At 39.9% G+C, this 72,089-nt stretch overlaps 1 protein-coding gene, 1 non-coding gene and 1 pseudogene across 3 annotated transcripts; 2 read left to right on the forward strand and 1 right to left on the reverse strand.

Moving 5' to 3' along the window:
• The first annotated feature begins 5,899 nt into the window (after positions 1–5,899).
• On the forward strand, positions 5,900–34,224 carry LOC143567296 (epoxide hydrolase 1-like; annotated as a pseudogene). The gene is made up of 4 exons (XR_013141390.1): positions 5,900–6,233; positions 7,810–7,993; positions 8,093–8,334; positions 33,928–34,224. The product of XR_013141390.1 is annotated as an epoxide hydrolase 1-like (transcript).
• Positions 9,628–9,699, forward strand: TRNAN-GUU (transfer RNA asparagine (anticodon GUU)). The gene has a single exon. It is a non-coding gene; the product is annotated as a tRNA-Asn (tRNA).
• A 2,596-nt stretch (positions 34,225–36,820) lies between the features above and the next one.
• Positions 36,821–40,330, reverse strand: LOC143567297 (peroxidase 72-like). Its single transcript, XM_077053753.1, has 4 exons — positions 40,037–40,330; positions 37,878–38,069; positions 37,636–37,801; positions 36,821–37,241 (listed from the first exon to the last, which is right to left on the reverse strand). Exons 1-4 carry the CDS (start codon positions 40,241–40,243, stop codon positions 36,829–36,831), a joined length of 978 nt encoding a protein of 325 aa, XP_076909868.1. The 5' UTR covers positions 40,244–40,330; the 3' UTR covers positions 36,821–36,828.
• Positions 40,331–72,089: the final 31,759 nt, after the last annotated feature.

Here is a 72,089-nt window from a genome sequence, read left to right on the forward strand (position 1 = left end):
CTTGCCGGTTTTTATAAAAACTGAATTTGTTTAATATTCAGATTAGCATAATTAATTAACCGTTAATCACTAAATTATGAAAATTTAACCACTTATCAATTAAAATATGTAGATTTTTATAAAAATATTTCTGGAATTATTTACTGATTTATTAATTTATAAAAATTCATTTTATCAGCTATATTTTGCCTGAAAATCGTCCGTTTACCCTGAACAATTTCCAAAAATTCCACAAAAGTTCCTGAATACTCAAATCATGTCCCAAAACAACCTGTATCAATTCCAGAATGTAAAAAGCTCGTGCAATATTCTTTTCGGCCCAAATTCGGCTGTAAAAATTCACACGAACGCAAATAACAAAACACCTTTAAACTTCTCCAAATGATCACAAAATTCACATGTGATCAAAATAAATCAAATCTGAGTTTCCAGAAAAATTTCATAATTTTTGAAGTATTTTAGCTATTTTTCCCAAATAAATGTCCCAATTCGGTAATAAATTCGCCAAATATTCTCGGATGGTCGAAAAATTACCAAATTTGAACAGGGGCTCATTGACCTGGTCCCTGATGTCCCTGAAAAAGTTCAAGTCCTAACAATATGCACATCAAAACCTTAACCTAAATAGCCCGTAAGCGAGTGTTTCGGCATTACCTTAGCGGGTTTGGCTCGTTTCCGACCTTTTAATCAAGTTTTCAGGTTCTTGTGCTTCTAATCAAGCTAGGTACAAGTCCTATATCACAAACCAAGCAATATTTCATCAACATAACAGCCCTTAAGTTAGGGTTTCGGCTAGTGCACAAAAACGAACTTTTGAACCGTAAAAACGTCGTTTCAACCCTTTAATCCGTGTTTATGGCCAAAAAAACTATCAAAACAGGTTCCTTACTATGTGTATGATCAAAACATGTTTGTTGACCATTTTTAGGATTTTTACACGGTTATGAATGATTTTTAGTAACCAAGACATGTTTTTATGGTATTAAACAAGTTTAAACAAGTTTAAACAAGTTCAAAAGCTACTTATTTAAGCTCTTACCTTAGTTTTTCTTGCTGTTTTTGGCTGGAACAGAGTTTATGTCCAGAGTTTTCAAGAAAATGAGGCCAAAATATCTTGTATCTAGTTTAAATATGAAAGAACCAAAGGGGGGGGGGGTTTGCTGTTGCGATCGGGATATATATGGGCCCACCTTGGGCCCATTTTGGCCCAATTTTCTGATTTCTCAAGCCCAAACACGAAAAGCCCGGTCCAAATTTAGTTCGGGTTTGGTTTTTGGCGCGAAAAACTTATCGGGTGCGTTAAATAGCGCGAAAACGAGTGTTTTTCGGCTAGTTTTGTGTAAAATTATAAAAACATACTATATGTTTGTAAAATCAAAAATATTTTCACGGATCGCTTAAAACATTTCAAATAAGTGTTTGGTAAGTCTTTTTCGGCTTATCGGATGATACAATGCTTGGTTTGTAACTATCTTTCACGTTTAAATCTATAGCGGGCGGTTAAACGAGCATGTTTTCGTTTAACTTGTTTGCTATCAAACTAAGACCATATTTCTAATATTTTAGCTTATATAGATCGTATATCACTTATAAATGCCCCCCCGAGATATCTGGGTCATAACCCGACCCGTTCGGTTAATCGTTCGCTTGTTACGCAAAAGACGTTTATTTGCTTAATCGGTAATTACGTACTGAGGTGTACCTTGTTTTGGCTCAAATGTCACAATATATATATATATATATATATATATATATATATTCTGAATAATTTCCTTCATATCATTATACTTACTTTTATTATAATTATTATTATCATTTTTATGGGTATTTCATCTTTTTTGTCTGTTCATCTCCATCAAACCACCATTAGCATCATGAAAATGTGATTTGTTTGCTAAAAAAAGATAAGCAAAATTAATTCTAAAACATATACGTTATATATGTATCAGATTATGAAAACATTTAAAACTATTAAAATAATGAGATAAATATACCAGAATTTTGTGCAATTTGACAAAGATCAATAGATCTGGAACTCCGATTATAGCCACCAAACTCGAAACAAACCATTTCATACACTCGATTTTGCTCCAATTTCTTGGATCTATCACGAACACAAAACTTATTCCATATAGAAATCACAGCCACGGCAGCAAAAGCACCGATGACGTCAGCAATGGCGTTTTTGGCTGAAGCACCGTTGGACTTGAAGAAACAGAGTTCGTTGGCGATCTCCTTAGCGACGCCGGCGGAGAGTGAGAGAATGCAACCTATTGAGACGTTGCGGCGACAAAAGAGAGTATTTGGTGTGTGATGCGATGAAGGAGACGGTGATTGTGATGAATAAGCGGAGAAGATGATTCTTGGAAGCTGCTTTTATGGATGTGTGAAGGTTAAGAGAGACGAGTTATTAACCTGTTTTTTTAATCTGGGTACCGAGATAGTATCCGTAACCCGCGAATTTTATAGGCTTAAATCAATGAGAGACCATCATTTTGAAATGAAGCAATTTGATGGCATGAGAAGAGGGGGGAGTAAGGTGAGGCCTCCAATTATAGACAACTAGATTTTATCCCCCGTATTACGAGGGTTGTTTTACATTATTCGTTTTTAATATATATATATATATATATATATATATATATTTGGATTTTAATTTTATTTATTGTAAGAAGGTTAATAATTTATATACTTGAGGTTTGATGTCAAAGTGGTTTCACAAATAAATGATATGTTATAATCTAGTTTAAAAGCTATCTGGGTTTGATGATACCCATTACCCGTTTATTTTCTTTATTATAAAGTTGTTTTTTAATTATAAATAATATCTTTTTTAAATAAAATAGGATATTAATTTTTAGTATATCTCTATTTTATAGGATTTTCATATCAAATATTTGATGAAATTAATTTTTAATATTATGAGATGTTATAACTCGTTTAAGAGCTATCTGGTTTTGGTAAGACCCATACTCATGAATTTGGGTTAATTCAATGAGAGGCCTCCATTTAAAAATCAAGCAATCTGGTGGCTTCCATAAAAATGGGGAGCGACCACATCGCGACACGTAGGATTTAGGGGTTTCATTTATATATATTATAGATTGTTTCTTAATTATAAATAATATCTTTTTTTAAATAAAATAGGATATTAATTTTTAGTATATCCCTATTTTATAGGATTTTCATATCAAATATTTGATGAGATTAATTTTTAATATAATGAGATGTTATAACCCGTTTAAGAGTTATCTGAGTTTGGTGAGACATTTACCCGTGAATTCGGGTGCGTGAGAAGCCTTCATTTACAAATAAAACAATCTGATGGCTTGAGAGAATGGTTGTTTTAAACTTTTCATTTTTTAATATTTATTTTTGTATTTTAATTTTTTATTGTAAGAAAGTTAATTACTTAGGATTTGATGATGAAAGGGTTTTATAAATAAATGATATGTTATAACCCGTTTAAAAGCTATCTGGATTCGGTGACCCATGATCCGCTTATGTTTTCTACTATAAAATTGTTTATTAATTATAAATAATATCCTTTTCTTTTTAATTGGATATTAAATTTAGTATATCCCTATTTTATAGGATTTTCTTTTCAAATAATTGGTAAGATTAATTTTTAATTTAATGAGATGTTATAACCCGTTTAAGAGCTATCTGGTTTTGGTAAGACCCATACCCATAAATTTGGGTTAAATCAATGAGAGACCTCTATTTAAAAATCAATCAATCTGATGGCTTCCATAAAAGAGGGGAGCGACCATATCGCGACACATAGGATTTTAAGGGTTTCATTTATATATATATATTATATAGACTAGATTTTATCCCCCGTATTACGGGAGTTGTTTTACTTATTTATTGTAAAAAGGTTAATAATTAATATACTTGAGGTTTGATGATTAAATGGTTTCACAAATAAATGATATGTTATAATCCGGTTTAAAAGATATCTGGGTTTGGTGATACCCATTACCATTTATTTTCTTTATTATAAAATTGTTTCTTAATTATAAAAAATATCTTTTTTTTAAATAAAATAGGATATTAATTTTTAGTATATCCCTATTTTATAGGATTTTCATATCAAATATTTGATGAGATTAATTTTAATATAATGAGATGTTATAACCCGTTTAAAAGCTATCTGGATTTGGTGACCCATGACCCGCTTATGTTTTTTATTATAAAATTGTTTATTAATATAAATAATATCTTTTTCTTTTTAAATTGGATATTACATTTTAGTATATCCCTATTTTATAGGATTTTCCTATCAAATAATTGGTAAGATTAATTTTTAATTTAATGAGATGTTATAACCCGTTTAAGAGCTATCTGGTTTTGGTAAGATCCATACCCATGAATTTTGGTTAAATCAATGAGAGGTCTCCATTTTAAACTCAAACAATTTGGTGGCTTCCATAAAATGGGGGAGCGACTACATCGCGACACGTAGGATTTTAGGGTTTTCAATTATATATATCATAGATAGATTATATATGTTGATAGATAGATAGATGATAGATGTGTCAAATACTTGTAGTCTTAGTCGTACATTAAAAATTCGAATAGAGTTAGGTTTATTGTTTTGCATCTTCTAACTTCTAAATTATGACTTAACTAGATCTTATTTACAAATCTGTTTTTTGAACTAAAATAGGATGATAAATAACCAAGACACTAGATCTTATTTCACATCTTCTCAACTTTTAAGTTTTCTTTTGCTTCTATATTTTATAAATCTTTTTATTATCATATTGATTTCTTTTATAAAATTATCAATTTTGTTTTTTTAAGGTGAACATTAGGGAGTGAACGACTAAACAGACACCCATAACTTGAAACCCGCCAATCACTAGCTACTAGCTCATTCCATCTAGTTCTGTCATTTGATCACTAAATCACTTGTGGCGCCACTCTTGAACCAATTCAATCACCTGAGTTTGTTTTGGTTTGTTTTTATTTTAATTTGAATTAAAAATGAAATAAATTAGAAAAACAACATTTGTTAAAGACATAAAATTAAGTATGTAAAAAAATACATATGATTTTAAAAATGCAAACGAGTCGGGTGAGAACAAAGTGTTTGAACCCTCCATTTAATTTCTTTTTTCTTTCTAAAGAATATTTAGTTGTAGTAGAGTAAAAAAAGAATTGTGTGGAAAATATTTACATGTTTGGGTTGTTTAATGGTTAGGTTGGTTTTAATGTAGTCGAAAACATATATTTTTTAAATAAATTCTTCATGTTCATCTCGACCGTGATGATGATTACAAAATCCTCCATCTTCCCCATGATAAATAGGTTGGGGCGGCATTCCATGATAACAACACCAACACGGTGCCACCCCGGGTGCTTATTTATAAATTTATTAATCGTAATTACTATTACTATTACTTATATTGTAATTCCACAATTACAATTCCTTCCCTAAGGCTCTATAGCGATTAAGTTGGGTGTTAAACCTGTCCCGTTTCATGTCAAGTGCTCAAGTAATATCAAGGGACCGGGAGTAAAAACGTGTCAGAACCATGTGGTGCTGTGGCTTTCCAACTCCGTTAGGACAACGCCACCACACACAAGACAAGACAGATGAATTTTTTGCTTTGTTTTAAAATTATATTTTTCGTACCCTATTGTAATCTATAAGTTGTAAGTTCTTATGTGTTACCAATTTATCGTACTCATATACTTTGGTTCATTTGTGATTTTTGTCTATATGTGTATATATTGACAATAAGGTATTGAAAATAGTACCTTTGACTTTGACCAATGTAATTAGATATTCTGAGTCTTGTGAATAAAGTATTAAAAGTACTGCCTTTGACCATTGTAATTGTAAGCGAACTCAGAATTGAGTTCTTGATTCAGTTTTCTAAACAACACAAAAACAAACGTCCCACAGGCACAGAAATGGAATCAGCGATGAAACTGAAGATAAGTGATGTAAATCACCATAGAATCAAAACCAACGGAATATGGATGCACGTGGCAGAGAAAGAGGGCCGAGGACCATGTGTGCTTCTCCTTCATGGGTTCCCTGAGACATGGTTTTCATGGCACCATCAGATTAACCACTTGGCTAGCCATGGCTACCATGTGCTTGCACCTGACCTCCGTGGGTATGGTGATTCTGACTCCCCACCATCACCCTCTTCCTACACCATGTTCCACATAGTTGCTGATCTTATCGGCCTTCTTGATCACTTTAATCTGCAGCAGGTCCTCTTTAAACCTAGACGTACTTTGATCTTTGATGTTTGTTGACTTTTATTTAAAAAAAAAAGGATTTTTTATGTTTTCTCCTTCAAATATGATTAGTTGATGCATACAAAAATATTATAAGATAACAGTTTTAAGTTCTTGGAGCATGTAAATCTAATTAGATAATACTAGATAAGTAGATAAGATGGAATTCTGTAATTTTGTTTTTTTTTTTAACTTTTTCGAAGTTAATATCTTAGATTCTTAGGTGGCGACATCGTGTCATATGAGACCTATCGTAGATGTTGATTTTAGATTCTTGAAGTATACGAATCCGATTAGATAAGACGAGTGTCCACAGTTTTAGTTTTTGTTTTTGTTTTTTTTTTTTCAAGTTGAAGTTACTATCTTTGGTGGCAACTTTGGTCCGACTAGATTATGCATAGTGGTTGTCATAAGAGACCTATCTTATATAACGAGTAACCTAGATTTAAAGTCTCAACTAAAAACCACTTACTTGAAATCACGCAATTTTAAAAGAATCCGTTTTTTTTAAAATAAAAAATCCATTCGGATATAAATGAACCTGAGCTTCATACTCGAGAAGGCTTGCGAAACTAAACGAGCATATTGTTTGTGTAGTTGTGTGTGTGTGTGTGTGTGTGTGTGTGTGTGTGTATATATATAGGGGAGGGAAATTTTGAGAACCTTGTTGAGTTGTAAGAACTTAAGAACTTGATTCTGGACCACACATTTAATTAAATGGATTCGAATATGTGGTTGAGATTAAATCTGACAAAAAGTCAAAGTAGGAGAGAGAATAACTATATACAGTGATTACACAACTTTAAACGTTCGTTACACATATGTAATAAGTCGACTCGGTGCGTAAAAAATTCTGTAATTTTTTTACGTGTATGTAACCTACATATATTACGCATGTGTAAAAAAAATTCGAAAAATAAAAATCGTTACACTGAGTTCTTTCGAGTTCTTAAAACTCAAAGGGGTTCTCATTTGAAACCTCTCTCCTATATATATATATATATATATATATATTATATTAATACAATATTTATTATTATATAAGTTTGTGAAAAAATAACTAATTAATATATATTTATGTAATATATAAATATTATAACTATGAATGTATATAAATTTAAATAATAAATGAGTTAAGCTTGAGCTTTAGAAATAAAGCTTGAAATATGCCAAGCTCGGACTCTCATAAAGCAAACAAATTGAGCTCAAGCTTAGGAAACTTAAGTTTGACTTGTTTACAAGGTCAGTTTTGTTGTTTGTTGGCTTTTGATAGAAGTTTTTCAAAAAACAGATTCGTATAAAGACACGTGATGATAAATTGTTGGTCTTTTGTTTTAGCCTTCAAATCTAGGTCGGTCAAACAACGATTTAGGTTCCTTGGAGTATTCAAAATCTGATATAACTTTTGTCTTTTGCTGTTAAAAGTCACACGATTTTAACAACAAATAGATAAAAGCTCTTCCAACTAGAATCTACAAAGGGATCACTGTAAGATAGCTAATAATTTTAAAAAGTGTTCATTTTGGTGTTTGTTTATAAATTAAATTTGGTGTTTGTGGTGGGACATGATTGGGGTGCAACAGCTGCTTGGCATCTTAGCCTATTCAGGCCAGATAGAGTCAAAGGCATAGTTGCTATATGTGTTCCATTCTTTCCTAGAGACCCACACATCAACCCTACTCTTTTCTTCGACCAGTCTTTTGGTGATCAATTATACATCTCCCAGTTTCAGGTTCATTTTCTTATTTCTCTCACACTTACAAGTGGTTTTTATAAATATTTAAACTTATGGGAACTAATAATAATAATAATAATAATAATAATAATATAGGAGGCAGGAAGAGCAGAGAGAGCTTTTGCAAAATATGATCAGTTGACAGTGATTAAGAAGTTCTTGCTGATTAATAGAACAGATGCAATGATAGCCCCACCAGGCATGGAGACTATTGATGACCTGGAAATACCATCAGAGTTACCACCATGGATTACTGAAGAGAAGCTCCAAATATATGCTGATAAGTTTCAGGAGTCAGGATTCACGGGTGGTTTGAACTATTATCGCGCTATGGATTTGTAAGTTGGAAGTTACACATTTAAGATTCCCATAAAAGTGATGTTAAACTTGTTTATAAAGAAATTGAGGGGTGATAGTTTTTGACACGACATGAAACATGGCATGGAAATAATCAACTTTTGGGTTGCCAATTTGTCATGTCTAACACGTTTGATAAACGAATTGTTCGGTTGACCTGCTTAATTAAAAAGGTTGTGTTATGGTTGACTTTAACTTGTTGAAGAGGTAGGTCCCAGCAGAGCCCAGTTGGACCCGCAAGACTCACCTTGAACAGGGACGTCTGCGCAATGACCAACTGCTCCAGCAGGACCCACCATGCTCAGAGAACCTTACGCGCAGTACGCCAGCTGTACCCGCAGGGAAAGCCTCCCAATGGTGAAGTACCCCGCCTTTTCCCGCAGCTGCGGATACAAGCCATCAGTGAAGGCTACCCGCACTAACAGCAAGGCTACACGCACAAGGCATTAGCTACTTCAGTAGTCACATGAAGGAATGAGCAAGGCGGGAATACTCCCGCCTAAATGAGCCAGTCCGTATGCTTCTGGAAGGTCTTTCGTACTATACCTACTAAGGTATGGGCAGAACAGACGATTTGACCAGAACAGCCCATGAACCAATCACAGGGTGACAGCTCACCGACAACAGTACGAGGAGGAGCACCCTCTAGTACTGTTTGTCACTATTAGCCGCTGCCTACTCACCAACCCTTACAATGGGACGTGCGCAGCCTACAGTTGGTGGAACAGTGCATAGCCGGCAGTAAAAGAACAGTGTACAGCCGACCTTGTTACTGTTGGCCGTAGCCTATCCACCAACCAGCATGGCCTGTGCGTAGTCCACTGTTGGTAGAACAGGAATACTATTCAGCCGGCTGTACCTTCTAGGAAACCTACCTTCGGCTATAAATACTCCAACACCTTGGAATGGTAAGGACATCATCTGATATCTCAATCTTATCTAGCAATCTCTTAATATACACTTATATTCAGAGCAAAGTAGTCTGATTCTCACGCCGGAGGGTGGTCACAAGGAGGAACCCCCCCTTCTCAGTGACGAGCTTACGGTGTCTGTTTTGCAGGTCCCCTGAAGAACAACCTTCTCTGCCAGACCTCATCCTCATGGGAAACATTACTTAACCCCCAGATTATCTATAAAATGTGAATGAAAGATCCCACTGAATTGAATTGGGTCCAGGAATCTAAGAAATAGTGAGAATTCTTGATCTCTCTCAATATCTCTCTCAATTCTAAAATCCAGGGAATGGAACTCTATGAGATCGAATCTCCCGTTGTTCCTCAGTAGCTCAGTGGTAGAGCGGTCGGCTGTTAACCGATTGGTCGTAGGTTCGAATCCTACTTGAGGAGATTTGAAAATCGCCGTCAACACCCCGGTGGGATAAGCACCCATATGATCCCATAGACCTCTTTTAAGGATTCCAATCTAGAAAAAGAATTGATAGCTTGTAATTCCGGAAATTGTTACATGGGTACTAAATTGGCTATTTAGAGTATGTTGCCTATAAATAAAAAAATGAAGGGAATTTTTTGTAACAAAAAAAGGCCCGGCTGGGTATTGACCGGGCCTGCCCAGGGTTCACTTAGTGTTTCTTCATTGGCGCCATCCGTGGGTAAAAGCTAGAACTAATTATTAGTTTTTTCAAAATTTCTGAAGAAATGGTTAACGTTACTCCGGTCCCAAGGCCAGTAATCGACCAAGAAACCCCGGTAACCACAACCCCAGCAACTTGGGGGAACACCGGCGGTTATACAAATCTTACGAACACTACCCCGACTACCCAAGCCGGGGCAAGTGTAGTAAATATTTCACTGGGGTTCACTGATGCCCAGTTGGAAAAACGAACGAGGGTCCCTCGCCGAACACTAGATCAAGTGAAGGCGTGGGCCGAAGCACGTCAGCGAGAGTTCCAAGCTGAATTGGACGAACGCTTGCGTTCAGTTCAACAGGCTGACGAATTCGGCAGTACTCGCCAACATCTCAATATGAACAGCGAGTGCGAGTACTCAGACGACGAAAGGGAAGAATCCGATACCGACGCAAACCCTCGCCATAAGGCGAAAGGGAAGCGTAAGGAAACGGACTTCCAACCGAAAAGGAATTTTGGGGAAGCTTTTAAACCAACAAATGCGGAGAGAAACCCGCGTGACTTCTCCAAAACCTTTAGACCAACTGCTACAAATGCAGGAAAGTCAAAGTTCGCAAGGGACATTGCGGAAGCAATCGCCCCGAGAAGTGCCAAACAAATGTCCAACATTGGCACTTATGATGGTCTATCCGACCCAGACGACCACTTGAACAGATTCATTGCGGGGGCAACCGTCAGTAACTGGACGGAACCCACGTGGTGTTATATGTTCCAGATGACTCTGGTTGGAGCGGCCAGGGCATGGTTCGATCGTTTGCCGGTCCACCACATTTATGATTGGGCGGACTTTCAGAATAAGTTCAGCCAGCACTTCAGCCAACAGAGGAAATATACTGAAGAACAGTGGACGATCCTCAACTGCGTTAGAGAGGAGGATGAATCTTTACTAGACTTCATCACCCGCTTCAACTCCAAAAAGCTAAGTCTCGGCAACATAAGTGAAGATCTTGTTCGCGCCGCTTTCATCCAAGGCGCCGAATACCCAGAGCTTATCCGCACATTGACGGGTAAGGATGGCATGCCATCAACATGGGATGCCATCATGACGGCGGCAAAGCGCTTTGCCGAGACGGAAAAGCAACTGGGAAGGGATCTTCCCCATAGTACACACCTCTACACTCAGAGGACAAGAGAGAACAATGTTCGGATCGCCCGGCAGAACAAAAAGAGGAAGCTAGGTATCTGGCAGTCAAGGGTAAACTTTGACACCTCATCCAGCTCTCACCCTCTTGTTGGCGGAAGAAATCACACACACCCTTCAAGCCAAAAGCACCGGTGGACGCCACTCACCAAAAGCGTCACGGAAATATTTGCCACTGAAAAGCTACCATGGCCAAAAGCTCCAATGATCCGGCAGCGACCTAATGCGGATCAGAGTAAATCCTGTGACTTCCACGGGACAAAAGGTCATAGTACGGAAGAGTGTACATCCTTGAAGGATATTGTTGAAGCATTCGTCAAGGATGGAAGACTGGCACACCTGGTGGCATCAATCAAGAAGGGAGGAAGGAACAACAACCGGTACCGAGGCAACGGACGAAAGCCCGTTGACATCAGCATCAACATGGTTCATGGTAAGATCAGAGGAAGAAAAAGGCGAACGACAGAACCATGTACGTGGAAGGAAGCTGAGGTGCGCTTCCAGCGAGTGCCAGGAGGACCCAGCAAAGAAGGCCCTATCGTCATCAAAAGCCAGCTGGGGCACTACATCACTTCTCGCACTCTTGCTGACAACGGCGCCTCGTCAACGGTGATGTACAGGCAGTTCTTCGACAAGCTAGATGACGAAGACAAGGAACGCCTGGAAACGATCTGCGCCTCGATGGAAGGGTTTGATGGCAGCACGAACACCCCCCTGGGTATCCTATCTTTCCCCGTCACTCTTACGGATGGGAAACACTCCCGCACAGAAGATGTGGACTTTGTCGTGATGAGAAAGCCACACCACACATACGACATTCTCTTCGGGAGAGACGGGATGGTAAGATTCAACGCCTTGGTATCCTCAGTCCACGGCATGATGGGATGGCCAACAGCTGAGGGTGTAGCGATGATCACCGGCATTCCCCAGGTATGCATCGCATCTGTCTCATCTAAACCCAAACCAAAGATGGCTAAACCAACCATCACCGAACCAGAAAGATGGGCCTTCAACGGCAAGTACCCTGACCAGGCCGTCACCATTGGCCCGACAATTGTTGATCCCACACGCACCTTACTCAAGCGCTTATTACAAAAAAACGCTGACATCTTCGCGTGGACACCAGCTGACATGACTGGTGTACCCCGAAGTAAGGCAGAGCATAAGCTCAAATGCGATCCGGCTGTTACGCCGATCGTACAAAAGCGCAGAGTAATGGGGCCAGAACAAACTAACGCGTGTAGAACCCAAGTCAAGGAACTCCTTGACGCAGGCATCGTACGCGTTAGTAGATATCAAACTTGGGTTGCAAATCCCGTTATGGTACCGAAGAATAACAAACAATGGCACTTGTGCATAGATTTCAAGGACTTGAACAAAGCATGCCCCAAAGATTGTTATCCGTTACCCGAAATTGATCTTAAGGTGGATTCGTTGGCACCGTTCCGCCTTAAATGCTTCCTGGACGCGTATAAGGGGTACCATCAAAAACACATGGCCGTTGATGATCAGGACAAAACCGCTTTTCGGACGCCCGATGGCACATTTTGTTACCAAATGATGCCATTCGGACTTAAGAATGCCGGGTCCACATACCAACGCCTGATGGACAACCAGTTTCATGCCCAAATTGGGAGGAACTTGGAAGTCTACATGGATGACTTGGTCATCAAAAGCCCTGACCCAGAAGCGATGTTGAAAGACATCGAAGAGACTTTCAACACGCTCAGGAAGATAAACATGAAGCTCAATCCGAGCAAGTGTGCCTTTGGAATGGAAGAAGGGAAGTTCTTGGGGGTCATCGTCACTAAAGATGGCTTCAGAGCGAACCCTGAAAAGGTCGAAGCCATTATCAAAATGGAATCACCTACTACCATCAAACAGGCTCAGACACTGAATGGACGACTAGTGGCACTTAATCGCTTTTTGGCAAACCACGCAGATAAGTCGTTTCCCTTCGTGTCAACGTTGAGAAACTGTTTAAAGAAAACGCACTTCCGCTGGACACCAGAAGCGGAAGCAGCTTTTCAGGAGATTCGGTCACGCTTGATCGAACTCCCAACGCTCACAGCACCAAAAGCGGGAGAGGAGTTAATCCTATACCTTTCCGCAACAGATAGAGCAACCGGGGCAGTCCTGCTAGTAGAGCGAAAAGGCATCCAGATGCCAATCTATTATGTCAGCCGTATCCTAACAGACGTAGAAACCCGGTACTCTACCCTCGAAAAATTAGTCTTAGCACTTATACACGCTTCACGCAGGTTAAGACGATATTTCCAGGGTCACCCAATCACCATTCTCTCCAACTTCAAACTTGCAAACGTTCTAGGCAAACCCGAGTTATCGGGACGCCTAGCCAAATGGGCAATTGAGTTGGGGGAATACGCGATAAAGTATAAGCCAAGACCAGCCATAAAAGGCCAGGTTCTGGCCGACTTTATTGCAGAAGTACCTGCATCGTGGGAAAAAGAGTGCCAGGAAGAGGCTCAACCCTCTCCAGCACAAGACATCAATGATGTCTGGCGACTCTACACTGATGGAGCAGCCAGTAACGAGGGTTCAGGCGCAGGGCTGAAACTAACCAACCCAGCAGGCCAAGAATACACTTACGCTATTCGACTGGACTTTCCAAGTACGAATAACGAAGCCGAGTATGAGGCGTTCTTGGCGGGGCTGAGAATTGCGCGTAAGATGGGAGTGAAAAACTTGGAAGCCCACGTGGATTCCATGTTAGTAGCCAATCAAATCAACGGGACGTACACGGCCGTGAACGACACAATGGCCCCGTACCTCGCACAAGCAAAATCCCTTATGCGCGATTTCAACGACTGCAAAGTCATACACGTCAAGCGAAGTGAAAACAAATCTGCGGATGCGTTAAGCAAGCTTGCATCATTAGCCTTCACCCACTTAGGAAAAGATATCCGCATTGAACTCCTCGAGGCACCTTCGGTCCCGCACAAGGAAATTTGTGTCATCCAAACCAGCACGGAAACGTGGATGACACCAATAATAAAATACCTTGCGGTAGGCACACTACCAGAGTCAAAAGCACAGGCAAGAAAACTACGCTGTAAAGCGCTGAATTATCAACTCATTGATGACATCCTTTACAGACGTAACTTTCTTGGCCCACTCTTGAGATGCGTGGACAACCAAGATGCTGACTACCTCCTAAGGGAAGTACACGAAGGCATCTGTGGAGTACACGCAGGTCCCCGCACTGTTGTAGCTAAGCTAAACAACGCGGGATACTTTTGGCCGGGGATGCATACGGATGCGCTGGCATACATCAGAAAATGCAGGTCTTGCCAGCTCTACGCACCCAACACGCACCGCCCGAAGAATGAACTTGTTCCAGTCACCTCTTCATGGCCATTTCAGAAGTGGGCCATCGATGTGACAGGCCCATTTCCTACAGCAGCAGGAAATGTTCAGTTCCTAGTGGTAGCCATCGACTACTTCACCAAGTGGATAGAAGCAAAACCCTTAGCCCAAACAACCGCAAAACATATTAAAAAATTTATTTGGGAATTTATTATTTGTCGTTTTGGACTTCCACAGAATTTGGTGAGCGATAACAGCACCAACTTTGCTGACAAGAAGCTACAACAGTGGCTGAAAGAACTTCAAATCACCCACACCTTTACCTCAGTGGCACACCCGCAAGGTAATGGTGAGGTGGAAAGAGCAAATAAAAGCATCGTCGAAGGCATCAAGAAAAGACTCTTGGAACACAGATCCGGCTGGGTGGACGAGCTTCCGCACGTCCTTTGGGCAAACAGAACGCTAAAGAAGGCCAGTACGGGAGAAACCCCGTTCAGTCTCACTTATGGCACTGAAGCCATGGTCCCGGTCGAAATTGGTTTACCCTCACCAAGGGTCTTGATTCAGCCAGAAGAAAATGATGCGGAAAGACGGTTGGACCTTATGCTAACCGAGGAACGCAGAGACTTAGCCGCAGTGCGTGAAGAGAACTACAAGCGACAAATGCAAAAGTACTACAACACGCGGGTAAAACTCTGCAACTTCAATGTAGGAGACTACATACTACGTAACAACGAGGCTTCGAACCAAGAACGCCCGGGAAAGCTGGCCCCGGTCTGGGAAGGGCCATACATTATCAACGAAGTCCTGGGAAAGGGCGCATACCGGCTCGAAAGGCTCGATGGCACTCCCATCCCAAGAACATGGAATGGAGCTCAATTACGCAAATGTTATATGTAGATCAATTCCAAACTTGTAAAGAAAAGGCCTAGAGCCACTTCTAATGGAAATGATTCTCCTTTCACAATGTGTTGATAGCCTTACCTTTATACTTATGAACTTCCCGCACTAATGTGGCGGTATTCACCGCATAAATGGGGGAAGAAGTAAGTCGTTACGTGTGGAAGGCGGCAAAACCCGCATAAATACAACGCTAGAAATCTCAAGTTTTAAGGAAAACCTACACGCAGGTCAGATGTAAGTAAAGTCTAGCCATCCTTGTAAGTGCAAGTGACGGTCTTACCCACACAATCACGAACAAGGAAGCAAAACTTCAACCTACCATCTACCACGTTCAAAGGTTAACTTAATCTGAACACTTAGAAAATTTCAAAGGAAAAGATGAGGAAAACTTCCACGCAGGTCAGATGTAAGTAAAGTTAAGCCATCCTACTAAATGTAAGTGACGGTCATACCCGCACAATCATGAAAGAGGAAGCGAAACAAACTTATAATTTACCACGTTAAAAAGTCAACTTATCTAAGTACTAAAGAAATTGCTAAGTTAGATCAAAACATGCGTAAAATAAACAAGGCAAAGAACTAACACAATCTTTATTCCATCAAATTCAAATATTACAAAGATAGCTATACAAAAGCAAAAATCTACGCTAATGGTGGAAAGGGATCTTCAGAATCAAGCTTTAGGACCACTTCCACTTGGACCCGCTCCATCAGTAGAGCGTGGTGGTTCAAGGAAAGCTTTGAGAATAGCTAGCCCATCATCAGCAGCAGCGACTTCGTTCACCTTCTCCACCACCGGATGCGGGAAGGCGGCATACTGGTTCACTGCTTGGTCGTAAATAGCTTCAGTATCCACATTATACAAAGGGAAGTTGGAAGGCAGGATGCCTTTCTCAACGAACCCTAGACCAAGCAGGAAGCCGGCCTTTTCCCCATCCTCATGAGAAGCGTTGAGGGCTGCGCTCATAGCATCGTCATAAGACGTCTCTGAGAAGACCCGATGCACAACCTACAAAGAAAAAATACAAGTATCAGAACCTTTTCTATTTACAAAGAAAAGCGTAAAGACATGAAAAGCTTACCTGAGACAACGCTTCTCGAAGAAGCCATTCCTTGGCAACCAGAGCTTATTGGAGGGCGGCTTGAGCTTGGGTACAGGCGCGTTCGGCTTCACTTTTATTAAGGTTGGCAAGCAACACTTCCTTTGCAGCAGCCTCTTCGACGCCCTTTAGCTTCCGCTCAGTGTGGTCAAGCACGCCCCTCTGGTCTAGGATTTCTTGGAGCTTCTTCGCGTCCTCCATCGCCAAGGCATCATGAGCCTGCTGGAGAGCCTCTAATTTGGCTTTAAGCTCTTCATTCTCCAGGCGTAGAGGCTCAGCAACAGCTTCAGCCTTGGTGGCCCTTTCAGTTGCGTTCCTAGCAGTTTCCTTAGCCAGCCGAAGCTGTTCATTAACAGCTTGGGCAGCCTTGGAGCGAGCCTCGAGACGGGCCTGAACCTCAACTTCAAGGGCCTTGAACGCCTTCTCCTTCTCCGCCGCCGCGGCGGAAAGCCTCCTATTCTCCTCCCGGACAGCCCGCGCCTGAGCTACTTCCTGAAGGCGAGCTGCTTTTAACTTGTCGTTTTCACGACAAAGCAGCTCGACGCGCGGCTGCATCCGGGCCAGGAGAACCTGAAGCTCATTGCTTAGCCTACCCTCCTGGTAGCTAGCCATGGCTTCCCCCAACGCACCACTAGGAGCAGCGTGACGAGCCCACTCCACAGGGGTGCAAAGGGTTGTTCCTCGGCGAATGTTCCATCGTGGAACATACACTTCATTGGAATCCGACACTGCAAAAAACAAAGAGCAGTTAGGAAAAGATGATTGAAAAATATAAGATAGGCCAAAAGAACCCTACGCACCTGTAGGGTCAATAACAGGCCGATAGCCGCCGAACCCATCACCTGAACCCAAGGGAAATCCATCCAAGAGGTCAGGCAGATGGGAAGGTGGCAGAGTTTGGCGATACGCCCCATGCTTACCTGAAGGATCGGCCGTCGTTGCCGATGACGGAGGAGGCATGGTAGCGGCCGCCACGGTCGCCGCTGCGGAATCCGCAGCAATAGTAACCGCCGGCTCGGTGAAAGACGCTGTAAAAATAGCACTCACAGCCGGCGGTGACGTCATCACAGCTGGAACAGTTGGCTCAAAGGAGTGAGCAACTGAACCAGCGGAAGCAGGCGCAGGCGCCTGGGTCGACGCCTCAGGTAGGCTGACCAAGCCTACCGTCATTGGCGGAGAGGTACTCTGTGCTCCACCCTGGAATGCGTCAACATCCACGCCTGCACAAAGAAGACAAGTATTAATGATGGAAAACTATGAAAAAGATAAAAGGAAGTTAGTACTTACGGGTTTTCTTGAGCCTAAAGGTACGGAGAGGCGGGGACGAACCCGATGGAGCCGGCCTCTTTGCGCCGCTCACCGTCGTCTTCTTGGGCTCTTCGGAGGTGACAGTCGCAGCCTCCGGAGCGGTGGTCTTGTCACCACCGGGATTCCCCGCCACCTCGTCGCTCTCGGTCTCCGAATCAGACCGAGGCACCGGATCGGCAGTGGAGGCCACCTTCTCCTTCCCCTTCCCGCCGACAGCCTTCTTCTTCCGCACCAACGGAGGACCATCTGCGGATTCCTCATCAGAACATACGATTAGAGGAATTCCAGCAGAGGTTTCAACATTGAGGGGTCGAGGGTTGAATAGCGCCTTACCTGGCCGCCTGGCGCTCAGGATCTCGTGGCCTAGCGGGTAGACCTCCACGAACCGATCCGCCGTTTGTTCTAGGATGGGCAACTCGTTCTCGTCTAGAGCGCGAGTACCCATCCGAGCGGGACCGTCAGCCTCCCGCGGGTTCAGGAGCGACTGCAAGTCGTTCCCCTCTGAAATAAACAGGAAAGAAGTTAGAAGAAATTCAAAATCAACAAAAAGAAACAAAGCATACCGTAAGGGACAGAGTTCGAACCGTATTCAAGGACGATTGGGATCTTCTGCGCATCCGCCTCCTTCCACACCCGGCTCATCCCCAACATCACCATCTCGGACTCTGCAAACCGGTAAACCGGAGATTGGACCCGGGATATCTTCGAAAACCATTCCGCCTCCTCGTAGTTGGAGGCGTGAAGGCTGGGAAGTGCTTGCCCGTTCTTGAATTTCATGGCAAGTGGGATGGCGCGAGCGGAGATGTAGAAGAACTCCCTCTTCCACGAGCGAAGACTGCGCTCGGTTGCGCAGATTTTCAAACCCTTAATCCGGGTTATCAATGTATACCACCCCTGGATGAACCTCCAAGTGTAGAAGGTCAACATAGGGCTCAATGCCCAGAATCCGGCAAACCCACTCGAAGTGCCGAATCTTGGAAATCGCCATCGGGTGCACCTCGGTCAGGTGCACACCGTGCCTCTCCAGGACACGGTAAACAAACTTTGTCAATGGGAACCTAAGATTCCCATAAACAAAGAATGCAGCATATACCCCGATCTTGCCTCTGGGGGCATCGTACACCGTTTGATGGGGTTCAGGAAACTCAGGCTCGAGAGGCTCGAGCATGAACTTCCTGACGACGTACTGGTACAGATCGACAGGCAGAGCACACTGGCACTCGCCAGCAGTACTCTTGTCATCGGCTGTAGATTCGAGATCACGAGACGACATCTTGCAAAAGAAAGAAGGAAACGATTTCAAGAGAATGCTCGGCTGAAAGATGAGTATTCGCCGGAAATCGTTCTGAAGATGAAGAGAAGAGTGAAAGTATGAATTACAAAGAACCCTCTCCCCCTTTATATACTAATCGCAATTAATGCGATGAATTTAATGCGGAGGAGAGAGAAATCGAAGGTGCAATGAAACTATGACACGTGGCAAAAAGCAAGCTGGCAACAGCTGTTGAAAGGACGCATACCATTAATTTCGCGGCCACGCGCCCGAAAAAACGGGCCCACGCGCCTGAAAAAGCGACTGGAATGACCAGGTACTGTCACGTTACCATAACTTCCTGCACGTCCTGACACAGTCAGAAGAAACCGTCGCACGACGTTTCAGAGGTTTGGACTGTTCTTATCTTTTCACCAACTCTTCGAATTTCAAAAAAAAAAAAAAAAAAAAAAAAATTTCAAAAAGATTCAAAAGTAAGCGGGAAAATACCCCTTACCTTGGCAACCAAGTAACCATAAGACGGGTGCGGGTACAGTGTCAAGGCAAAACCCTTCACATACTTAGCACCCGCAGGGAATTGACACCAGGAATACCTTGGAAGTAAAGTAACCGTAAGACGAGTGCGGGTACAGTGTCAAGGCAAAACCCTTCACATACTTAGCACTCTGCAGGGAATTCAAACCAAGAAGGATCTTCTGGGCCATGCTTGCGGAAACGGGAGTAACATCCCCGCATGACGGGAACGTCGAGAACTATATTGTTTGAAACTCCATGATGGGATTGGTGGTTTTAGCATAATTGATCAATATGTTGAAAACTACCAAAACCCCATGGAGAATCCACACAAGTGGGACTCAACGCTCCTGACGTGCGAGGAGGTTACAAACCTACCCGCTTCACACCCAAAGATCAAGCAGAAAAGTCGGGAATTTCTGCGTGACATCAGGAAAACCGCGGGAAGAATCACCACGGAAAACCTAAAACTAAACCCTTTTCAAAACCCCTTGCTAAGTCCAAAAGTTCACCTCACTTATTAATAATTCATGAGAAGAACATTGGACTGGGGGGACTTGAAGAGGTAGGTCCCAGCAGAGCCCAGTTGGACCCGCAAGACTCACCTTGAACAGGGACGTCTGCGCAATGACCAACTGCTCCAGCAGGACCCACCATGCTCAGAGAACCTTACGCGCAGTACGCCAGCTGTACCCGCAGGGAAAGCCTCCCAATGGTGAAGTACCCCGCCTGTTCCCGCAGCTGCGGATACAAGCCATCAGGGAAGGCTACCCGCACTAACAGCAAGGCTACACGCACAAGGCATTAGCTACTTCAGTAGTCACATGAAGGAATGAGCAAGGCGGGAATACTCCCGCCTAAATGAGCCAGTCCGTATGCTTCTGGAAGGTCTTTCGTACTATACCTACTAAGGTATGGGCAGAACAGACGATTTGACCAGAACAGCCCATGAACCAATCACAGGGTGACAGCTCACCGACAACAGTACGAGGAGGAGCACCCTCTAGTACTGTTTGTCACTATTAGCCGCTGCCTACTCACCAACCCTTACAATGGGACGTGCGCAGCCTACAGTTGGTGGAACAGTGCATAGCCGGCAGTAAAAGAACAGTGTACAGCCGACCTTGTTACTGTTGGCCGTAGCCTATCCACCAACCAGCATGGCCTGTGCGTAGTCCACTGTTGGTAGAACAGGAATACTATTCAGCCGGTTGTACCTTCTAGGAAACCTACCTTCGGCTATAAATACTCCAACACCTTGGAATGGTAAGGACATCATCTGATATCTCAATCTTATCTAGCAATCTCTTAATATACACTTATATTTAGAGCAATCTAGTCTGATTCTCACGCCAGAGGGTGGTCACAAGGAGGAACCCCCCCCTTCTCAGTGACGAGCTTACGGTGTCTGTTTTGCAGGTCCCCTGAAGAACAACCTTCTCTGCCAGACCTCATCCTCGTGGGAAACATTACTTAACCCCCAGATTATCTATAATCTGCCCAGGGTTCACTTAGTGTTTCTTCATTGGCGCCATCCGTGGGTAAAAGCTAGAACTAATTACTAGTTTTTTCAAAATTTCTGAAGAAATGGTTAACGTTACTCCGGTCCCAAGGCCAGTAATCGACCAAGAAACCCCGGTAACCACAACCCCAGCAACTTGGGGGAACACCGGCGGTTATACAAATCTTACGAACACTACCCCGACTACCCAAGCCGGGGCAAGTGTAGTAAATATTCCACTGGGGTTCACTGATGCCCAGTTGGAAAAACGAACGAGGGTCCCTCGCCAAACACTAGATCAAGTGAAGGCGTGGGCCGAAGCACGTCAGCGAGAGTTCCAAGCTGAATTGGACGAACGCTTGCGTTCAGTTCAACAGGCTGACGAATTCGGCAGTACTCGCCAACATCTCAATATGAACAGCGAGTGCGAGTACTCAGACGACGAAAGGGAAGAATCCGATACCGACGCAAACCCTCGCCATAAGGCGAAAGGGAAGCGTAAGGAAACGGACTTCCAACCGAAAAGGAATTTTGGGGAAGCTTTTAAACCAACAAATGCGGAGAGAAACCCGCGTGACTTCTCCAAAACCTTTAGACCAACTGCTACAAATGCAGGAAAGTCAAAGTTCGCAAGGGACATTGCGGAAGCAATCGCCCCGAGAAGTGCCAAACAAATGTCCAACATTGGCACTTATGATGGTCTATCCGACCCAGACGACCACTTGAACAGATTCATTGCGGGGGCAACCGTCAGTAACTGGACGGAACCCACGTGGTGTTATATGTTCCAGATGACTCTGGTTGGAGCGGCCAGGGCATGGTTCGATCGTTTGCCGGTCCACCACATTTATGATTGGGCGGACTTTCAGAATAAGTTCAGCCAGCACTTCAGCCAACAGAGGAAATATACTGAAGAACAGTGGACGATCCTCAACTGCGTTAGAGAGGAGGATGAATCTTTACTAGACTTCATCACCCGCTTCAACTCCAAAAAGCTAAGTCTCGGCAACATAAGTGAAGATCTTGTTCGCGCCGCTTTCATCCAAGGCGCCGAATACCCAGAGCTTATCCGCACATTGACGGGTAAGGATGGCATGCCATCAACATGGGATGCCATCATGACGGCGGCAAAGCGCTTTGCCGAGACGGAAAAGCAACTGGGAAGGGATCTTCCCCATAGTACACACCTCTACACTCAGAGGACAAGAGAGAACAATGTTCGGATCGCCCGGCAGAACAAAAAGAGGAAGCTAGGTATCTGGCAGTCAAGGGTAAACTTTGACACCTCATCCAGCTCTCACCCTCTTGTTGGCGGAAGAAATCACACACACCCTTCAAGCCAAAAGCACCGGTGGACGCCACTCACCAAAAGCGTCACGGAAATATTTGCCACTGAAAAGCTACCATGGCCAAAAGCTCCAATGATCCGGCAGCGACCTAATGCGGATCAGAGTAAATCCTGTGACTTCCACGGGACAAAAGGTCATAGTACGGAAGAGTGTACATCCTTGAAGGATATTGTTGAAGCATTCGTCAAGGATGGAAGACTGGCACACCTGGTGGCATCAATCAAGAAGGGAGGAAGGAACAACAACCGGTACCGAGGCAACGGACGAAAGCCCGTTGACATCAGCATCAACATGGTTCATGGTAAGATCAGAGGAAGAAAAAGGCGAACGACAGAACCATGTACGTGGAAGGAAGCTGAGGTGCGCTTCCAGCGAGTGCCAGGAGGACCCAGCAAAGAAGGCCCTATCGTCATCAAAAGCCAGCTGGGGCACTACATCACTTCTCGCACTCTTGCTGACAACGGCGCCTCGTCAACGGTGATGTACAGGCAGTTCTTCGACAAGCTAGATGACGAAGACAAGGAACGCCTGGAAACGATCTGCGCCTCGATGGAAGGGTTTGATGGCAGCACGAACACCCCCCTGGGTATCCTATCTTTCCCCGTCACTCTTACGGATGGGAAACACTCCCGCACAGAAGATGTGGACTTTGTCGTGATGAGAAAGCCACACCACACATACGACATTCTCTTCGGGAGAGACGGGATGGTAAGATTCAACGCCTTGGTATCCTCAGTCCACGGCATGATGGGATGGCCAACAGCTGAGGGTGTAGCGATGATCACCGGCATTCCCCAGGTATGCATCGCATCTGTCTCATCTAAACCCAAACCAAAGATGGCTAAACCAACCATCACCGAACCAGAAAGATGGGCCTTCAACGGCAAGTACCCTGACCAGGCCGTCACCATTGGCCCGACAATTGTTGATCCCACACGCACCTTACTCAAGCGCTTATTACAAAAAAACGCTGACATCTTCGCGTGGACACCAGCTGACATGACTGGTGTACCCCGAAGTAAGGCAGAGCATAAGCTCAAATGCGATCCGGCTGTTACGCCGATCGTACAAAAGCGCAGAGTAATGGGGCCAGAACAAACTAACGCGTGTAGAACCCAAGTCAAGGAACTCCTTGACGCAGGCATCGTACGCGTTAGTAGATATCAAACTTGGGTTGCAAATCCCGTTATGGTACCGAAGAATAACAAACAATGGCACTTGTGCATAGATTTCAAGGACTTGAACAAAGCATGCCCCAAAGATTGTTATCCGTTACCCGAAATTGATCTTAAGGTGGATTCGTTGGCACCGTTCCGCCTTAAATGCTTCCTGGACGCGTATAAGGGGTACCATCAAAAACACATGGCCGTTGATGATCAGGACAAAACCGCTTTTCGGACGCCCGATGGCACATTTTGTTACCAAATGATGCCATTCGGACTTAAGAATGCCGGGTCCACATACCAACGCCTGATGGACAACCAGTTTCATGCCCAAATTGGGAGGAACTTGGAAGTCTACATGGATGACTTGGTCATCAAAAGCCCTGACCCAGAAGCGATGTTGAAAGACATCGAAGAGACTTTCAACACGCTCAGGAAGATAAACATGAAGCTCAATCCGAGCAAGTGTGCCTTTGGAATGGAAGAAGGGAAGTTCTTGGGGGTCATCGTCACTAAAGATGGCTTCAGAGCGAACCCTGAAAAGGTCGAAGCCATTATCAAAATGGAATCACCTACTACCATCAAACAGGCTCAGACACTGAATGGACGACTAGTGGCACTTAATCGCTTTTTGGCAAACCACGCAGATAAGTCGTTTCCCTTCGTGTCAACGTTGAGAAACTGTTTAAAGAAAACGCACTTCCGCTGGACACCAGAAGCGGAAGCAGCTTTTCAGGAGATTCGGTCACGCTTGATCGAACTCCCAACGCTCACAGCACCAAAAGCGGGAGAGGAGTTAATCCTATACCTTTCCGCAACAGATAGAGCAACCGGGGCAGTCCTGCTAGTAGAGCGAAAAGGCATCCAGATGCCAATCTATTATGTCAGCCGTATCCTAACAGACGTAGAAACCCGGTACTCTACCCTCGAAAAATTAGTCTTAGCACTTATACACGCTTCACGCAGGTTAAGACGATATTTCCAGGGTCACCCAATCACCATTCTCTCCAACTTCAAACTTGCAAACGTTCTAGGCAAACCCGAGTTATCGGGACGCCTAGCCAAATGGGCAATTGAGTTGGGGGAATACGTGATAAAGTATAAGCCAAGACCAGCCATAAAAGGCCAGGTTCTGGCCGACTTTATTGCAGAAGTACCTGCATCGTGGGAAAAAGAGTGCCAGAAAGAGGCTCAACCCTCTCCAGCACAAGACATCAATGATGTCTGGCGACTCTACACTGATGGAGCAGCCAGTAACGAGGGTTCAGGCGCAGGGCTGAAACTAACCAACCCAGCAGGCCAAGAATACACTTACGCTATTCGACTGGACTTTCCAAGTACGAATAACGAAGCCGAGTATGAGGCGTTCTTGGCGGGGCTGAGAATTGCGCGTAAGATGGGAGTGAAAAACTTGGAAGCCCACGTGGATTCCATGTTAGTAGCCAATCAAATCAACGGGACGTACACGGCCGTGAACGACACAATGGCCCCGTACCTCGCACAAGCAAAATCCCTTATGCGCGATTTCAACGACTGCAAAGTCATACACGTCAAGCGAAGTGAAAACAAATCTGCGGATGCGTTAAGCAAGCTTGCATCATTAGCCTTCACCCACTTAGGAAAAGATATCCGCATTGAACTCCTCGAGGCACCTTCGGTCCCGCACAAGGAAATTTGTGTCATCCAAACCAGCACGGAAACGTGGATGACACCAATAATAAAATACCTTGCGGTAGGCACACTACCAGAGTCAAAAGCACAGGCAAGAAAACTACGCTGTAAAGCGCTGAATTATCAACTCATTGATGACATCCTTTACAGACGTAACTTTCTTGGCCCACTCTTGAGATGCGTGGACAACCAAGATGCTGACTACCTCCTAAGGGAAGTACACGAAGGCATCTGTGGAGTACACGCAGGTCCCCGCACTGTTGTAGCTAAGCTAAACAACGCGGGATACTTTTGGCCGGGGATGCATACGGATGCGCTGGCATACATCAGAAAATGCAGGTCTTGCCAGCTCTACGCACCCAACACGCACCGCCCGAAGAATGAACTTGTTCCAGTCACCTCTTCATGGCCATTTCAGAAGTGGGCCATCGATGTGACAGGCCCATTTCCTACAGCAGCAGGAAATGTTCAGTTCCTAGTGGTAGCCATCGACTACTTCACCAAGTGGATAGAAGCAAAACCCTTAGCCCAAACAACCGCAAAACATATTAAAAAATTTATTTGGGAATTTATTATTTGTCGTTTTGGACTTCCACAGAATTTGGTGAGCGATAACGGCACCAACTTTGCTGACAAGAAGCTACAACAGTGGCTGAAAGAACTTCAAATCACCCACACATTTACCTCAGTGGCACACCCGCAAGGTAATGGTGAGGTGGAAAGAGCAAATAAAAGCATCGTCGAAGGCATCAAGAAAAGACTCTTGGAACACAGATCCGGCTGGGTGGACGAGCTTCCGCACGTCCTTTGGGCAAACAGAACGCTAAAGAAGGCCAGTACGGGAGAAACCCCGTTCAGTCTCACTTATGGCACTGAAGCCATGGTCCCGGTCGAAATTGGTTTACCCTCACCAAGGGTCTTGATTCAGCCAGAAGAAAATGATGCGGAAAGACGGTTGGACCTTATGCTAACCGAGGAACGCAGAGACTTAGCCGCAGTGCGTGAAGAGAACTACAAGCGACAAATGCAAAAGTACTACAACACGCGGGTAAAACTCTGCAACTTCAATGTAGGAGACTACATACTACGTAACAACGAGGCTTCGAACCAAGAACGCCCGGGAAAGCTGGCCCCGGTCTGGGAAGGGCCATACATTATCAACGAAGTCCTGGGAAAGGGCGCATACCGGCTCGAAAGGCTCGATGGCACTCCCATCCCAAGAACATGGAATGGAGCTCAATTACGCAAATGTTATATGTAGATCAATTCCAAACTTGTAAAGAAAAGGCCTAGAGCCACTTCTAATGGAAATGATTCTCCTTTCACAATGTGTTGATAGCCTTACCTTTATACTTATGAACTTCCCGCACTAATGTGGCGGTATTCACCGCATAAATGGGGGAAGAAGTAAGTCGTTACGTGTGGAAGGCGGCAAAACCCGCATAAACACAACGCTAGAAATCTCAAGTTTTAAGGAAAACCTACACGCAGGTCAGATGTAAGTAAAGTCTAGCCATCCTTGTAAGTGCAAGTGACGGTCTTACCCGCACAATCACGAACAAGGAAGCAAAACTTCAACCTACCATCTACCACGTTCAAAGGTTAACTTAATCTGAACACTTAGAAAATTTCAAAGGAAAAGATGAGGAAAACTTCCACGCAGGTCAGATGTAAGTAAAGTTAAGCCATCCTACTAAATGTAAGTGACGGTCATACCCGCACAATCATGAAAGAGGAAGCGAAACAAACTTATAATTTACCACGTTAAAAAGTCAACTTATCTAAGTACTAAAGAAATTGCTAAGTTAGATCAAAACATGCGTAAAATAAACAAGGCAAAGAACTAACACAATCTTTATTCCATCAAATTCAAATATTACAAAGATAGCTATACAAAAGCAAAAATCTACGCTAATGGTGGAAAGGGATCTTCAGAATCAAGCTTTAGGACCACTTCCACTTGGACCCGCTCCATCAGTAGAGCGTGGTGGTTCAAGGAAAGCTTTGAGAATAGCTAGCCCATCATCAGCAGCAGCGACTTCGTTCACCTTCTCCACCACCGGATGCGGGAAGGCGGCATACTGGTTCACTGCTTGGTCGTAAATAGCTTCAGTATCCACATTATACAAAGGGGAGTTGGAAGGCAGGATGCCTTTCTCAACGAACCCTAGACCAAGCAGGAAGCCGGCCTTTTCCCCATCCTCATGAGAAGCGTTGAGGGCTGCGCTCATAGCATCGTCATAAGACGTCTCTGAGAAGACCCGATGCACAACCTACAAAGAAAAAATACAAGTATCAGAACCTTTTCTATTTACAAAGAAAAGCGTAAAGACATGAAAAGCTTACCTGAGACAACGCTTCTCGAAGAAGCCATTCCTTGGCAACCAGAGCTTATTGGAGGGCGGCTTGAGCTTGGGTACAGGCGCGTTCGGCTTCACTTTTATTAAGGTTGGCAAGCAACACTTCCTTTGCAGCAGCCTCTTCGACGCCCTTTAGCTTCCGCTTAGTGTGGTCAAGCACGCCCCTCTGGTCTAGGATTTCTTGGAGCTTCTTCGCGTCCTCCATCGCCAAGGCATCATGAGCCTGCTGGAGAGCCTCTAATTTGGCTTTAAGCTCTTCATTCTCCAGGCGTAGAGGCTCAGCAACAGCTTCAGCCTTGGTGGCCCTTTCAGTTGCGTTCCTAGCAGTTTCCTTAGCCAGCCGAAGCTGTTCATTAACAGCTTGGGCAGCCTTGGAGCGAGCCTCGAGACGGGCCTGAACCTCAACTTCAAGGGCCTTGAACGCCTTCTCCTTCTCCGCCGCCGCGGCGGAAAGCCTCCTATTCTCCTCCCGGACAGCCCGCGCCTGAGCTACTTCCTGAAGGCGAGCTGCTTTTAACTTGTCGTTTTCACGACAAAGCAGCTCGACGCGCGGCTGCATCCGGGCCAGGAGAACCTGAAGCTCATTGCTTAGCCTACCCTCCTGGTAGCTAGCCATGGCTTCCCCCAACGCACCACTAGGAGCAGCGTGACGAGCCCACTCCACAGGGGTGCAAAGGGTTGTTCCTCGGCGAATGTTCCATCGTGGAACATACACTTCATTGGAATCCGACACTGCAAAAAACAAAGAGCAGTTAGGAAAAGATGATTGAAAAATATAAGATAGGCCAAAAGAACCCTACGCACCTGTAGGGTCAATAACAGGCCGATAGCCGCCGAACCCATCACCTGAACCCAAGGGAAATCCATCCAAGAGGTCAGGCAGATGGGAAGGTGGCAGAGTTTGGCGATACGCCCCATGCTTACCTGAAGGATCGGCCGTCGTTGCCGATGACGGAGGAGGCATGGTAGCGGCCGCCACGGTCGCCGCTGCGGAATCCGCAGCAATAGTAACCGCCGGCTCGGTGAAAGATGCTGTAAAAATAGCACTCACAGCCGGCGGTGACGTCATCACAGCTGGAACAGTTGGCTCAAAGGAGTGAGCAACTGAACCAGCGGAAGCAGGCGCAGGCGCCTGGGTCGACGCCTCAGGTAGGCTGACCAAGCCTACCGTCATTGGCGGAGAGGTACTCTGTGCTCCACCCTGGAATGCGTCAACATCCACGCCTGCACAAAGAAGACAAGTATTAATGATGGAAAACTATGAAAAAGATAAAAGGAAGTTAGTACTTACGGGTTTTCTTGAGCCTAAAGGTACGGAGAGGCGGGGACGAACCCGATGGAGCCGGCCTCTTTGCGCCGCTCACCGTCGTCTTCTTGGGCTCTTCGGAGGTGACAGTCGCAGCCTCCGGAGCGGTGGTCTTGTCACCACCGGGATTCCCCGCCACCTCGTCGCTCTCGGTCTCCGAATCAGACCGAGGCACCGGATCGGCAGTGGAGGCCACCTTCTCCTTCCCCTTCCCGCCGACAGCCTTCTTCTTCCGCACCAACGGAGGACCATCTGCGGATTCCTCATCAGAACATACGATTAGAGGAATTCCAGCAGAGGTTTCAACATTGAGGGGTCGAGGGTTGAATAGCGCCTTACCTGGCCGCCTGGCGCTCAGGATCTCGTGGCCTAGCGGGTAGACCTCCACGAACCGATCCGCCGTTTGTTCTAGGATGGGCAACTCGTTCTCGTCTAGAGCGCGAGTACCCATCCGAGCGGGACCGTCAGCCTCCCGCGGGTTCAGGAGCGACTGCAAGTCGTTCCCCTCTGAAATAAACAGGAAAGAAGTTAGAAGAAATTCAAAATCAACAAAAAGAAACAAAGCATACCGTAAGGGACAGAGTTCGAACCGTATTCAAGGACGATTGGGATCTTCTGCGCATCCGCCTCCTTCCACACCCGGCTCATCCCCAACATCACCATCTCGGACTCTGCAAACCGGTAAACCGGAGATTGGACCCGGGATATCTTCGAAAACCATTCCGCCTCCTCGTAGTTGGAGGCGTGAAGGCTGGGAAGTGCTTGCCCGTTCTTGAATTTCATGGCAAGTGGGATGGCGCGAGCGGAGATGTAGAAGAACTCCCTCTTCCACGAGCGAAGACTGCGCTCGGTTGCGCAGATTTTCAAACCCTTAATCCGGGTTATCAATGTATACCACCCCTGGATGCACCTCCAAGTGTAGAAGGTCAACATAGGGCTCAATGCCCAGAATCCGGCAAACCCACTCGAAGTGCCGAATCTTGGAAATCGCCATCGGGTGCACCTCGGTCAGGTGCACACCGTGCCTCTCCAGGACACGGTAAACAAACTTTGTCAATGGGAACCTAAGATTCCCATAAACAAAGAATGCAGCATATACCCCGATCTTGCCTCTGGGGGCATCGTACACCGTTTGATGGGGTTCAGGAAACTCAGGCTCGAGAGGCTCGAGCATGAACTTCCTGACGACGTACTGGTACAGATCGACAGGCAGAGCACACTGGCACTCGCCAGCAGTACTCTTGTCATCGGCTGTAGATTCGAGATCACGAGACGACATCTTGCAAAAGAAAGAAGGAAACGATTTCAAGAGAATGCTCGGCTGAAAGATGAGTATTCGCCGGAAATCGTTCTGAAGATGAAGAGAAGAGTGAAAGTATGAATTACAAAGAACCCTCTCCCCCTTTATATACTAATCGCAATTAATGCGATGAATTTAATGCGGAGGAGAGAGAAATCGAAGGTGCAATGAAACTATGACACGTGGCAAAAAGCAAGCTGGCAACAGCTGTTGAAAGGACGCATACCATTAATTTCGCGGCCACGCGCCCGAAAAAACGGGCCCACGCGCCTGAAAAAGCGACTGGAATGACCAGGTACTGTCACGTTACCATAACTTCCTGCACGTCCTGACACAGTCAGAAGAAACCGTCGCACGACGTTTCAGAGGTTTGGACTGTTCTTATCCTTTCACCAACTCTTCGAATTTCAAAAAAAAAAAAAAAAAAAAAAAATTTCAAAAAGATTCAAAAGTAAGCGGGAAAATACCCCTTACCTTGGCAACCAAGTAACCATAAGACGGGTGCGGTACAGTGTCAAGGCAAAACCCTTCACATACTTAGCACCCGCAGGGAATTGACGCCAGGAATACCTTGGAAGTAAAGTAACCGTAAGACGAGTGCGGGTACAGTGTCAAGGCAAAACCCTTCACATACTTAGCACTCTGCAGGGAATTCAAACCAAGAAGGATCTTCTGGGCCATGCTTGCGGAAACGGGAGTAACATCCCCGCATGACGGGAACGTCGAGAACTATATTGTTTGAAACTCCATGATGGGATTGGTGGTTTTAGCATAATTGATCAATATGTTGAAAACTACCAAAACCCCATGGAGAATCCACACAAGTGGGACTCAACGCTCCTGACGTGCGAGGAGGTTACAAACCTACCCGCTTCACACCCAAAGATCAAGCAGAAAAGTCGGGAATTTCTGCGTGACATCAGGAAAACCGCGGGAAGAATCACCACGGAAAACCTAAAACTAAACCCTTTTCAAAACCCCTTGCTAAGTCCAAAAGTTCACCTCACTTATTAATAATTCATGAGAAGAACATTGGACTGGGGGGACTTGAAGAGGTAGGTCCCAGCAGAGCCCAGTTGGACCCGCAAGACTCACCTTGAACAGGGACGTCTGCGCAATGACCAACTGCTCCAGCAGGACCCACCATGCTCAGAGAACCTTACGCGCAGTACGCCAGCTGTACCCGCAGGGAAAGCCTCCCAATGGTGAAGTACCCCGCCTGTTCCCGCAGCTGCGGATACAAGCCATCAGGGAAGGCTACCCGCACTAACAGCAAGGCTACACGCACAAGGCATTAGCTACTTCAGTAGTCACATGAAGGAATGAGCAAGGCGGGAATACTCCCGCCTAAATGAGCCAGTCCGTATGCTTCTGGAAGGTCTTTCGTACTATACCTACTAAGGTATGGGCAGAACAGACGATTTGACCAGAACAGCCCATGAACCAATCACAGGGTGACAGCTCACCGACAACAGTACGAGGAGGAGCACCCTCTAGTACTGTTTGTCACTATTAGCCGCTGCCTACTCACCAACCCTTACAATGGGACGTGCGCAGCCTACAGTTGGTGGAACAGTGCATAGCCGGCAGTAAAAGAACAGTGTACAGCCGACCTTGTTACTGTTGGCCGTAGCCTATCCACCAACCAGCATGGCCTGTGCGTAGTCCACTGTTGGTAGAACAGGAATACTATTCAGCCGGTTGTACCTTCTAGGAAACCTACCTTCGGCTATAAATACTCCAACACCTTGGAATGGTAAGGACATCATCTGATATCTCAATCTTATCTAGCAATCTCTTAATATACACTTATATTTAGAGCAATCTAGTCTGATTCTCACGCCGGAGGGTGGTCACAAGGAGGAACCCCCCCCTTCTCAGTGACGAGCTTACGGTGTCTGTTTTGCAGGTCCCCTGAAGAACAACCTTCTCTGCCAGACCTCATCCTCGTGGGAAACATTACTTAACCCCCAGATTATCTATAATCTGCCCAGGGTTCACTTAGTGTTTCTTCACTTGTTTAATTAAACATGTCAAATCGGTTATGCCCTGCTCATGTTTTGGGTTGTAATATACGGCTCGTGCTCGGGTTGACCATTTAATTAAACAAGTCGTGTTAGGGCTCCTATTTAACCTACTTAACTAAGAAGGTTGACACGCCAGCCCAGTTACGACCCGTTTAACCCTTTTATTACAACCCACTAGCCTGATTAGAATGTTTATGACTTTAGTACTACCCGCCAGCCCGTTTGGCACCCTAAGGCAAATGAGTTGAACGGGTCGTTTTCAATTTATGGCTCATTTAACCATTTATTACAACCCACCAACATGATTAACACATTTACAACTTGATTACTACCTGCCAACCAGCTTGGCACATTTAGATAAATGGGTTTAGTGGGTCGATTTTATGTAAGGGTTTATATTTTAATACGAATATATATGTATGTATATATATATATATATAGGGTAAGGATTCTAAGAAAACCATTGGCAAATTAAGAACTTTGAGAACCATTTTGGACCACTAAAAAAAACCTCTTAAAAGATATTTAAAAAATTATAAAACAAAAAAAAACCGAAAATTTTAAAAAAGTAAAAAACCAAAATTCTTATATTTCATTCCGGTTTCATTAAAAAAATAAATAAATAAACCGAATTTTTTTTTCTTTTTAATTCGTATTATACCTATACACATATGTATACTTTCATTTAATTTCTAGTTACGTAATGTACACATATGTACATTATCATTTACCTCAAATTATACATGTGTGTATAGGAAAAAACATTTGTGTACATATTATACATATATGTATAATAAAAAAAACGATTTTTTTTCTTTTTAATTCGTATTATACCTATATACATATGTATACTTTCATTTAATCTCTAGTTATGTAATGTACACATATGTACATTATCATTTACCTTAAATTATACATATGTGTATAGGAAAAAAAACATGTGTGCACATATATGTACATATTATACATATATGTATATGTATAATTTAGCTAAACCAAGAATTTTTTTTTACGTTTTTTTAGAAACCAGAATGATAAATAAGAACTTTGGTTTTTTTACTTTTTTTTTGTGTTTCTTTTTGTTTTATGATTTTTTTTATTTTTGGGTTTTTTTGTGGTCTAAAATGGTTCTCATAGTTCTCAATTCCCAAAAAGTTCTCACATAATCCTGATCCTATATATATATATATATATGTATATGGTTAGTTTCATTTAAGAACTCAAGAAAAGTTAAGAACTGTTAGGAACTTTTAAAAATCAAATATTTTTTTAATTTTTTTTATATAATAACATTATTTAAGAGTAGTTTTATCATATTTGATATATAAATTTTTTATTTACATATATAAATCACAAGTTTACATATATGTAAAATTTATGTAATAACAAACTTTCTTGTGTTAAAGAAAATTAAATATGTGTAAAAACTAATTTGTATGATTGTAATCAGATATATAAATATAAAAAATGATAAAACTATACTCAAATAATATTAACATACAAAATTTTTTATAAAAAACGTTAGTTATTATGAGTTCCTTAGAGTTCTTAAATAATTTAAGTGTTATATATATATATATATATATATATATATATATATATATATATATATATATATGGGTTGTTTCAACCCACCATCCCGACACGACTGAAACCTGTTTAAAGATACAATTAAAGTAAATAGCAGGACATGGGAGCTGCTAGCACCATGGCAAGGGTCAAAGATAACAGTTCCAGCAAAGTTCATTATCGGAGATAAAGATATTGGATATAAAAGCTTTTCAAAACCATAAATTGAAAGCAATGTTATGAAAACTCTAGTACCTGATATTGAAGTTGTCACACTTGATGCTCACCATTTTATCCAGCACGAAAAACCGCAAGAAGTTTCTGATGAGATAATATCTTTTGTTCAGAAACTAGCCATGAATTAGGATCAAAGGGTCTGTTTATTAATGTATCAATATTCACACGAGTAGGTTTACGGTTTTTGCTGTTTGTGTTTACGTTTGCCATCTTTAACCAAACTTGAATTTGTACCAATTTTGATATTGGTAGTTGGTAAATTTAACTTCATAAGATGAATGTGGCTTCTGTATAGGGAGATAATTGTATAATTATAACTGGCAGATTGTGGTCTGAACAGCTAAGTCCGGTCTGAAACATCAAAAATGGCCTGGAACCGACCTACACCTGCTGGCCCTTAACCAGCGTGAAACCTGTCTAGAATCCGTACCTGGCATTCTCTGCCATAAGTTCTTAAATATGAGTTTTTGGGTCCTTTTGGGATAACTATTATTTGTAAGGGGCCTCTTATTGTGAATTTGTGATTACGGTTGCTGATTCTATTCCGCATAAAATCACTCCAGCACATATGGTTAAAGGAAACTAAGGATTTTATTTTATTTTATTTTAATCTTTATTAAATTGTGTGAGAATCATGATTCTTGATGTGCACCAAGAATAATGATTTTTGCCAGCAATTAGTATCCATGACTTGAACTTATGACGTTACGTTCACAAAGCATGTGCTACAGTTGCTATGAGGTGTATGTTAATATGTTATCATTTTAGTGATCATGTTTTACATTAGAGTGCGTAGCTTGAATCTGATTGCCTGCAACAAGTCCTTAGAGTGTGGCAAATGTGACTGTAAAAGATTATAAGGATTTATCTGGTATTATGTTTCGAAAGCTTATTAGGATTTATAGGAAATGACTGAACATGTGTAATATCATTTGCAAATGAACCTGTATGAGTTGTTCAATATAGTTGAAAATCTCTATGATATATGCATGTGCAGTAAATGTAAGAGAAGAGAGAGTAAAGGAGAGCAGGAGTGAATGGATAGGTAGGTCATCAATATTTTCCAACAGTTTTCCTGTTCTTGATCATATGGTATGCAGTGTCGTATCAATCATACCAAGTCTAATGTCCTAAAAGGCCAATGATATCACATTAAATTACGAGCGAACAGAGGTTCGCACAATACTCTATTACCGTAATAAATTGTGTAGGGACCATAGAGTAATTGTTGAATGTCTTTATGATCGGAATCATCTAGTTTTGGTTTGACCGCAAACCGAACCTAAAACCAAATTTTGGTTTTAAGCTTTTGAAAATTTGGTATTTGAGCTTGAAAATTTGATGTCGGAAATAAACTTGGGCCCAAAAGAATGAAGCAAGGCGTAAAAGTTACGCCGTGAATCTTTTTATTATTTAATGATTAATTGATTATTATACATTTGCGTTACACTTTTTATTAAATTTTTATAAGCTACTTTGAATTCAAAATTAAAAAAAGAAAAAGAAAAAAGAAATCCATAAAGTCTATAGGGTATTGTTTTTCGGTTGTATAATAAACGATGTGCTTTATACAGTTTTATACTGATTTTACTATTTTATACATTTAAATTGTTAGATTTACTACAATTGGTCAACATTTGGAACTTTAAAAGGGGAATAATATATCTCATTAAAATATGATATGCTACAGTGGCGGATCTAGACATCAATTTCAGAGATAACGTTCAAAAAAATTTTTTTTTACCGTATTTCACACAAATTTTTTTTACCGTATCAAACATTAAAAACACATCCTTTTTTAAATATATATATATATAATTAAAAAAATAAAAATTCAGGCCTATCGGGGTGTCAGACCGGGATTGGTCGACCACCCAACCCTGCCTCATAACCGCCCTTGATGTATAAAAACACGATAATAAATAAATTTAAGCACATAGGGATCAAATTTCTCCTATTCGGTTTTTAAAAACTTGAAATCGAGACATTACATCTTCTTCTTTTACTTTATCAAACGTTTCTCTTTCGACCGCACAAATTAAAATATTGTTCAAATACTCATCACCCATTTTTGTAAATTTATCATTTTTCTTTAAAGTGTGATAAAAGGTCGTAAGATTATCACCCGAAATACACCATCTTTCTTCATTACTAAAATCATTTGGACGCATCTCATAAAATAACACTGTCTTAGATATATCAAACTAAGAAAATGAATTGCAAGGATTTAAACCAAACATATTTTTTTAACAAAGTAGTTGAGACCCCACTGAATCTATTTTCATGTTCTTGAATTTGCTTATCCAAAACCATATAAAAACTTCAACCTCAAAATGGTATCAAGTGGTGGTGTCTGGTGCAACGCTGTTTGATGTATGGCTAGTTTCCAATTTCCAAACAAGTATTATTTTTGAAAATGGTTAATGGGTTTTAATTGGTTTGGGATTTAAACTTTGGTTGGGTTTTTCTTTGGTTGAACTTTTAAATTGGTCGAGCTTTAAACAAATAGGGCTAACGTCATATTTTTTTCAGGGTTAACGAAATACGAAAACCTGCCCAAAAAAGTAATTTTTTATACTATCGACGAAAAGTTGAGGGGTAGCCTCCGCTACCCCTGCTAAAGTGCTACATCCACCCCTGATATGCTACAACTTTCAAGACATAAATAACTTCACAATAATTATTTAACTGGACAAATCAAACCGAAAAGCACCACATTACATCAGCACATTAATAATTTCTAAACTTTGATCATGATATATATGTATAGGACACCCTGTTTTTAACTGTTAACTTTCCTGCAAATCTTTCTGATTTGGCCACTTTTACCGGTCAAAGGAGTAATATTTCCCATTTTAATCATAGACTTTGCAAACTGCTGGAAGAAAAGCTCTTGATTTTCAGCATATTTCTTCACAAACTCCATTGTTTGTTGATTTTGAGTAAAAAGTATTTCATCAGAGCTTAGAAGTCCCCTTTTAGCTATTAAGTTCTTGTAATAACTGTTATCGAATTTTGTGGGTGACACCGGATCCAAAAAAAATAGGTTCTGATCACCGCCAGATCTTGGGCAGTTTTGACGAAGCTTCGTGGCATATGATTGATCAAGTGAAAAGTCGGGCTGCCCGTTGCCCGTCTTGTTGTATAGCCTTTGCCTGAAACTAGTGCACCTAGCATTTCCAATAGTGTGACATCCTGGGAAATGGAAAGTTTAAGCATCAAGAAATCATCATATTTCTTGGAGTATAATGCGTTACTGATTGACGACTAAATTTATGTCTATCAAGGACTAATTGTTAGTTGCTGTTGTTGTCATAATTTTTAGTTACCAAAACCCGTATCTAGGACTAAGTATAGTAACTCGCTAAGAACTGGAAAAATCAGTCCCGATCACCATTAGGCACGAATTTTGAGTATGAGAGACTAATTTTTTAATTGCAAATTAAACCCCTATGCTAGTGTTTCTTGAATTTTAACTGAAAATTTCAAGATTTGTTGTAATTAAGGTATCCTTAAGATTTTCATGAAAAAATAGTTTGCTTTAAACAAAATATTAATCTTTTTTCCATCAACCATGTTTAAAGCTTACCAGAAAGTGATACAAAATCAACAATGTCAAGACCCTTGAGCTTGAATTTGGTGAGAATGGTCTGAAAAGTGTTGTTTGGAGCAGGAATGTTTTGGTTAGAACCGCTCAAGCTTGCACCTAATGAATCCCTTCTGCCCAATGGGACTTCCCAGCTTGGTCCACCAGCCTTCACATTATAACATGCATTATTGATGAGCTGAAAGGTATAAATCACCATATACGGTTGTGTTAGGATACATTACCAGAACCGTCGAGTCTCTAGCTGCCAGAGCCATAATATCTGCACACGAGACGGTCTTGGGGCACGCCTTTTCTACTGCAGCTTTGATTTCGTCTATGACTTCGAACCCACGAGCTGAGTTGCTGTTAGGAACGGACCCCTTCTCGCTGATTATGCTTCCACCGCTGTCAAGAAGTATCGAAGCGTCGCATCCCTAAATCATTATTTGGTTGTAAAAAGAGTAAGTTTTTCTTTGTTTATCAATGTCACACACTTGGATAATTTTTATTATAGTTTTCCTATAAACATTGTAACCTAAGAGTACTATAGATTGGCATCTCATTCACTATTTTAAATATATATGGTGTCCTCTTCTCACTATTATGGTTTTCTATGTAACTATTCATTACTCTTAATATTTTACCGCCAATTAAGTTGTTTGAATGTTTTTTTCAAAATAGCAAATTTTTGAAGGATGAAATGGTTTGCAGGAGAGAGAAATGGTGGCAATGGTTTTTAGGAGATCTGTCGTTTATTATGGCGGATCTCAAATTATATGCAGGGTCTGTCAGTTTCTGTCGAGTGAGTTGCACAATTAGCTGGTGTTTCGTCATTTCAGCGGATGTGTTACATTTTTTGTGTGTTCCGCCATCTCAAATAGCGGATGTCACTTTTTCTGATCCGTCACTTTGACTGACGGTTCATGATACTCATAGTAGCTTGCCCTTATATGTTAAAATATCTTTTAAGAGGCATCTCTCATTTAAAATGACAAGTATCGTCTGGTCATCAGTTATTTAAAATAACAAATATAAATAGTAATCATACTGTCAGATTTGACATTTGATTGTCACTATGTAGTCTCATTTTTCTTTTTATATTTAATATGTTTTTTACTTTTATTTTCTCTTTTAAAAAAGACATAATTAATTATCGAAAAATAATTTGTATTGTTACAAACTAATCTGTTTTTAGTTTTATATATTTTTCTTTTATATTTTAATAAGTATTTTTAATTAATTATTGTTATCAAATAGAGTAATAATTAGTATTATTAAATTAAAAGCAGCATAATTAGTAATATTAGAGCATTCACATCCACTCCACACTAGAGAACACTAAATTTTCTCTCTCGTTTTGATAAAATAATACTTTTTTATATGTTTATATCTTTTCTCCCTCTTTCACTCACAACCACTTTCAACAAATATTAAAAAATTAAATGAGGTGAACAGTAACTTTTCAAATATACAGAAAAACCACTATATTTTCTCTCTCATTTACTCACAACACCCTAAACCACTTTTTTAAATTATGAAAACTCTACTCACAAGATTTGATGGTTAGGAAGTGAATGCTCTTAAAAAACTAATCTGTTTTTTAATTGCTCTTTTTAATAATAATAATTAATTATTAATAATTAAAAAACAGAAGTAAAATATATATAAGTAAAAACAAATTAGTTTTCTTTATAATACAAGTTATTTTTAATAATTAATTATGTCTCTTTAAAAAAGAAAATAAAAGTAAAAAACATATTAAATATAAAAAGAAAAACGAGACACCATAGTGCCAATCAAAGGTCAAATCTGGCAGTTCGGTTACTGTTAACATTTGCCATTTGAAATGGCTGGTGTCCAGACAACACTTGCCATTTCAAATGGCAAACATCTGTCAAAAGACATTTTGACATATAGGGCCAAGCTACTATGGGTATCGTGAACAGTCAGTCGAAGTGACGGATCAGAAAAAGTGACATCTGCCATTTGAAATGGCGGAACACCAACTAATTGTCCAGCTCATCCGACAGAAATTGACATGCCTTACATATGATATGAGATCCGCCATTTCAAATGACAGATCTCCTAGAAATCATTACCATCATTTCTTTCTCCTAGAAACTATTTTACCCATCAAAAATTTGCTATTTTGCAAAAAAATTCTACTTTGTTTATATTAAACCTTTTTAATTGTTAAAATTCATGTAGTGTAAAATTTACGCGTTTTATCCAAAAATTTCATATATGCGTATTTAGAACACCCCCCCCCCCCTCCCCCCGGGAAAAAAACAAGGTTTGTGACTTTTCAATTTTACAATAAACGGTAGCATTTTGTTATGAGGACGAAAAATGTATATATGCGGTAGGTGTGGAAGAACAGACCTTAACAACACAATCAGACCTTGACAAAACAATCGTGGAAATGGAGCCTGAGCAAAGAAGCAGCCATACGAGCCTCTTTTGCAACAGCTTTAGCGACGGCAGACTGGATGATGTCTTTAGCTTGTGGACATGAGTGGTCATAAAACTGAGGGCAGAGGTCCGAGCCATTGGCTAGAGCCAGGATAGAGATAAGAACCATGAGCATGGTGATTAACGTCCGGGCCATTTTGTTGTATGGATTAGCTAGCTAGCTTCCAGTCAACTCACTATGGTCAATGAAAGGCTTGTGATTTGTGATGGAAGTGGACATTTGGATTGAACTATTTATAGACTCCACTCAAGAGTTGGTTGCTTTTTATAATAATTTATGGGTTGCTTTTAAAGCTTTACTACGATACCATCATACCAAATAACTTACGAGAACCGGTTAACACCATGTTAATCAACGTGATCAGATAAATTATAGTTTATGTCGAATATCTGGCCTTTAAGTGGTTATGATAAAACACTAATGGAAGCTAGATTTAAATTAAGTGTTTAAGAGTCTTCACCACTCATTAAAGGTTGTAAAAGAGTATTTTTACATTTTAACTCGTATGTTACTGGTAAAAGTTGTGTCAAGTTAAGCTTTAACTAGATTAAGAGGTTGTTCGGTAGTTTCTTAATTCTTCTATTAGAATGCTACTTCTAAATCCGTTAATATTTAGTGCGTTTAGTTCACGAGAATGACATCTCTAAATCGGTTAGCAAACCTCTTAACTATTAAGCTTCAAAATGATGTTGAATGAAAATTTTACCTATTTGTCCATTCACATAAGTTCATTGCGTACCTATAGTTTGCCACTCACGTATCACATCCTCGACTCACCATCACCTTGTCCACAACCATTCACCATCGCATCGACGTACTCAGCACTAATTGGCTTAGAGTTTTTTTTAAACCATTTACATGTTTTACTAATTCAGTACTTACTGATGCTGAGGTTGCCAAACAACCCCTAAAAGTTTAAGAAGTTAACACATAAAAAGTAAATTTGTTATTTTAATCCGTAAAGTATGTCGAATTAAATATAAGGTAGCGTTTGGTATGCAGGAATAACAGCAGGAATAGAATGATTCATTACGTGGTAATGAAAAAAGTGATGTTTGGTTGCTTAATGGAATGGAATCATCCATTACACATGGAATCTCATTCCATCAAAACCATTCATTCCCACCCCTCTTCTTTTTTCATTCAATTCCTCCTTCACCCTACTTTCTCAACAACACAACCACCTAACAACCACTACCACCACTACCATCGGCACCACCACCAACTCCGTCGACACCACCACCACCGCCGCCGCCACCCATCGCACTGCCACCACCATTTTCGTCCCGGAGCTACCACCGTCGCCATTTTATTTTTATTTTTATTTTTTTATTTTTTGGTTTCAGGTTAAAAAATATTTTGAGATATGAGTGTTTTTATTATTTCTATTTCATTTCTACAATTTTTTTGGATACCAAACAATAAAAATTAATAATTAATTCCATTCCTATAGGTTATCCAAACAAAGAAAAGGAATGGTAATGATCCATTTCATTTCCTTGTCCATTCCATTCATTCTCCCATTTCATTCCCCCTTCATTCCATTACCTCCAACCAAACATACCCTAAGTGCACATGGGTTGACACATTTGATTGATTTGGATGGAATTAAATCGAATTTTTCGGGTGATGAAATTGGAGTAGAGCTACCTGCTGTGTTGACAAAAAATGTCATAGTACTCAAATGTTCGTTGATACTAGAAAAGGTAACATTTTACAATTAAGAATCCTTTATATAATCTACTTCTCTCTTCCTAGATTACAATGTGTTTGAATAGAACAAAATTTGTGGTATGTGTTTGATTATCGAGCAAAAAGTATCTTTCTTTGTGAAATTGAAAATAATATGAGAGTTCTCTCTAATCAAACGTCAAGTGAATTCGTATTACCTTTAACAAGTCCTTAGTGTGTGGCAAATGTGACTGTAAAAGATTATAAGGATTTATCTGGTATTATGTTTCGAAAGCTTATTAGGATTTATAGGAAATGACTGAACATGTGTAATATCATTTGCAAATGAACCTGTATGAGTTGTTCAATATAGTTGAAAATCTCTATGATATATGCATGTGCAGTAAATGTAAGAGAAGAGAGAGTAAAGGAGAGCAGGAGTGAATGGATAGGTAGGTCATCAATATTTTCCAACAGTTTTCCTGTTCTTGATCATATGGTATGCAGTGTCGTATCAATCATACCAAGTCTAATGTCCTAAAAGGCCAATGATATCACATTAAATTACGAGTGAACAGAGGTTCGCACAATACTCTATTACCGTAATAAATTGTGTAGGGACCATAGAGTAATTGTTGAATGTCTTTATGATCGGAATCATCTAGTTTTGGTTTGACCGCAAACCGAACCTAAAACCAAATTTTGGTTTTAAGTTTTTGAAAATTTGGTATTTGAGCTTGAAAATTTGATGTCGGAAATAAACTTGGGCCCAAAAGAATGAAGCAAGGCGTAAAAGTTACGCCGTGAATCTTTTTATTATTTAATGATTAATTACACATGTTCAGTCATTTCCTATAAATCCTAATAAGCTTTCGAAACATAATACCAGATAAATCCTTATAATCTTTTACAGTCACATTTGCCACACACTAAGGACCCTATAGTCCGTACAAATCACAGCTTTCTCGTGTATTTAGCAACGAGGTAGATTGCATGAAGTTTTTCTATTCCACTTTTAATGTATTTATGGCTTATTGAGTTTATGAACTTTCAACAAACAAGTTATTTATGTTTTGTAGATCCGTCGTATAGAGAAGAAACAACAAAGAACCAGAGCCTTGCTAGAATGGAAATGGAATGACATTGTCGAAATCAACAGCAGTTCTAAGGAATCCATTTAGTTTGTGATAGGACTGTTGATGCTACCATCCCATCTAATTATGATTAGGCACCCTCCGAAGATGCAACTGTCGACACGGCTGATTCGTTAAGAGAGTTTCTACAAAGGAATGAACATTCCAAAATTTTCATTAACTGCCACTATCGTGTTATCAAGCTTTAAGTTGTTGCTTTGTAGCCTTTTCTTTTTCTTTTTTTCTTTTTTTCTTTTGTATGTTGTTTTGTGTCTTTTTATTGGTTTCTAAAATTGTCTTATGTTTATGTTACAAGCTTTACTTTATCAGTCTATTTTATAACATGACCAGTACTCAACAAATGATTAGGCCAGTTATTACAATCATACTTTCTGTTGGCCCATAATCCGACTACCCACTTTCCTTTTTTTTCTCTTGATCTACGTAGACAAACCCTAATTCAAGATTCTCCGAAAATCAAACTCTTAAATATTGAATATCGTAGGTGATATAATCGTTACATTACTTTTATATGTTATTTTTTATCCGAATGAATCATTGCATTTTTTTTGTGGTAACCTCTCTATAAATCGTTGAAAAAGTTTCAAATGTGCATACATGCCGATCTATTCGTTTCGACGCATTTACTGTTCTCGTCTTGGCTTCGCTCCTTAAAGGTAAATTTAGAATTGTCTAACTCAAAATTTTTGGTTCATTTGCAATTGCAAGTAACATTTACGTATTAAAATATCTATTGTGGAGATTAAACCAAAATTTGTTTCAAAACTAATGTTGCAAAGTTAAGGGGTGGTTATTGTCCACCAAAGGTATAATGGGAATGCGGTTACATAAATGCTAATTAAAATGTGTTTACAATTATCTATGCATTCCACGTTCAACCAACGCTACATAAATGGTCCTTCGTCTATTACCGTTAACAACACAAAATAATCCTGTTTTAATAGTCTATTAACCTGAACACTTATGAATTAAGGCAGCCATTTTATAAATGGCACAAAACCGTTCTTGCTTTTAAGCTGCAAGAACGTCCAAATAATCACATTTCAACATAAACTTTAAATATATGTTACCATACGAATAGAAAAACAATTACCTTAATTGTAGCATAATGGTAAAAAATCATCAAGTGGAAGAATATATTTAAATACTAATATATTGCATATATGATTCCTGTCACATTAAATATGATCTATATGTAGCATTACATGTTTTTTTTAAAACATTTAACACTTCAGGAATTAGGTTAGTGGGGTTTTAGTTTATGAGAGGGAACATGTTTTTAAACAACATTTCTAAAAATGCATATCATTTTATAACTGCTTTATTTTCATTTATATATATTATATAGTAAACTATTCTTCTACACATATTTTAAACACAAACAAACAGAAAACCATGGAAGACAATTTAATCTCAAGAGATTTTCTTCATGTCAATGTAAATGTATGAATGTTTCATTTTCCCTTACATTTTCTATACTACCGTTCTTATTAAAAGATTAATATCTTTAATTGTATGAAAGGTTCAGCCGAAAATTATGCCAACTACTGATAAAACACATGTTTTTTCATCTATTACATTATCCTAAATTCGTTACTACAAACTTTTATTTGTAATTATACTAAATCATAGTTTTGTACTTACAACTTAGTTGTGAATTTAAATACCAAACATGATGAAGCTGAGTATGAGAAAGCATCACCTTCTCCTGATGACACCAAAGTATATATAACTTAAGTCAATTTCAATCAAATCAATTGTTTATTAGTTTAAAATACACTAATCCTATTACATTTGTTAATATCAGGAAAATAGTGACAGTGTTTAGATTATTGACTTCAGTCCACACTTTAGTCCATACATATCTCAATTTTAACTTGAATTCAACGAAGAGGTACGTTCGTATTTTTGTCTTAAATTTAATGTTCTTCAGTAGACTAACCTTTTTTTTAATAGGATCACAAATTCTAAAAACAAAGCAAAAGTATAAGAGCACTTATTCAATGGAAATGGGATGAGTAATTGATGTTTCGAGTTCCGAGGATGAAAACTAGCACGAGGTAATTGAAGTTCCTAGCTGTGCCGAGGAGAATGAAGAAGATGATACCGGAGACTCAGATTCAAGTTCTCCTCCAAATTCCAAGATTCCAAGAATTAGGGTCCTCAGACGCAACCGGATTGTTTGAGTTTGACTGGTTTTATAATAAGATTCGTAGAACACATGCGTGTTTTGATTAAGTTTATGTTACGCTTTTTAAGTTTGTTATTTCAAGTGTATGTTGCCCTTTTTACGTTTGTTATTTCAAGTTTTATCTAAATGTGTGTTACAATTGTTTTGATATATATATATCTATATATATATATATTAAGGTTTAAAAATGTTATGAGCAGTTAAATGATTGTGTTAATTTCGTGTCATATATTAATATAAAATATATTATAACATCTCGGAAAATTTCATATTTATTTTGGGTTAAAAATGTCAACTTTGAAAGATGAGGGATTAAAAATATTTTCAAGACAAGTAATGGGAAAAATGAGATAAGAAAAGCATCTCATGTTAAGGAAATAAGAAAATCCATCCCACATGGAAAGAAGAAAGAAAGTGGAAGCATTCCACATGGGTATAATTAAGAAAGAGAAGTTCATCCCACATGGAAGGAGGGAAGAAAATGAAAGCTCTTTTCAAGAAAGAGAGTTTCCATAGTAATATTCTTATGTGGCTAACCACTCTTAGTAGTCCTAGTAGAGGGTGCGAAGAACCCGACGTGCACGGGCTCGGGCGATGAGCGTAATGTGGCGCTTTGACGGCGCACTGTGCAGTTCGCGAGCCGCCTTTAGTATTTTTGAAAGTGGAAGGACTTAAAGAGAAAAAACTATGAAATCCTTTCCTTCGCGCTATGTGAACATATCATGATTAAAATCTTCGCGCTACGCGGAGAATCAGTCAAGGATTACTTCGCGTTACGTGAACTAACTCCTATGCATGCTTGACACGTGGCAAGACGCCAGATGACTCAGTAAATATTATGACGGTTCACGCGACGCGCGTTGTAACTTTTGTCCTTCGCTCTATGCGAAGCATCACAAAATCAAGTATAAATAGGAAGGTTCACGCCGTGTTCCATCACACACACTAACACACATTTTACGCATACCTTACCTCGAGAAGCGTGTCGAGTATGTAGAATGTGCCAAGCTCCGAAGTTCTAATGGTTTAAGCTCTAGAACGCGATAAAGAGTAGACATGCTACTCGATCAATCTTAGGCGTCTAACTTTGAATACCCGTGTGAGGTAGGGGTTCCGCTTAAGTATTATTGTTTTATTATAATGGCTTATACCATAGCCAGGGTACAGCCCGAACCTTGATCACAGTTAAGAATAATATGAATTTTCATAAGCGAAGGTTATAATTAAAGTATTGTTTCTTTATGATAAAGAAACATAAAGAATATAATAATATTTCTGTATGATTAAGAAATATATATAAAGGTTATAGCTAAATTAATGTTTTGAAGAAGAAACCCAATATAGATGTTTCTTCTTTAAAAAGAAACATAGTATATGATTAATGAATAAACAAAGGGACTAAAGGTCCAAATGTTTTATGGAAACAAATGATTTGTCAAGGTTAAAGCAATACGAAACAGACTATACGTCTGAAGCTAGATCATTGATCTAGATATTTATACAAAGGCTATTCTCGTACTATAGGTCTGAGATTGCAAGAAAGTATAAATCAGTAAGATACACTGATCAAGAACAAAGGTGAATACGTCTAAACTTTTTTATAGGCGTCAATACGTCTAAACTTAGATAGCGTGAATACGCTCAATCTTTTTATAGAATGAATATGTTTAAAGTTTCTTTATGACGTGAATACGTCTATGTACTGTCTTTTGTCAGGACCGTACCTAGTGCAAACCTATATAGGTTGACAAGAGCACACTAGATCAAATAACCCAAAGGCCTCTTGAATAAACCGGCAGAATTAGTTTATTCAAAGATTGGGAATGAAGATTGGTATGATAATAAATGTTCAGTAGTATCGATAAAAGCAGTAAACAAAGATTCACTATATTGATATATCGTTTTATGAACTGTGATTAATGTTGCATGGAATGTCTAGGTTTCGTGACGGCAGAGGTACGAGGTAGCACAAAGAGGAATATTCGCTCTGGTGTTTATGCTCTCGTAATCCGTAAAAACTCGTTCCCTAGTTCGTGCAACCTCGTATTCTGTTTATAGGCCTAGACATTCCTTCTAGAAACCCTAATGATTAGATAATGAATGAAAAAAATAAATACAAATTTAAACAAGTCTTCGAGTATGATAATTCCTTGTACGAGCAGACTTGTAATGCACAGCATGCTCGAGAACAAGTTTTCGAGCAGACTTTACTTAGAATATCTTCAACAGAAAATATTCTACTCTAGCAGACCTCAATCTTCATGACTTATCCTTGCTTTGCTCAAATATTGTAACGCCCGTTAATTTCGGTTCCAAAAGTTAAAGCTTGTAAAGTATGTATAATTCTCGGGATTTAACCGACGTTTCTCGGAACCCTTTAGGTCATCTCGGTACGTTAAACCATTTAACTTTTCTTCCATAATGCCTTATACTTCAATTTGGAGGGACTTGGATGTAACTTCATATATTATATCATAAAACAAAAAAATAACCTAACCCTAACTCCCATTAGCAGCTGCGATCGGACCTGGTACCCCCCTTGCGATTTTCCTTCTGTGCCGCCAAGATTAAACTGTAAAAACGTCAATTCAAGGTTGGTTTTATGATTCCCCATGTCTTTTACACCTTAATTGATCATATTAACGCGCTTATTGGTCGTTAAGGTTGAGTTTTGATGATAACAGTTTGCTGACAGATTCGTATATGTTTATTGTAGGGTCTGTAACGCGATGATAATCCATTGTTTTTGATCAATTCTTGTTTCCATGATGTTCTACTTTGAGTCTAGTTTCCAGAAAGGTATAATATGTAATTTTTGGACGAGATTTGAATGGTTTTTATGATTTTATAAGATCGAGTGTCAAAGCTGATGCGGGAAGACGGATTCTGGTCTGTCTTCCCGACGTCATAACCCTTTTTCGACAAGTCCAAATTGGTTGGTTCTACTTCTGGAAGTTAGTATTTTGAGTTAGGAACCAAACCCGATTGGAATCATTTAATTTGGCTGCCTAATGATTTTTATAAAAATAAAACCATTTTGTTGCACACTGAAATAGCTGCACGTTCCTTGCTGTGTTGGAGGAATTTTTATAATTTTTGAGTCCATTAGAAAAATATAATAAAAACATTTTTATAGACCTAAGACATTTATTAAAGTCTGGTAAAAATTTAATAATTTATTTCAAAGGTTATCCTATGTAATTAAATGCATCTTCGCATGCTAAAATCTGCACGTTTTACTTGTTATTGATCGATAAGTTCGTTTTAGGCTTAATCGGGTGGCTGTCCAATTGAGCATTTCCGGGACTGTTTTGGTTGAGGTTTTTGCACAAAAATCTTCCTAGGTATTTCTAGTATAACATATGTGAGAATCATGTTCATTGGTGTTCGTTAGGTCGGTCAACTAATTGTAGTTTGGTTGTTATGTTCGGTTGACTAGAATTGTAGTTTGGTGCGTTTAACGCGAGAGTTGAAGTTATTAACGACCAATTCAGCTTGGGGATACTCGGTTTGATGTACGGGCTGTTCAAAATTCATTTTTATAAGTTATGGGGCTGAATTGGTTGTCGGTTACTCCAACGGGTCGGTACAACGCGCAATTGCGTTTATTGAATAGTTGGTGCGTTGTACTTGCGGGTTACCGACCCATTTGACTCGTGTGGCGTCGTGTGGACTTGTTGGCTGTGATTTTATCATAATGGGTCCACACGGGGTAGAGTTGGATGTTAATGGCCTAAACGACTCTTAAACGTGCGTATTGGTATCACCTAGTGCTTCCGGGGGTAATTTGGGAATTCTTTATTCCCGGGAGTATCTAAGGGTCGTATTGGTGAATGTGAGGCCTCGGGGGCTATTGTGATTTAGTTTGATGAGGTCGAGGCTTTAGGTGACCCGAACCCCGTTGGAACGTCTCATAGGATAAACGAGTCATCTTGATGTCATTAGTATTGATTGAATGTAAACCGACAGGTGTTTGAGTCTTGGGATTACTTAGGGATTCTCTAGCTCGTGGTGAATCCGTGTCTCATGTCAGGATTTCATGATGCCCCTTTTTACTCTTTTATGTTTTGGGCTAGCATGCACACCTAAGTGATTTTACTTGATGAAACGTTTAAACTGTTTTACATAGGCTTGCTAGTATACGGTAGGCCTTGGGATGTTATAGTATATATATATATATATATATTATTGTTTGGCCTATATTTGGCGATGTTGTAGTCGTATCGACTACTGATGTTACGTATGCCTACTTTGTGTTTGCATGCGTTGATAAGATGTTACGTGTTTGGGTTACGTTTGCTCGACCCTGATGTTACGTGTTTGGGTTGTACGTTTGCTCGACCCTGATGTTATTACTTGGATGTTATATATATATATTTATATATATAGGGATGCACTTATAAAGATGTTTATATGTAGGTTTGTACATGTATATATACATAAGGATGATTATTTATCGGAGATGATGGCCTAACTGATGTATCCCTTTTATAGTTTAAAACCTTTGGGAATGACTATTATGATTATTATATTTATGTTATTTATTAAAACTTGAACTCACTCAGCTCAAGCTGACTTTGTGTGCATGTTAGTGTGAGTTTTAGGTTAGGAGGTGGATGCATTGCCGCTTGGACGTGCACGAAGCTACTTGGACGGTGGAGAGCATACTTAGTCGGATGTTTCAATAATAATAAACGTTTTCTTTTTAACATTTATTTAAATGCATTTAAACTGGTTTTGGGAACTTATTTTATTATTTATCTTTTCCGCTGAATTATACTCTGAATTGGTTATTTTAATGAAATGTATTATTTTCAAGTTCAAATATTTTTATCAGTGTTTTGTATGAATACCAACTGTGGGGTTCCCGGGGTTCGGGGCCTTAAAAATGTGTCCCACGAGCAAGCATGTTCTTCTTAATCTCTTCAATCCTGTCTTGTGACTTATTGTGAACAATCTTCAGCATACTCGGTTGTGAAGCTTGCTCGGGATTGAACCATGCTCGAAGTTTATACTTAGAACATATGAGATCTTCATTTATTATATCCATGCTCGACCCACCAACGTGCTCGGAAGACTTGGTTTAAGCTGGATAGATCAAGTTGTTTGTTTGATTAGCAATCCATACTCGATGAAGAACATCCTTGCTTGACGAAGTGTAGCTTGCTCGAAGCCTTCAACACTTAGAAGAAATTCCAGAAGATAGTCTTAAGAGCATAAGACATCATGGTCGAGGTAGTAAACCATGCTCGAACGTCTAAGCTTGCTCGAAGTCCATACTTAGCCATTTCTTTGAAGAGGTTGAGAAGATTCTAATCTTCCTTGTAAATTTCCAACTCAACAATCTCCCCTAGATTGGAACAAACTCCGATGCTCCAAAACATACTTTCATTAAGTTACAAATGTATCAATTTCTAAAGATAATCAATTCAGGTAATAGTCACTACATTACATAACCAAATTTTGCCTCTTGGGCATTACACATCAAAATTAAAATTTGTATAAAATTACAATAATTATCAAAATAAAAACACACAAAAAGATAAACAAAAATGCGTTAGATTTTTTTTAAAGCTCCCATCCTTGCTATCCATTTCAATGTCTCTCCTGGTCTTTGATCATCTTTTCTTGTCTGACAGCTGCAGCTCTTTGTTGAAACATGTCTAGCTCAACTGCATCTTCAGACTCCAGAGGCACATTTACATTTATTATATCCTGTAAATCCTGGATGTGTATATACTCCAGCTCAGAGTCTTGTTCAACTATTGCAATTGTTCTCCCTTCAGCATTTCTCAGAGACACCGACTCACTTTGCCTATTAATTGTAATGTGAGCAATTCTGCCACCCTGTTGTACTTGTGAATTAGGCACTTGCATCTCTCTCCTCATTGCTAGGCTCTCTCTTAAATTTCTTGTAGTTGAGCTTGAGCCACTGGTTCTTTGAGCTCTTCTTTTCTTTGATTCAGAGAAAGAGAACTCAAACCATCTGACGTCCCTTAGTCTCTTCTCCCTTCTGGCTCTTGTACTTCTTCTTCATTTCTTGATACTTTTGTTTAGCTTCCTCCTCCTTCTTCTTCTTAACTTCCCTCACGTACCTTGCAGTATCGTCAACGACAACCTTTCTGCATAATCTGTCAATCTCTGCAAAGGGCTATCTGTTGAGATAGGAAATTACATGTCCTGCTTGGAGAAGGAAGGTTCTCTGAGACTCTCTGCTTCTACATCCATCAGCAGATTCAGATATCCCCTCTCTGGTCATATGATTAATATGTCTTTGCTCGTATCCTAGACTCAAGAGATATGATTTGTCCTCCTTTTCTTTCTTCTCATTTCTCTCCCTAATCTGTTTCTTTTCCTTGGGTTTCAATTCAGCCAACTGTTCATTTCTGCTTCTGACATTTTCTTCAAGATTTCAAAGTTTATCCCATATTGCAAGAGGAAGATAATCACCGGATCGGTTTTAATTATTTCTTCATCTTCCTCAACCTCTGTCATCTCATTTAATCCATGTAGAGCATCAATCACTGGTTCATCAATGCCAATGATTTTCTCCTTTTCTCTCCTAGTATACACCTTCTTTACAGTTGGTTTATCTGTCTTCAGCCTCTTCAATTTGGGAATCTCAATCTCTATCGTTTCTTTCCTCTTTTCAGATTCCTTTGCAGTAGGTTCTTCAACATCATATGGGTTCAGTGATAATAGGTTCAACAACATTCTCAGTGTTTGGTTGATCAAAAACTTCTTCAACTCTAGGCTCTGAGATGATTGGTTCATTTTTAGTGTCTCTAGTTTCTTCATCAACCACTTCTTCCACTCTTGGTTCAGGGATGTTCTTTATTAGTAATTGACTTGCTATCCAATCCTCTTCTCTTTCTGTAGCCTGAGCCGTTCTTGCAGTTTCTACAGTTTCTGGTGCATGATCTTCAGGATTTAGAAGAATATCATAATAGGTTTTGAGCATCACCAACTGAGCTATGAATTTTACATATTTATTCCATGGCATCTTTGGTCCTTCATCTTTTCTTGGCTCTTCTCTTACTCCCAGACCAAATTCAAAGCTTTTGGACTGTTCAACTTGGTTTTTCTTCATTTCTTCCATAACAGCGGCTATACTTTCATCAGCTGCCTTTCTCATTCTTTCTTCCTCTTATGCTTTCTTCTTTAAGTTGATAAGAGTCTCCAAGACCTCTTGAGGTATTTCATCATCCTCTTCTTCATTAAACTCAACATTTCTGATTTCCATAACCTTCTTAACAGATTCCACCTTATGATTTCCATAACCTTCTTAACAGATTCCACCTCAGTCACATCTGGGTCTATGACCACATTCTTATCAAGAATCTCATCACCAAAAACAACCTTAGGAACAACTTTTGGATGTAAATCCTTTTCTGAGTTTGCTATCCCTTTTCCTTTTAATTTTCTTTTCTGAACTTGTTCAGGGGTCTCTTCATCCATCTTATACTCCCCCTGATCTTCAGCTTCTCTCCTACCATCTTTTTCCTCCTCTTCCTCATCTTATTCCAAATTTATCAGGTTTAGAGCATTTGATGTCTTAACTTCTGAACTTTCACTGCTCTCATCCTCATATAATTTGCCAACCAACTCCAAGACAATTTCTTCATCAACATTCTCCCCCTGTTTTGGTACATCTGAGGTCTTCTCAACCTCAACTTGTTCTAGGGTTTGAATCTTAAATAGTGCTTCTTGAAGTGCCTCCTCTAAGGTCTTGTTTTTCAACTCCAGTATAGCATTTTTCTCCTTGAGCAGTATGTTTTCAAAATCCAGTTCCATGTTGCTCACCAACAAATCTTCATTTAGATAGGAAGGAGAGGATGAGGGTGTGTCTTGATCAGGTTTGAATTCCATTTTAGACTCAGGTTGGTTAGAGGAAGTTTCAGGTGATGGTGGAATGGTTGTTTGAATTGTGGGAGGTATATCTTGGTTGGCTGGTGTTTCTTTAGCTGGTTCGTCTTGTGGTGATGTTGTAGGTGTTGATACTGATTTGTCATTTATTGTTTCAGGGATGGATAGAAATGCCTCAGTGTTTTCTAGTGAGGTGGGTGCTGAATCATGAGTTGGTTCAGGACCAGGTGAGAATGGTTCTGTTCCAGTTGAAGAGATGTCATCTTGGTCAACTGCTGGATCTGGTGAAACGGGTGGTGTGATCATTTGAATGTTTTCTGTTACCTGTGTAATCACATTTTCAATGAAAGTATCATCATCAATAGTTTCCCTTTCTCTTCCACTACTGCCCATAACTGGCTCTTCATTTTTCTCTTCAATTCTCGAAGCTGGTTCAACATTAACCTCAACATTCCCAACTTGCATATCCATCTCTGGATTGTCATTTAAGACCACTTATAACCAACAGGTTCAGCAATAGGTTCAACAACTTCATAAACTGGTTCATCAATCTCATGTGGTTGCTCTGCTTGTGGTTCTACAGCCACAATATCATTTCTTTCATCATCATTGCCTCTGTCATTATTATCATCATCACTTTTATCACTATCACTATCACTCTCATATGAATCATCCTCATCTTGCTCAGGGGAAGGAGGTACTTCTATAATTTTAATGTATTGCCTATTCGCCTAATTGTAAGGCTTATTCGTTACCCTGTAACGAATGAGTCCATTTGCATAATGTAAGCCACATTCGTTACCCTTGAATAATGAATGTGATAGCGAATGTAGGCCATTCGTATTTATGTAATAGGGACAAATGACTAAGGGTCATTCATAATGTTAATGTAACGAATGAGTCATTCGTTAAGATATGTCTTAACGAATGAGCTCTTCTCCTATATATTTGCTGTACATTATTCTAAACTAAAAGAGAATTTTCCTATATGTAAGAACATACTGTTACTCTCACAAATTCTCTCCAGAAAAACATAGTACACACACTAACGTATCATCATCATCATCATCATCATCATCATCATCATCATCATCATCATCATCATCATCATTATCATCATCAACCTAATCGTAATGAATCTGAATCACATCTTGTCATCTAAGAACTAGATCCTTCAGGCTCGTTGAGATCCTTCAGGCTCGTTGAGTTCTCTCAATTGGTATCAGAGTTGAGAGGATTCTGATCTCGTGTGATTCATTGATTAATTGTATTGATTCGTTGATTATCAGTACTGGTTAATAGTATACTAAACCAGAGACTGAAATCCATTCGTTTATACATTGATTTTGATCTAATTGGATGAATTATGGCTTCGGATTGATGTTAATTGAGTTTTGTTGATAGAATTGAAGGTTAATTGTATTAGCTTTAAGGTTTGGAATGGATTTGAGTTAATGGCGGGAATGATGAATGTTTGAATTAAGGAATTGGTTTGGTTTTGGTTTGAATTGTGGTTTGATTTGAGTTTGGACGAGTTCAGAATTTAATTCCGAGTTGATTAGTGTTAGGTTTGTGGTGTATTGATTAGTTTTTGTACAAGTTTGAATTTCTAGACAAGGATGAATGCTCATTCGTGTGGATGAGTGGTCATTCGTTAAGCTTCATTCGTTAATCAGTTGTAACTGATTCGTGCCAGCTATCAATCAGTTGTAACTGGACATTCGTGAAATTTGGATTCATTCGTTACTGGAAACCATTCGTTCAACCCATTCGTCATTAATCACTCATTCATTAACAAATCACATTTGTCACTACAGTATTCGTCACTCAAATTCGTCAAAGCTCATTCGTGTCAATATCATTCGTTTGTCATTCGTATAAACACTAATCAGTCATTCGTGTCAATTAGAGTATCATTCGTGTCTCTTTCGTTTGCTTATCTCATTCGTGTCTATAGTAACATAGTCATTCGTTTGGTTATCTCATTCGTGTCTATAGTAAAATAGTCATTCATTGATCAAGTTTTCAAGTTGTCAAATTCCGTACTTTGGTTTTCAAAAGTTGATAACAATGTCTTCTCATGTCTCGTATTATGCGTTAGCTTCGCATAACGCATTAATGCAGCAAATGCTTACAATGGACAACAAAATTGGATCTCACAATAAGTGTCCAAAGCTGCTTAACATGTTTGATTTTTGTGACATTCGTGATAAAACCGGATACACCTCTGTATTTACAATCCGAATAAGCAATTAAATGCTTATTACGTATCAAACGAACGATTAACCGAACGGGTCTGGTTATGACCCAGATATGGGGGGCCATCTATAAGTGATATACGATTAATATAAGCTAATATATTAATATTATGGCTTTAGTTCGATAGCAAACAAGTTAAACGAAAACATGCTTATTTAACTACCAGCTATTGATTTAAACTCGAAAGATAGTTACAAACCAAGCATTGATCATCCGTTAAGCCGAAAAAGAATTACCAAACACTTACTTGAAATGTTTTAAGCGATCCGGAAAATATTTTTGATTTTTATAAACATATAGTATGTTTTTATAAATTTACACAAAAATAGCCGAAAAACACTCGTTTTCGCACTATTTATCGTACCCGATATATTTTTATCGCCAAAAACCAAACTCAAAATAAACTTGGACTCAAGATTTAGCATTTGGGCTTGCAAAAAAGTAATTAGTGGGCTAATATTGGGCCCAAAAAGGGCCAAACACCCTTCTGCTTGCCAAGATGGGGAAAACCCCCCTTAAAGTTATCTTTCATATAAATCAAAGTTTAGATATTTTGAAGATCAATATTTCAACATAAATCTGGACACCATCTGCTGGGTTTTTCATCAACACAAAACTCTAAGGTAATATTCATAATTTTGATCATTAATCCATGGTTTAAACATGTTTGATCATTCCTAAACATAGTTTGATTACTAAAAATCATTCTTAACCATGTAAAAATCCTAAAAATAGTTCAAAAACATGTTTTGATCATACGCATGGTTAGGAACCTGTTTTGATAGTTTTTTTTGGCCATAAACACGGATTATAGGGTTTAAATAACGTTTTTACAGTTCAAAAGTTCGGTTTAATACCCTAGCCAAAACCTTAAATTATGAGGCTGCCATGTTGATGAAACTTTCTTGGTTTGTGACATAGGACCTGTACCTAGCTTGCATAGAAGCACAAGAACCCGAAAACTTGATTAGTAGGGCGAAAACGAACTAAAACCGCTAAGGTAATACCAAAGTCACCAAAAGTAGCAATCCTAAGCTCGGGAATTCTCCAAATTCGGCTGGCAACTTCTGATCTGATTAAGGGTTAGATTAGGGATGTTTATATAGTGATTAAAGCCCAAAACCCGGAATATTCTAGAAATTAGGTTGCTCGCGCCACGCTACCAAAACACCCCTACTTGGCCGCACAGTGTGGGCAAATTGGCTGCGCTACGCTACCGAAACTCCTTATTTGGCCGCGCAGAGTGGGCAAATTAATTTGGCCCGGTCCGGTTCACTTCTGATCTGGTCCGGTTCATTTTCTGATGGTCCGGTTCTTCGGTTTAGGTCATTTTCGCTCATTTTTCTCCCTCTTTTCACCACAATTGAAACCTGGAACATAAAATACAAAACCATGTTAGTAGTGTACAAATATTGCAAGAAATCGAACAATACTAATAAAATAATAAATAAATGCACACGGGATTTATATATATTAAACGTTATATCACTATACATATCTATATGCTCTGAATTATTTGATGATGGGAATTATCTAACTGCTAACACACAAAAGTCCTCATGAACACAGTGATTAACTTTGAGCCGGTGGCTTGTGAATAGTACTATTGGTTTGACAAACCCAAACGGAGCCGACACAGTTTGCCGAGACATACAACCGTTTACACATGACCATAATTATACAAATACGCTATGTAATGTTAGACATAGATACTCGGGGCATGTTGTGGGCGGAAAGGGGGCCACGGTGGTTGATTGAGCATGGGAAATGGACGCACGCAGCACGAACAGATAGTCAAGGCTTCCTTTATAACTTAATCATTTTATCGACCAACACATTTACCCAAGCTTACATCCCCATAACTGTTTTCTGAACGCATAAACGAACAACTTGGCCCAGCTGGGAAAACGGGGAAACTTAGCCAAGTTCGGTTTTAGGTATTAGACATTGAACAACATCACAATCTAAGCCTATTGGCACTTTCTGGGCATAACAACTATACCCAGATTAGATATACAACCCAGTTTAGTATATTGATTATAATAATATTAAAATATTAATATTATTATAATATTCATCATAGGGACCAGTGAGACGAGTCAAACAAACCACGAGCCGACGCTGTGCTGAATCCTGATAAAACCGTGAGTTTCATGACCCCACTTTTAAACTGTTTTTACAAACTTTTGGGGTGAAAAACATGTTGCTATACATATCTATATACTCTGAATTATTTGATGATGGGAATTATCTAACTGCTAACACGCAAAAGTCCCCACGAACACAGTGATTAACTTTGAGCCGGTGGCTTGTGAATTGTAATATTGGTTTGACAAACCCAAACGGAGCCGACACGGTTTGCCGAGACATACAACCGTTTGCACATGACCATAATTATACAAACACGCTATGTAGTGTTAGACATAGATACTCGGGGCATGTTGTGGGTGGAAAGGGGGCCACAGTGGTTGATTAAGCGTGGGAAATGGATGCACGCAACATGAACAGACAGTGAAGGCTTCACTGTAGCTTAGCATAATTACATCATAAACATACAAACAAACATACTTGTGAACGTACATACATACATACATACTTGCGTATATACAAACTATGATTATTGTACGCACAACTGATTTCTTGAAACTCACTAACTATTTGTAGTTGACCTATTTTAACATGTTTTTCAGGTATACTAGACTTGGACTAGAAAGTCAATGTGCTATGTGTTTGACTTGCGATTAATGCTGGGTGAATTGATGCAAGTGCGCTAGTAAGAAGTAAAGCCGCTTTCACGGGCTAGATTTAGTTTGTATCACCTAGTTGTAAACCAAGTTAGATCGATGTAAATTATTGTAAACTAGTTTGTATTGTTCTTTATAATCAATGTGGTTGATACCAGAGGTGTTTGTTACATTTCCATTTGACGCTTCCGCAAATCGCTTAACGGGGTGTGACAATTTTTTAAGATGGGAACCGACGTTCTGAGCACATTTGGGTTCTATTTATCCCGAATGTGTTCATCATTTGGATGTTGACGTGTGTGAATATATATATAAAATTTGGATAAAAGTTTCACACAAATTGGGGTTCTAAAATGAGTTTTCACCTATAACTGAACCACACACGAGAGGCAAGTGTACCTATCATTTGTAGCAAAGTGTCGGTAAGAACCGAGTGTCAATCCATGGACACGGCTAATTTTTGATACTAAATCTTTGTAAATGATAAACCAAACAAGAAATTCAAATAAGTTTTCAAATTACTAAACTAACATACAATAATGACAAGGCAAATAACAATACACTAACAATCAATCCAAACAAAGTTACCTAAACTATGTATCTACTTAAACTTAGTGACCAGATAACAATGATAATGACAAAATATCCTGAGTTAAACATCAATATTAAATTCCAATCAAGGCAACCTAGTACTATCAATAAAATATCATGATGGGTGTTCACTCAAGTTAATAACCATAGATTAGTAAGTTTGTCAAAACTACCTAATCTCATAATTAAAGGAAAGCTAGCATGAAAACAACATCCTAACCACCTAAAAATAAAGTAGACAGGTTCAAGAAACCAAGTTAAACAAATGAATCTTTTAATTAGAAAAATATAAACTAAGGATTATGGCCTTAATGTCTAGCAAACATCAATTAAATCAAAGAATCATGTTATCACCATGCAATTTTCCAATATTAAGTGATAGGTTTCATACTTGTTAAAATTCATAACCAAGTTCATTTTCATTAGTTATTCCTAGCTTGATGATACAAACTAAGAATGCATATACAAACTAAGTTTATAAACAGACACTCAACACATAGTTTTCCAACATATTATGGTTAAGCATCTATCAAACTAACAAGATTAGGAATTATAACAAGTATTCAACCATCAAACTCTATTCAAGAACCTATCATAAAATTGAAGAACACCAAACTTGCCAAAATCATGCATAGATAAAATATCACATAAGAAAAAGCTTCAACATAATCTAAGTAACAAGAGTATTTAGCCCATAAGGCTTGATATAACAACAATCAAAATCAAAGTAATCTTACACTTCATGTTCAAGAACAATAAAAATGAAAACTAAAAAGAACGATGATTGAGCACTTGAAAGGATGATCAAAGGATGATGGAAGCCCTGAATTCTCATTAGAACACACAAATTAATTTTCCAAAAGTTTGAAAGAATTCCCCTAAGGCTCCACACCACAAATGAAGATAATGGAGGTGTTTATAAGCTGTCTGGACGCCTGGTACGGTCGTGCCAACTTGTGGAAAGTCAACGCCTTGCTTTTTTCCGACCAAAAGTTTAGATTTCTCTGTTCTGCACGACCATTCTGAATGGGCTTGCATGGTCGTGCGACACGGGCTGGCACTGTCATGCTGGCATGGATTTCTCGGCACTGGCTCTCGCACTGGCTTGCACTGTCTTGATTCCCGGGAAGCACGGTCATGCCAAGTTTGACTTGACCGTGCAAGGTTGGCAGTTTGTGGGTTTTTTTTCCAAGAAACGCCCTCTTTTCATCTTTTCTTTATCGGGCGGGCGCCCGGACCTGCAAATTCACAAATAACTCAAATAAGTATAAAACACAATGAATTTGCATGGAGTTCGACTAAAATATGAGGATAATTCGATGCAATAAGATGTAAACTTTGTGTTCCATCAGATGTTGTATACATGCCACCGCTAGTCGGAAGTGCGACTACTGGATATTCTGACAAATTATTCAGCATGTATGAGGCAAATGAAGTCAAAGAGATGGATAACGAAACGAAAGCTTATTCGACATTGACCATGGCTTTACCTGAAAACGTCTTCCGTCAATTCAGTCACATTAAGCCATGCGCGACTCTATTTGCCCAATTGAAGACTCGAAGCTTGGGTAATACACTTGAGAGCAAGAAAACGACGGTGAAGTTTCAATTTATAAACGTTACACTGCTAAATAACGAGACTATTGAGGAGATGATTAGCATGTTCTGTCATCTTATTACTGAGATGTCCACGGTTAAGTTAGAACTGAGCGAGATGGACAAGAAAGACACATTGAAGAATGCATTGGCTACAACGTATTCCACCTTCTTACTTGTTTTGAAGGAAAATGGCTATTTCAGAAATGAAAATCTCACGGTCGAAGAGTTTATTAATAAAATTGAGAAATGTGAATACGATATGAAATGTCAGACTTCATTAAAAGATAGCCAGAGATCCTACACTATATGTTGGAGCGTTACCTGCGAACAACAATGGCAATTTAGTCCCGATTACAACTTTCTTTTCTCAGAGTTCTCCCGATGGCAATCCAAGCAGTAATCAGCCTCCTAATGTATGCTTTATGGCATCGGGATCTACCATTGGATCAAGTTCGTTGGGTTCACCCCCTAATGTAAACATGAAGAGGCTGAACAACAGTTCTCTTTCATGTGTGCGTTCAAAACTGACGAGAGGTCGAAGACTCACTCAAAAATAAACCAATTACAACTAAATAGATAGCAGTAAGTGGGTGTCAAACACAAAGAGTTTGTGGAATGCGTGTTTACCAGTAGCTTTATCAAAAAATGAAATTAAACTAAAATTATGTAAAAGTAAAATCAGATTTGATTGTTTGGTTTTTAGATTAATTAAAATAAAATAAGACACTTGCAACACAACTATTGAAATTTGTAAATTGATTAAACGAAAGCGATCATCTTAGATTTCAATTTTAAATCAACACTAATGTTCATGCTTACTAGAAAGAACCACATAGACATAGTTCATGTTTGATTACTTGTTTGTGATAAAAGGGAACTAAGTACTTGGATTAATAAAACGCAAGGTTGTTACCCGATAATCAATTAACTAATATTCAACCCTAATTCCTCCCATGATATCTCGATTGCCAATGGCACCAAGAACGTATGGTTTAGGTTATGATCAAATACAAGCAACAATTTACAATCAATTAATCAAACACCATAATAACTAGACAAACATTGCAAAGTTATTATTCTAGAAATCAAAGCATAACAAGTGTATTAATTAAATCTTACATCCAAGATGATCACCAAGGGAATTAGCCACTCATGGTTTGGTGAATCATTGCTTCAATTCTCTTGTTTATAGCAATCAAAAACATAATCTTATGATTACAAACCCCAATATAGTGTTTTTGTTCTTCATAAATCTTCTCCAAGTAGTCCCCATTGAAAGATCAAGACCAGCCAAAACAGCTTAATAAAACAAAGAGAAGTGGCAGTTATGGCTCGGACCGTGGTCCACGGTCCAGACCGTGGGCCACGGTTCACTCCATGGTCAGCTTCAGCCCACGGTACGGTGAGCTTTGCTCAGATTGTTCACATTGGACCGTGGTCCATGGTGTGAACCGTGGGCCACGGTCTAACTTGTTCCATTTCCTTGCTTTCTTCATATCTCTCTCGTTTTAGCTCCGATTTCTTCACCGTTTTCGCCCAAGTTCTCGTAATGTCGTCCTTTACCTCCTCAAACCTGCAATCACATGGGTAACTATAGTCATCTAATTATACGAGATTTAATTAATTACGCAAGTATATTTATATCTTTTAATTCAATTAAGTGCTTCCCTATGGGTCACTCGTCACATTCCCACACTTAACCGTTGCTTGCCCCCAAGCAACACTTCAAACCAATTGTTTTTAAACCATAACCACCAAACATACCAACAAGCCCGACTCAGTAAAGGTCCCAAATCATACCCTATTCCCTCATTATTAGAGGTTTGCATTAGTATCACTTAATATTATATTTAAAACATAGAATTCTAGTAAACCTTAACATGCTTTCAGTTTTTACCCACACATAACACACCATCACTTATTAACACTCTTATCGGTGATCGTTCCATATATTCCATTAGTACTCAATTCTCCTCGCATACGCTTGTACCACCATCAAGTCTCCACCTATATATGCTTTAACACAAATGCAAATCAAGAGGTCTTAAAACGGGTTATAATGGGGCTAGGTGTAAAGGTATGGAATGGGAATATTGAAAGTGGCTCAGGCGATCCGATTCGGCTTGTTACATAAAACTAAATAAACAATAAAATAAACGACTATATGCACTACTAACTTGCATCACAAACTCGATACACACTACTTTGGACATTGAATCCCAACCTTTTCTTTCTTTTTCTCTTTTTTTTTCATATATATTTTTTTTATTTTTTTCACTTAAACTTGCATGCAAGCATGAAATCTACTACTCTCTATTGATTAATATCAAAACAAATACAAATACAAATACAAATACAAATACAAATACAAATACAAATACAAATACAAAGAAAAACCTACCAAGCCGGATCGTCTCGTAACATAACATCGGGATTAATTGAATAAAAGTATAGGTCCAATAAAGTTTTCTAAGGGAACCAACCCCCCGCCCCTCTCATTGCCAGCGCTCATATGTGTAATGTATGAGGCCCAACCCCCAAGACCCACACTCCCGCTCATCCGGACGAGGCTTAAACCTAATTGCCTCTATCACTTTTGCACTTATGCCAAGCTAAGGTCTTGAAATGCATTGATAGCACAAGTTCTAACGGAGAATAACCATTCCATCACCGCTCTTCATTTTCCCAATACTCAAGTGAATATGGACATGTTATGTGGGTTATTATACCGAAAGCATGCTAACCTTGACTAAAATACTACTCATCTCATTTTTAAAACAACTAAGCAAACTTGGTTTTTAAGGGAATTATGACCATGAAAAGGGACCAAAACTTTACCCCGCCATCTTACCACTTTCCGGTTTTCTTTCAAATTTTTTTTATTTAAAAAAAAAACAACGAAAAATTTCCCCATCCCCACACTTGGGATACATTGTCCCCAATGTATGGTTTCGAGAAAAAAAAAACAAAAATACCACCACTTAAAAACACCACCTCTTTTCATGACCCATAACACTAATTCAAGTGTTTCATTTTCCTCCCATCCACCCAAATACTAAAAATGCAACACAAAATAAACAATTATACAAATAATATACAAAACAACGTGCACCTAACATGATGAGGACCAAACCAATAGTAGGGCGGTTGTGGCGGCCCGAAGATAGACGTCATAAAGTCCGAAAACTCGCCTAAGTTAAATGCTCCACTTCCTCCTCTACTACCTTCTCCAGATGGTGGTGGTGGTGTCAACGACTGCATCGGATCTATCCACATGGAATGATGAAGGGGTGGTTCAGGATAACGCACCGTACAATATTAGTGGATTAAAGATGTGTAATCCACATTTGGTTGATCCGGAACAACTGGTTCACCGGCGTGCCATTGGTCATGCATTCTTCTGTTCCGATCATCCAAATTCCGCATGTTCATTTTATGCTCTCGCCCGTAAGCTTGAGCACGGTTCCACATCTCTACACGGTCATGTCTCTCCTTCTCAACGCGTTCATGATATGCCCCTATAAAGGTTTGATGGTCAAATAGAGCCCAGACTCATCCGACCAATTACCATAAGTGGAAGGCCTATGCCTTTCCACCACATCATTAATTGACCCCGCGTGGGCCCAATTACTATCGTATGACGCATACCCAGATGAATAATCCCAACCCCCATGTTGGGAACTATTACCACCACCCGTCTCCATGTCTTCCGGGTCACTCGGATCCTCTACTTCTTCTTCCAACTCTTCTCCCGATTCCATCTCAACATCCTTTCTCAACACTATCCACATTATATTTCCATTCTTTAGCTAATGGTACTTATCACCTTTCGTATATTTCCATCCCGGGCCCAACTAAAATTTCATCCAACTTATGTTCCTTGTGTTGGACTCGGTATGCCCAAGACACATAATATTACTTATGTGGCTAGTATGTCATGATCCAAGTCGGGTCATACCCAATAACAAGCTAGACAAACACCAATTATATTTGTTTATATATATGATATGATCATAACAAATAAATATTAACACTTGAGTTATTTGGAAAAGGGGTTTCTAAATATATTGTACTTGTGAAATGAATAAATCATATGGATGATTTATATTTTGAGAGAGAACATTCCATAGTGTTATTTAAGATGGTTAAATAACAATATGTGAATAATGGTTACCAAGCATGTCACCTATAATGTGTTATAACATAATATAAGTTATGACATATATATATATATATACATATATGGATATATATGGAAAGAAAAAATATAAAAACAAGAAAGGAAGGGTGGCCGCCCCCTTTCTTTCAATCTTCATTTTATATTATTATTATCAAGATAGTGGGTACATGCAACCATTTCTATTGGTCACTTGGAAGGTGCATTCAAACAAAAGTAGTTCTTCCTTCTGTCTCTCTCTCTCTCATTAGTAGTATAACAAAAACACAAGACACAAGAGGAAATATCCTCTAATCTCTTCTTCCTCCTCCATTTGGATTCGGCCAAGGGAAGGAACAAGCGAGAGGAGTGCTTTCAAGTGTAAAATCCTAGCTAATCAAGGTGTATTGTCGGAGGCTTGGGGTATGCAAGCTTGAGGACCTTCCCTTTGAAGTTCTTGCCTTCCAACCATCCTCTCCTTCACCCGGATTTGGTTCTCTTGAAAAGTAGCCTTACATGCATGAACTTATAGTGACATGTATGTGTTTGATAGTATGTATTTCGTATTTGGATCCGGGCTTGGGTTTTGCATATGTAAAATCTGTTTTATGCACTATAAACTAACAAGATTTAAAACTTCTATCCGCTGCGTTTTTCATAAAATTGGGATTTTATGACTTTGATAATCTTGTTAAAAACCCAACAATGGCATCAAGAGCCGCTTATACGGATGCATGTTTCATTAAACCCAAAAATTTTCGGGTTTATGGTAGGGTTTACCATATGGCAGAAAATTTTAGGGGTTTTGGTTACCCCATGGTTTTTCAAGATTATACTTTACATGCATGTCGTAATCTTGAAAAACTAAGTCATTTGGATGATTGTTTATTTTACTTGGACAAAAACCCGAAACTTTTGGTTTTGGTTTGTTTGGCCGAAAGTTTCAAGGGGTAAAGGGGAACCATTTTGGGTCTTGTGTTATTGCATATTTGGTTATGTAATAGAAGTTCATAACTTAGCCATGGCCTTGTGTTTGATTGAATGTTTCTGTTGATGTGTTTATTCATTCAAGTGGTTGTTTGTTCATTCGATATGGTTGTAATATTTATTTGGGTTTGTAATATATTTATTTATTTCAATTGGTTTGTAATAATTAGTAGATTAGGTGCATTTCTTTTACTTGAAAAATGTATTAGGATATATTTTGTAAAAGAAGATGCAAGGAAGGAAGCCCAAATAAAATGATGGAGACCACAACACGGGGGTGAACACTTGGAGCATTTGGATGCGGGATCAAGTGGGAGTTCACCGACACAAGCGCATCTCCTTTTGAGTCCTTTTGACACACTTGTCTTCAGTCAACAAGTGTAGTCAACATTAGGAGGCTATGGTTATGAACTTGTGGTTGTATGTTTTATGCTTGCATGGTTGATTTACTTTGGTTTGTGTTATTGCAATGTGGTTTGCTAACAACTTAAAATTAACAACTAGTATAAAATTGGTTCCTTAGAAATCGTTAGGTAATAAAATTGGTTTTATTAAAGGCTAATGATTTCACAAATAAAATGGGTTTTATTAATAGGAACTTTGAAAATGGGTTTTTCAACTAAGTACCATACATTTGAATGCATGCAAATGGAAGGTACATAAAAGGTTTTCCAATCTAGAATTTAGAAAACTAAAATCCCTTTTATAAAATAAGTCGAACACCATCCTTTTATACAACACTTGAATCACTTGGGAACTCGATATGGGATAAAGTTCACCTAACCATGTTGGAGGAAACTTGTGAGTTTGAGGTGCGTTTACCATATTTGTGGGATAAAGTTTACCTAACCGCTTGTATGTGTAAACTCACATGTGTGTATAAGTAGGACGACTTAAATTGGAAACCATGTGAATAGGGTCACCGAAGCATGGTGTACAACGGTGTTGGTGGGATTAAACATGCCGACTAAACATAAGATGTTTAACCGATACCATAAAACTAGAAGTTGCAAAAGGTTGCAATCGTCAAATGTTGACTACCTTGTTAATTTAAATAGTAGGATAAAGGTCACCTAACTACTATTTGAATGTAACGTTGGGTTCTAGATTTTAATCATTAATTGTCTTGGAGACATAAAGGGTATTAACGATTAAAATTATTGATATTGAAAATACTAAAATTAAGCTTTGTTATATTTGTAGATGGCCGCAATCAACAATCCACCTAACGTTATTATCCCACCCGTTAATAACCTATCACTAAGATCTATTCTCGATAAGGATCGTCTAAACTATACCAACTTTATGGATTGGTATCGAAACTTGAGAATTGTTCTCAAGCAAGAAAATAAATACTACGTATTAGAGGATCCTATTCCCGAAGAACCTAGAATTGACAATGCCGATGACCATAACAATGGGTAAAGCACAACTAGGATCCGGTGCAAGTTTCTTGCCTCATGTTGGGAACTATGATTCCCGAGATTCAAAAGGACTTTAAACTTCATGGGGCATATGACATGATCGCCCAACTTAAGGAAATGTTCCTTACACAAGCTAGGGTGGAACGCTTCGAAACGGTTCGAGTGCTTCATGCATGCCGTATGGAAGAAACGGAATCGATTTCCTCCTATGTGCTTAAGATGAAAAGCCACATTGATCGTCTCGAGCGCCTTAATAATCCCGTCTCAAAAGAGTTCGCCATGGATTTGATCCTAAATGGGCTAACCAAGAAGTTTGAGACTTTTGTTATGAATTATAACATGAATGGGTGGGACAAGAGCATTGGTAAGCTTCATGAAATGCTCCAGACGGCCGAGACGGGAATGGCCGAGACTTTTGTTATGAATTATAACATGAATGGGTGGGACAAGAGCATTGGTAAGCTTCATGCAATGCTCCAGACGGCCGAGACGGGAATGGGTAAAAAGGTTTTACCCGTTCTCACGATCAACGAAGGAGGAAATAAGAAAAAGCATCACCCCGGAACCCAAGGCAAAGGTTGCCAAAGGAAAGGGACAAGTCAAGGGCAAGTTCAAGGGAAAGGCAAAAGTGGAACCACCCAAACCAATGAAGCTAAAGGTTAGCGCGAAGGATCCATGCTTTGGATGCTGGGAGATAGGACATTGGATGAGGAATTGTCCAACCTATCTAAAAGATTTAAAAGCTAAGAGGGATACGGGGCAAACCTCGGGTACAACTTTCATGATCCATATTGATCTTAATCTTATTTCCTCTAACACATGGGTATTGGATACCTGATGTGGAACTCATATTTGCAATTTGTTGCAGGGGTTCAAAGGAAATGATGGAGTTAAGAAAGGAGATATTAGCCTCTTCATGGGCAACGGAGCAATGGTAGTTGTCGAAGCCCGAGGAGACTACACATTGAAGCTTCCAAATGGTTTGGAAGTTATTTTGAAAGATGTTTTGTATGCTCCTAATTTGACTAAGAACATTATCTCGGTTTCTTTGTTAAGACAATGTGGTTTTGATTTAATGTTTGTAGACAATGGTATTTGTGTTTTCATGGATAATGTCTTTTAATTTTAAAGCAATGCGTCTAATGGCATTTATGAATTAGTTCATGATAACACATCCTTTGATAACATGTTGTACCAATCAAGCACCAACAAAACTCAAAATGGATACGAGTAAGACTTATCTTTGGCATTGTCGCCTTAGTCACGTAAACAAAGATCGCATACATACACTTCAAAAGAATGGTCTTTTGGAATCAAGTGAAGATGATTCATTTGATAAGTGTGAGTCTTGTTTACTTGGAAAGATGACCGAGGACCCCTTTAGTTGAACAAACGAAGGGGCAAAAGACTTACTGGGTATCATACATTCGGATGTATGTGGTCCCTTTAAGGCAATGGCAAGGAATGGTGAAAGATACCTCATTACTTTTATCGATGATTATAGTCGTTATGGGTATGTGTACTTGTTAAGACACAAATATGAAGCCTTTGAAATGTTCAAAGTCTTCCAAAATGAAGTACAAAATCAACTCGATAAAACCATCAAAGTACTTCGTTCGGATAGAGGAGGTGAATACCTAAGTGATACTTTCCAAGATCAACTTAGGAGTTGTGGGATCATCTCAAAACTTACTCCACCCTGAACACCACAACACAATGGTGTGTCCAAAAGAAGGAATTTAACTCTATTGGATATGGTTCAATCTATGATGGCTAGAACACATCGTGTAACGCCCGTTAATTCCGGTTTCAAGAATTAAAGCTTGTAGAGTATGTATAACTCTCGGAACTTAACCAACGTTTCTCGGGGGCCTTTACGTCATCCCCGCTACGTTAAAACACTTAACCTTCTTTACAAGTCGCCAAATCTTGCAAATTCGAGGGACTTGGATGAAACATATTTGTATTATATCAATAAACAAAAATAAAAAATAAACCCTAGCCTAGCTGCTACTGCGATCGGCCAATTACATCCCTCCCCCCCTTTCATTGCTTCGACTTTTTGATCAATTCCAAGCTCCTAGAAGTAGTTCAAGGTATGTACTACAAGCCCCAACACTATTTTTGTTCACCCTAATCGTTTTGATGCTCAATTTGCCAAAACTTTTCGTTGGACAGGTTTTTGGCCAAGGTGTAATTGAACCACTTCCCATGGATAAAAATCAGAGTTTCCGGTGTAGAAAGATTCCCAGGTATGGCATTTACATCATATTAAAATTTCGTGGTCATTGGAGGTGTTTAGGTCGGTCAATTGATTTTAGTTCGAAAACTAGGGTTTATCGGGTGTAGAATTGCAAATTGTTGAGTTTGATGCGTTAATCGGTTGGATGACCAACCGAATCAGTTTGTATGGCCCTAGGGGAGTCTAAGGGTTATGGGAAAATTATTTTTTTGATGCTCGGGGCTGTTTTGGTTGGTGCTTGGTCAATCGAGTCGGCGGTGCGCGAATTTTCGTTTAAAAGTTAAATTGAGAGTTGTCAAAAGGAACCGTCAACCCTATCAACTCGGGTGACATAATTATGACGAATGAAAAGGTTTAAAATGGGAATTTGGTCCATTTGGGGCTGATTCATTTAACAAATGGTTTTAAGGTTTATTACGCGCGTATTCGACTTGATTTGAATATCCTTGGGCCAAGTGTTGGGCCTTGGGTCAAGTGTTGGGCCTTGGGACAAGTTGTTGGGCAAGAGTGTTCTTAGGGTCTGGTTTAGTAACGCATTGTGTATAATTTACAGGCCCTTGCTTGTGATTGTGCACTTGGGGATTTCCTAGCTCGTTGTAGGTGTTCGATTGATTTCAGGTGAGTTCACGATGCCCCTTTTACTCTTTTTAAGTTTTGGGCTAGCATGCACACCTAAGTGTTTTCTTACATGATGAAATGTTTTAAACGATTTTATATAGGCTTGCTAGTATATGGTAGGCCTTGGGATGTTAAATATAAATATATATATATACACATTATTGCTTGGCCTATATTTGGCGATGTTGTAGTCGTTTCGACTACTGATGTTGCGTATGCCTACTTTGTGTTTGCATGCGTTGATGTTACGTGTTTGGGTTGTACGTTTGCTCGACCCTGATGTTATACGTGGATGTTATATATATATATATATATTGTTATATATATATAGGGATGTACTTGAAAGGATGTTTATATATACATTTTGTATATGTATGTATGAGAATGTTTAGTTCTCGGTAATGATGATTTAATGGATGCACTCTTTTATTTTTAAACTTTTGGTATGACTATCATAATTGTTACTACTGATATTATTTATTTAAAACTTAAACTCACTCAGCTCAAGCTGACTTTTTGTGCATGTTAGTGTGAGTTTCAGGTTAGGATGAGGATGCCTTATCGCTTGGATGTGCACGGAGTTACTTGGACGGTGAAGGGCATACTGGAATGAAGAATGATTTATGAACATTTTATTTCAAAGGACTTATAAAAGTTATATTTAATTTGGTTTCGGGCAAAATTCCCGGGTTTCGGGAACTTGTTTCATTTTTCATGTTTTCCGCTAAATTGACACACTGATATGTTCGTTTTAATGGAAGAAACCGTTTTCAAGTTTAATTATTTTCATAAGTGTTTTGTATGAATACCAACTGTGGGGTTCCCGGGGTTCGGGGCCTTACAAGTTGGTATCAGAGCCATGGTTCGAGGGATCCGGGCATCCCCGAATGCTTGGACTCGAACGGTAAGAAAAGAGACCAGTATGCCCACCGCGAGTAGCTGCACGCCAAGAGGTAAATTTAAATTATTAGTCATTCCTTTAAATTTAAAAGTTTCCAGTATGTGATTAATTGTCTAAGTGTTAGATAGAAGGCTAACGAGGTTAGGGGCAGGGGGTGCTTAGGACGGGTGGGTAAAGTAAATGACTAATTACACTTGATCAACGTCATTAGCAGTTTACCCTTACTTTACATGTTCTAAATGCCACCTGTACTTAATCGTTTAAAATTTTGTCTTTGTAAGGATAAGTCATGGTTAATACTCGAGCAGCTAAGAGAGGTAGTCCTAGTGTTCGCGGCCGTGGCCATAAGCCACGTGCCGAAGCCGAGAGTTAGATTCCTACTCCCCAGCAGGAAACCCCGATTAATGAGGAGGGGGATAACCCCGCCTTAAATCCTGCTATGCGCGCGGCTATCGCGGATGAGGTATACCAGGTGCTCCACAGCGCCATACCCGAGATCGTTGCTGAGGCCGTTAGGGCCATGGAGGAGTCGCTGGTTGGTAAAGGTTCGGATAAGGGAAGGAAGAGTAAAGAGGTGCAGGTAGAAGAGGAAGAGGAAGTGTATGTGCCGAGTGGGGATGAAGATGAGGTGCGGACAATTAGTGTATCTACTTGGGGTTGCTCGTATGGTGACTTGAAGAAGTGTGACCCCCCTTCTTTCGATGGTACTAAAGATGCATTGGCAGCACACCAGTGGGTGAGAGAGATGGAGGCCGTTCTGAGGGTTAGTAAGTGCAAGGGGGATGACATGGTGACTTATGCTACTGCCTCGTTTCGTTCCGAGGCACTATGTTGGTGGGATAACTTGGCGCAAGCTATGGGTGATCGTTCGATTAGGAGGATGACGTGGGACGAGTTGAAGAAATTGGTTCTCGATCAGTTTTGTCCTCTGCATTGGATAAGATAGAACAGGAATTCTTGACCTTGGAGGCGGTACTATGTCGCATCGGGAGTATACCACCATGTTTAACAAGATGGCTCGTTTATGTCCCGATTTGGTTACTCCCGAAGCCAAGAGGATTAAGAAGTTCGTGATGGGGCTTACGGTGGATATTCGTAGGGGTGTGTTGAATACCGACATGAACTCTTTTCACTCGGTGGCCACTCTGGCAGGTACGCTGTATGATCAGAGGGAGAAGTTACCGCCGACCGAGAATAGGCAGGCATGGAACTCAAATTCGTACGGTAAGCGGCCCGGGGGAAGCAATTTTAATTCGTCTGAGAAAAGGGTAAAAACTGAGACTTCTGAGTTTAAAAGGGGTGCGGCACTCGGTAATTGCAAGAAGTGCGGGAAGCCGCACAAGGGGGAATGTAGGATTGGGTCTGGCACCTGTTTTCGTTGTGATAAGGCAGGACACCCCCATTTCGAGTGCCCGACATTGACCTGTTTCCGCTGTAAGGGTTCGGGTCACTTGGCATCAAACTGTCCTTCCATTAAGGCGGGGGGGGGGGGGGTGTCCGGGCAGGGGACTTCCTCGAGGGGGAAGATGGATGAGAAGCCGAAGGCCAGGGCGAGGGCCTTCAACATCCCCAAGAAGG

The sequence above is a fragment of the Bidens hawaiensis genome, unplaced genomic scaffold (assembly GCF_021521415.1).
Source record: "Bidens hawaiensis isolate Kalapana, Puna unplaced genomic scaffold, B.hawaiensis_p1.1 tig00023314_1, whole genome shotgun sequence".
Classification (NCBI taxonomy): Eukaryota; Viridiplantae; Streptophyta; class Magnoliopsida; order Asterales; family Asteraceae; genus Bidens; species Bidens hawaiensis.

Bases quoted from the DNA above. Each gene is read 5' to 3' on its own strand.
- LOC143567297 (XM_077053753.1), bottom strand. From the start codon at position 40,243: ATGGCCCGGACGTTAATCACCATGCTCATGGTTCTTATCTCTATCCTG. The intron at 37,802-37,877 runs GTAATGTATCCT...TATAATGTGAAG, and splicing joins CTAGAGACTCGACGGTTCTG to GCTGGTGGACCAAGCTGGGA. The intron at 37,242-37,635 runs GTAAGCTTTAAA...TCCATTTCCCAG, and splicing joins TGATTTTGTATCACTTTCTG to GATGTCACACTATTGGAAAT.